The 72,089-nt window shown below is 35.2% G+C and overlaps 7 protein-coding genes across 9 annotated transcripts; 3 read left to right on the top strand and 4 right to left on the bottom strand.

The window, feature by feature from the left end:
* Nucleotides 1–17,255: 17,255 nt before the first annotated feature.
* LOC106670162 (fibroin heavy chain-like) lies at nucleotides 17,256–18,606 on the bottom strand. Its single transcript, XM_014400245.2, has 2 exons — nucleotides 18,505–18,606; nucleotides 17,256–18,337 (listed from the first exon to the last, which is right to left on the bottom strand). The coding sequence occupies exons 1-2, from the start codon at nucleotides 18,514–18,516 to the stop codon at nucleotides 17,354–17,356; spliced, it is 996 nt and encodes a 331-aa protein (XP_014255731.1). The 5' UTR covers nucleotides 18,517–18,606; the 3' UTR covers nucleotides 17,256–17,353.
* A 4,491-nt stretch (nucleotides 18,607–23,097) lies between these two features.
* LOC106670166 (tetra-peptide repeat homeobox protein 1-like) lies at nucleotides 23,098–24,545 on the top strand. Of its 2 annotated transcripts, XM_014400251.2 has the most exons (3): nucleotides 23,098–23,177; nucleotides 23,345–24,107; nucleotides 24,243–24,545. In XM_014400251.2, the coding sequence occupies exons 1-3, from the start codon at nucleotides 23,127–23,129 to the stop codon at nucleotides 24,347–24,349; spliced, it is 921 nt and encodes a 306-aa protein (XP_014255737.2). In that variant the 5' UTR covers nucleotides 23,098–23,126; the 3' UTR covers nucleotides 24,350–24,545. The 2 variants fall into 2 exon arrangements, with proteins under 2 accessions (XP_014255737.2, XP_024084250.1); XM_024228482.1 differs by having other exon boundaries at nucleotides 23,345–24,537.
* Nucleotides 24,546–27,494: 2,949 nt separating this feature from the next.
* Nucleotides 27,495–28,993, bottom strand: LOC106670165 (fibroin heavy chain-like). Its single transcript, XM_014400249.1, has 2 exons — nucleotides 28,938–28,993; nucleotides 27,495–28,767 (listed from the first exon to the last, which is right to left on the bottom strand). The coding sequence occupies exons 1-2, from the start codon at nucleotides 28,986–28,988 to the stop codon at nucleotides 27,700–27,702; spliced, it is 1,119 nt and encodes a 372-aa protein (XP_014255735.1). The 5' UTR covers nucleotides 28,989–28,993; the 3' UTR covers nucleotides 27,495–27,699.
* Nucleotides 28,994–32,132: 3,139 nt separating this feature from the next.
* Nucleotides 32,133–33,730, top strand: LOC106670197 (tetra-peptide repeat homeobox protein 1-like). 2 transcript variants are annotated; one of them, XM_014400304.1, is made up of 2 exons: nucleotides 32,133–32,188; nucleotides 32,584–33,730. In XM_014400304.1, exons 1-2 carry the CDS (start codon nucleotides 32,138–32,140, stop codon nucleotides 33,625–33,627), a joined length of 1,095 nt encoding a protein of 364 aa, XP_014255790.1. In that variant the 5' UTR covers nucleotides 32,133–32,137; the 3' UTR covers nucleotides 33,628–33,730. The 2 variants fall into 2 exon arrangements, with proteins under 2 accessions (XP_014255790.1, XP_024084251.1); XM_024228483.1 differs by lacking the exon at nucleotides 32,133–32,188 and adding an exon at nucleotides 32,364–32,376.
* A 6,876-nt stretch (nucleotides 33,731–40,606) lies between these two features.
* On the top strand, nucleotides 40,607–53,289 carry LOC106670147. Its single transcript, XM_024228490.1, has 5 exons — nucleotides 40,607–40,669; nucleotides 41,247–42,412; nucleotides 46,877–47,038; nucleotides 47,080–47,335; nucleotides 51,512–53,289. The coding sequence occupies exons 1-5, from the start codon at nucleotides 40,658–40,660 to the stop codon at nucleotides 52,733–52,735; spliced, it is 2,820 nt and encodes a 939-aa protein (XP_024084258.1). The 5' UTR covers nucleotides 40,607–40,657; the 3' UTR covers nucleotides 52,736–53,289.
* Nucleotides 53,290–55,667: 2,378 nt separating this feature from the next.
* LOC106670148 (fibroin heavy chain-like) lies at nucleotides 55,668–57,573 on the bottom strand. Its single transcript, XM_024228484.1, has 2 exons — nucleotides 57,499–57,573; nucleotides 55,668–56,989 (listed from the first exon to the last, which is right to left on the bottom strand). Exons 1-2 carry the CDS (start codon nucleotides 57,508–57,510, stop codon nucleotides 55,874–55,876), a joined length of 1,128 nt encoding a protein of 375 aa, XP_024084252.1. The 5' UTR covers nucleotides 57,511–57,573; the 3' UTR covers nucleotides 55,668–55,873.
* A 10,124-nt stretch (nucleotides 57,574–67,697) lies between these two features.
* On the bottom strand, nucleotides 67,698–69,307 carry LOC106670149 (H/ACA ribonucleoprotein complex subunit 1-like). Its single transcript, XM_024228487.1, has 3 exons — nucleotides 69,281–69,307; nucleotides 67,872–69,130; nucleotides 67,698–67,812 (listed from the first exon to the last, which is right to left on the bottom strand). Exons 1-2 carry the CDS (start codon nucleotides 69,290–69,292, stop codon nucleotides 67,886–67,888), a joined length of 1,257 nt encoding a protein of 418 aa, XP_024084255.1. The 5' UTR covers nucleotides 69,293–69,307; the 3' UTR covers nucleotides 67,698–67,812; nucleotides 67,872–67,885.
* Nucleotides 69,308–72,089: the final 2,782 nt, after the last annotated feature.

The raw sequence follows: 72,089 nt of genomic DNA on the forward strand, positions 1-72,089 counted from the left end.
AGTTGTCCTTTTCCAACGGACGCCGATCCGGACCCCCTTGTGCAACCTGTTCGAGGCCGGATACCACTTTCACACTCGCCCTCCGCTTTGTTTACCACCTCCTTATCCTGGAACCGTTCATTGATGAACGAGCCACGGCGGACCTTGTCCCATCCTGATCCTGGAAAAACGCAGACACGTCTCAGCCCTTTACTCCTGCCCTTGGGCGGCTGAGGTCGTCCTCGACTCGACTTTCCACCGTACGATTGCCATCGCGACCTAATGGGTTTTTCAAGTCGTGGCCAGCTCGGAATAGTGTTCTTCAATTCCTTTAATTGTTTTTTATTCAATTCATCAAAACTGTAAAAGTGTCTCAAGGCATAATGTGATAAAGAAATACGCCTTAGAGAAATGTGTGTCTCTTCTTACACCCCTCAATGCGAAAAGCAGCCTCGTTTATGAATATTTCTCCTTGTTTTCTATTTATTGATATAAAGAGGAAATAAATTTACAATTATTTGTGTATAAATAAAATTCATTTTGTCTATATTGAATATTAACATCGTTCATATTTTATTCTAATATAAATTGCATTTTCTACAGCAAAAAATTTTTAAATATTTTTGTGCTCAGTTTTAGGTCTTAAACATGTCATTAATTAAAAATGTTTTTAAGTCTTAATTTATAACTTGTACTTTATCGCAATATAGTTCAGGTCTACTATGTCATAATATAGATTGGAAAGGTAAATCGCAGAAAGTGAATGTCCCAGTCCCAAAGTTGTCATGATTTCGTAGCAGAATGGCACACACTCGATTTAAAACGTCGTAAAAACCCAAACATTTGCACAAACATTGGCCTGGAAATTATTGCAAAATTTCCACGCCATTTCATACAATACCATTTAGTTAAGAATTGAACTTAATGATGATATATATAATCATAAAAAGAACGCGTGCCTTAATTCGTTCGTTACTACGTTAGTCGAAAAATTACTTCCATCACGTCTATCTTGTGCTTTTGGAATAAATTTACCTATAAATAAATTCACATATGACAAAATTATCTATTTTCTTAAATGTAAAGGATTGCAGATATTGTAATTATTAACAAAAGGCATTGTAATGAAACACGTGGGAAGGTGTGACTTATCGTAATTACAACAGACAATGATAATGACCTAAAATCGACTCCCAATTGATTTTTTTTCTCTTACTATTATTACTTAGCGTTAATACTTACATTTTTACTTATAAAAGAAAGATAGAAAAGAGGTAGACATAAAGAGAAGAGCGAAAGTAAGAGAGAAAGAGAAAAGGAGAGAGAGAAATAAAGAGAACTACTTATAGAAATACAATAAGATAGAGAAGGAGGGCGTCTGTTGTCACAACGGTTTTGGCGTTGACACGGCGCTCATCACTGTAAGGTCCGAGGTTCGAATCCAGCGGCCCTGCATTCGAACCCTATATAATTACAAATGTTTTTTTTTTCTTTTTTCAAAAAGACCGGCACGGCACCCTGAGGGTTTATATGACCTCTGCTGTTGCGAACCCTCGTAAAAAAAAAAGAGAGTGAGACAGATGGAGATAAAGAGGTAAGAGAGAGAGAGAGAGAGAGAGAGAGAGAGAGAGAGAGAGAGAGAGAAATAACGAGACATACTTACAGAAATTCAATAAGAAAGAGAAAACGGGCCAAGAAAGATTGCGTGTAAGTAATGATTTGAGAGTAAAAGTGAGTGAGGAAAAGGAGAGATGGAGCGAGAGCTGGAGGAGTGGAGAAAAACGAAAGTATTTAAAGGGAAAATAAAAGAGTAAGAGAGATTGAGATAATTGAAATAAAGAGAGAGAGACAGAAAGAGAAATCTAGAGATATACAGTGAGAAAAGGAAACATGGAAGGAGAGAGTGAGAGAGGGAGAGAGAGAGAGAGAGAGAGAAATCTAGAGAGATACAGTGAGAAAAGGAAACATGGAAGGAGAGAGAATGAGAGTGAGAGAGAGAGAGAGAAATCTAGAGAGATACAGTGAGAAAGGAAAACATGGAAGGAGAGAGAGTGAGAGGGAGAGAGAAAGAGAGAGAGAGAGATCGTGTGGGAAATTATTTGAGAGTAAAAACGAGTACGGAAAAGATATATATCCTATACATTTTTTGGGGGGGGAGAGAGAGTGAGAGAGAGAGAGAGAGAGAGAGAGAGAGAGAGAGGGAGAGAGAGAGGGGGGGAGAGNAGAGTAAAGAGAAAAAAGGTGAAAAGTAATCATAGCGAACTCGAACTTCCTAAATGTGAAAACCACTGCTATCTATTGAGGCCGAAGAGAAGCAGGTGCGGGACTTCGGGAGAATAAATGCCTTGAGGTTATGCTAAACCTTTATGACTGTACTGTTAGGCGTCTGGTGTACACGGCGTAACTTCATTTTTTTAAACAAGAAATTCAATTAAGCAAACCATGTGTAATTGAAGCAATGCCATTATTTGTACACAAAAACTCTTATTAAAAGCTAATTTAAAATGTCCGCGAAGTAGAGTGATTGTTCAAAATAAGCATTATTTATCCTGTATATTGCAAAGGGAATTTTACGATATTGGGAAAGTACGGGATTCAAAATAAAGAATATCAACACACACGACAACGCTTAACCATATACTTTCCATAATCAGATTATTTAAAAAATAAATTACCAAGAAAGTAAATCTTCAACCAGCATTCAGCACTTATCGCGCATTCAATTACCCTTATTACTTAAATTACCTTGTTTTTTGTAAGAACGAGCAAGAAATAAAGAAGAATGGTTGCCGAGTTTTTCGCCTAAAACACTCATCACAAAATTCCATCTCAAAAAATCAAAAATTTTCCCAATTCAAGGAATAACTTAATTTTTCAGCTTAATAGCCAATTTTTTGAGTTTGTCAAAGGCCTAGAACTTTAGNAGGCAGAGAGCGAAAAATTGTCTGCGTTTAATTCAGAAAGAGAAGAGATTAAGATGACGAGAGTTAAAGGTATTTGAGAAGTGTGAAAAGAAAAAATAAAACAAATGTTATTTTGAATTGCTTAAATTTAGTCACTATTTATCTTGCCCATGATTTTCCAGATGCTTATTGCTGGGTATTCAGCGACCTCGACCGTTTGTGGGAGGTAATCTTTTTCCCAAATGTGTTGCCAGATCTAGTTTACGACATTATGCCACTCAAATCTCTCATCTGATTGGATCTAGAGCTTCTGTATATTAAAAATCCTTAAGATAGCGTCAATAGGCAATAACATGCAAAAAAATGTTATCTAATATAAATAATAAATATATTATAAGAAAAAGACAGATAAGTTAAGCAGTAAGTAAATAACTAAAATAAGTAAAGCAAAATAAGATAAGTAAAAGTAAAGCAAAGTTAGTCTCTTATTTTAATAATTATTAAATAAAATTATAGTGTTAGTTTTAAATTAAACAATTAATTAAACAAATCGACAACGGAAGAGCTCTTCAATGAATTAAGAAAAGAAAGAAAAACTAAGTTAGAATGAAGGTACAAAGAATATATTTAAATTAAACTAAAAGTTCACTTGTGAGTACTCTTTATGTATAGATGCGATGTAGCGTTGTGCGGGAAAGACTGATGAAGTCAGGTCCACTTATTCTGGGGTGCGGGAAGATGTCAGGCATGCGGTCGTTGTGTATCAAGAAGAAGAACACAACTGATTGTAGTGTGGCGGACGAATAATAATAATAACGCCCGTATTGTTGAACAGAACTTAAACTATCGGATTCACAATACAAAATGACTTATACAAATTTTACTGCCTGAAACATCTAAATTTAAAGAAACGGAACGGTTGAAACGCGACTCGTCCGGTTGACTGGACTTGACAAAAGGAAGGGCCGTTTCCATAGTAATGAAAAATACAAAACAACTCGCCGTAGCAACGGCGACCAATAAACACTGGTGCTCATGGCAACCGAAAGCCTAAACATTTGGTTCCCATAGCAACGGGAGGCGTAAACATTCGTTCCCCGTGGCAACGAGACCAACAAACTTAATTAACTTAAATTAAAAACAAAAATACAATTTAAATTCAGACGTAAACACTTATAAGTTTATATGTGTGGTGATTAGTTACGTTAATCGATAATTATTCAGAAATCGTGAGATGGGGTCTGATGTGATGTAGGTTTCAGAAAAACATTTTCTTTATCGTGCCAACGTTTCGATCTTTATTGAGATCATCTTCAGAGCCTGGGATTTACAACTTCCCCACCCCTTCAAAAACCAACACGTTTTATTGTTAGTTAATTGTTATACTTGATAGATTAATAGTCAGAAAGATAGATTAGATGTATATAGATAGATAGATAAAGATAGACAGATATTAAAAAGATGTAGTTTTGTTGGTGTTATGTTTGTACTCTCTATAAAATATTGCCATTTTTGTTAAATTATCATTTATATGGTTTTGAAATAATTAACTTTCAAAATTTATAAGGTAAAAACGGCAATTTAAAATCCGATGTTATTTCGTCTACTATAATGTAGTTAATACAGTTTCATCATCTTTTGCACGGTCCGTTTAATTTCGCAGTCTGCCCTTGGTCTGGGGGTTTCGATCATAAGACGGACTTTATGGAGGCTAATGCACTCAGTTTTCTCGGTCAACTTCGATATTATTCCGTCGTCCTCGCATGAAATGTGTAACCGCAAGAGTAGTTGTATGTTCCGTAATGATCAAGCTAAGAAATCCTTCGGCAGTTATTTCTACGGTCAGGAAGGACGACTGAAGTTATTAGCTTAATGCTAACATTTATAATATCCTTAGACCAATCGGCAAATAAGGTAAAAACTTGGTTTATGTCGTCGGTATCGTTGCAAAGCTACAAAGTACAATTGAAAGCTACATTTTGACGGACTTCCAACTCAGACAATTAAAACTTAGTCCTTGATGGGCATCTGACTTCATTTGTAAGCAAAAACAAGGATTTAGATATCTGTTGACTAAAAAAGTGTAAAATGTATATTTAGATGCCGTGACGTCCATAAGAATTGCGATGAAAAAAAACATTTTGCAAATTTTACAGGTGTCAAAAGCAAAGAATGAAACTTGGATATATCTCCCTTAGTATTCCTGCATTCAAAACTACAGTTCTTCAAAGCTCCCTCGTCAGTAATGAAAAATTAGAGGACAAAATGAAATAACCCTTGGGTTTAAATATATCCAAAATTATATTGGTTGAAAATATCCATTTTTATAGCGGGAATCTGATTTCATTTTTAGGCAAAACGTTTTGGCATTTTGAGATAAGTTGAGCAAGTCTCGCTGGTAAAGTCAAGTAGATTGTAAGTTGGCGTGATATCTGGGTTATAGGCAGGGCGTAACAATCCACTGACTTTTAGTTCGTAAACTTTTTTCAAACAATAAAGGAAGAAAATTAAATATATCTCAATTAATTTTACTTTTTATCTAAAATCTTGGTTGAGATGAAAAGTATAATTAATTGAAATAATTAAATAGATAAATTATAACCGCTAAACATACAAGGATTAATTATAGTTAGTTAATTGGTATACGGTAAAAGTTAACACTTTCTTGGAGTAATTTTTTATCTACAATAAACAGTCAGAGAAAAAAAGAATATAGTAGAATCAAATAAGGAAACGATATTTCTTTAAATTCTTTGAAGCAAAAATACGTTGAAAATTAAGAGAAAATGATAACACTTCAAAAACATCCCATCTGAATAGATAGGTTAAATTTCTATTAATTTAAAGTTTTATGTAGTTAAAACTATGTGGAGTTACAATCTTCATGGAGGTCATTAGACAGGTGAAGAACGAAGAAGACCACCAAGAATGGTTCACCAAGCTTCCGGCAACTTATACTGCCATCATCAACGCTTTTCCATGAGTGCAAAAAACGATTAACCTGGAAAAACTATTGTAAAAGCGTCTTGGGTTTGAGGATATGAAGAACATGGCCAGCATACTACATTTAACATGGTGAAAATATTCATTATAGAATGAAGCTCGTAGACTGAAGATATGATGTTTGTTGATCGACCTGCAGATAATCTATGTGGAGTTACAATCTTCATGGAGGTCATTAGACAGGTGAAGAAAGAAGAAGACTAATTGTTGGGTTCACCAAGCTTCGGCAACTTGTACTGCAGAAAACGATTAACATGGGAAAACTATTGTAAAAATTGTGTTGGGTTTAAGGTTATCTTCACCTGTCTAATGACCTCCATTGAGATTGTAACTCCACATAGATTATCTGCAGGTCGATCAACAAATATCATATCTGTAGTTAAAACTATTCGTATTAAGACGTAGGTGGCATTGTAATTATATGATGGTAAAACAGTTTCCAACTTCTAAATGAGTGTCGTAAAACCCTATATTTTTAAAAAATATTAATAAGGCGAGAATCTAACTATAAGTCCCAAGAAGAGATGGTGGATTCCTAGAATCATGTGTAATTCTATCATTAATTTATGGCTTCCACACTTGGTCTCTCGCAATGCAATCCTTCCCAAGACTCAGACGACAACAACTTCTATAAGCTTGAAAGGAATTCAGGAATGAAAAATACTTCAGCAAATTGAAATACATAAAATGAAAATAGGGGTGGTCCGTCATATAATCAAATCAAGAGATAGGGATGATGGACCAAAGTAACCTCCATGTGCATACTAATATATCGCACACCCACAAGAAAAGTCACATAAATCATAAAATTCTAAAAACAAGTGTTTTTTTTAAGTATTCGGGTGTGTGATGTTACAGGAAAAATGACAAAACTGCCGGTGGACTCTTACCAGCTAGACAGCACCATGTTTCACTTTTGAATTGGCGGAAACGCACTGTCTCCATTCACGAAAAGAGGCATAATATTAGTTATGTGGCGATCTTAATAACGTGAGTATTCAGGAAAAGTTGCACAATTGTTATAATAACCGACCAATCTTTTAATTAAACTACTCCTGTGGGTCAAGGAATCAATAATCGCAACATGGAGCAACATGGTTTATATATTTATGATTTAGAATTTATTTGCATTATGTATACATACATACACATACATAAATTAATAAAAATATATATATGTACTTTTTTAATATTTGGAAAAATGACTTCCAAAGTAGGTTTATAAACTGATTTTAAATTTGTTCACAACTTACATGAAGGAAACCTTCATCAATAATGATAATGAAGTCTGTCAGTTTTCAAATTCCGCCTCTTTGGCAACTACTTTAGGGCAAAATTTTATGAATATTGTACGTTGTAGGTCAAAACTGTTACAAAACTTCAAAATATTGAAATTCTAAATTACCGCAATTACATTTTTTGAAGAAAAAAAAGATTGCACATCCTTCGTTGAATACAACAGCATTCCTTGTTTTCATGCTGCTTTTTTAAAAATATGTGGTAACGAGTTGTAAACAAATGTTTAATCCGGGTTTTTTAAATTTCTTAATATATTTTTTATAAAAGCCGACCTGGTCGTAACCGAGTTTTGTCATATATATCACGTTTCGCTGTTTATATAGGTTTCATCTCCACTTACAGGACGAATGCCGGCCGCGTGACATTTACAGAAGCTGTCTTTCTTTATTTCCTTCTTTCAAACGGGGTCACGTCTCCAATTATGTAAACCCACATTACCATAACTGTACAACTAGAGCGATCCTTAAGAACAGGTTTAAATTTATATACTAAATGATTATTTCATAAATACAAAATAAAGTGGAAACTAGGATTATTACTAATTTCACTAAGTTCATTAACAGTGCAATGATATAAAAAAAATTAAGTTGTTTATTTAAAAAATATGATTGTAAGTTGTAAATATGAATTGGAAGTAAATGGGATAGAAATATTAGTTGAATAAATCTCCAAACTGTCAATAGAAATACATCGGTTAGTAAATTCTGGACAGTAAAAAGTTCATAAATTTCAAAAATAATATCTGTCTCGGATTTCTCTCTTTTTTTCCTTTGTGTCTTACTCTCGATTTCTTTGTTTCTCTCACTCTCTTCTTTTTGAATGACTTTACTTCACTCGATCTTTACTCGATCATTCTTTGTCTCTTTCTTTATTTCCCTCTCACTCACTTTTTCCTTCACTAGAACAGTTAACTTTATACTAATACCCAAGTACCGTACATCTGTGTACAACAAATTATTTATTTCTTGTACAAGCCTTGCGCAATTTCAATCTTTTCTCAAAAGTCTTGAACTTTGAGTATTCTGTAGCAACTAACGAGCTAAAAATACACTCTATCCTAATAAAAGAATACGGCGAAAAAACAAATGAATAGTTTCATAAACTAAACAATCTATTTATCATTGATATATTATGTTTTTTTATAAATCTTAATATTTATTTTATTATTTACGCGTTTGATTTTTCCTTGGATGATGTCACAAATAATTAATTGTCTTTAGTACGCTCTTGCGTTATTATGTACCCTCATCTCTACATTGAAAATATCCTGTTAATATTGAATTAAAATGTGTGGTGATTAGTGACCGTTTGTCGATGATTATTCAGAAATCGTGAGATGCGGTCTGGTGTGATATAGGTTTCAGAAAAACATTTTGTTTATCGTGCCAACGTTTCGATCTTTATTGAGATCATCTTCAGTGCCTGGGGTTTACAAACATAGTTTAAATTTAACAAATACATGTAGGGTGTGGAAAAAAGTGAATTTATACAATGCAAAAAATTAGTTTTTTTTTATTCAATCAATGTATTTCTACTCACTTAAAGTGTTTGTTTTCTGCGTAGAGTGAAGTGTTTGAGTGAGTAGAAATACTATGATTGAATATATATAAAAAATGTTCTGCTTTGTATAAATTCACTTTTTTCCACATCCTACATGTATTTGTTAAATGTAAACAATGTTTGTAAATCCCAAGCCCTGAAGATGATCTCAATAAAGATCGAAACGTCGGCACGATAAAGAAAATGTTTTTCTGAAACCTACCTCACACCAGACCGTACCTCACGATTTCTGAATAATTATTGAATTTAAATGTTGTTTTGACTAGTATTACTTTAAATTTTCAATGATGAATTTGAGTTCATTTACTGAAACAAATCAGTAGTTATTTACTTATGCATTCATGTATATCTTACTTCTATTAGTTGCTTGTTAAAATTAATTTATTGTAGTTGTTTTTTTGAAATATATTTACATTAGGTATTGATTATTATTTAAAAAACCCATTAAAACTAGAGTAACATATATACTGTATTATCACTACTATGTGTATTACATACATGTAGTATCATTATGTTTGCTTACATTAATCCGTTCCACTTATTACTATATTTGCTGTTCACCACTGAATTATACATACATTATTATTGTACATTATAATTTTTCGTCTTTTTTATATTTAAATTGGACTACCAAGATAATATATAGTTAAATAATTAGCGGTGGTAGCAGGAAGAAATGACATGCATATTATATATATTCCTCATAACAACGTTGTTTACATTTATTTCTTTGTTTTATATATTTTTTATTTTCCTTTCAATTTTTCTCCCCTCCTAGGAATCGTGCTCAAAGTACTTAAGATATATTCTTTTTCTGAGCATTAGCACTAACTAACTTCATGAGCAAGAACGTTCGGACACGTTTCTAATATTTTTAAATGACCATTAAAGTTCCATTGAAATCAATCCATCACTACAATCCAAGCCCAATTAATATTTTAATCGAAACATTGTCTAATGTACGTTCAATTTAAATATGACAAAAATTTTATCGGCAAAAATCCCGTTTAAAGTGGCATAATTGGGTTATTGTTTCTTGTCACTGTTTGGAGTTAAAAGAGTATTTTAGCTATCCGACCCATAAGTTTTTAATTGTGATAATTCGTTTTGCAAAAACTACAGTTATTATTATTATTGTTAATGTGTTTATGACTATTAACGTCATTATGATTACAGTTATTATTAACATTAGTATGGTTTACGCCAAAGTTTCTGTTGAAATGCTGCCTATAAGCCCTTGCGCCGTAATCCCTAAACGGGCCGATAAGGGACTGCTTCCTTCGTAACTTGCTCTCAAGCTGCCGAGAGGAATTTACGCCTTTTATTTATTATTTACAGTTGAATTTGCTTTTAATTTAAATCACGGGGTGAAATCCGCCAGCTGCCGATAGAAAAGTTTCGGACGGTACGTAGCAGGTATCGTTGTAATCTAAGCCATCATGCTATCCATTGTGCATTGTTGAGTACCGAAAAGAGGATATGGTAGGAGGTTCGTGGTCCGATTGACGAATTAACTTTTTTCAATTAATTAATCTTTAATTAAGGTTTTTGGTTGAGATAAAAAAAATTAGTGTCACGACCGGGATTCGAACCCACGACCTTCGGCTAAATACGCCGCTGTTCTACCACTTGACCTATCGTACTTCGATCCGCTCGGGCACTAACTTCCCATCTCAACCTCACCTCTCGAATTTTCTCTCCTTTCGCCATTTTTCAATATGTCTCTCTTTTTTATCTCAACCAAAAACCTTAATTCAAGATTAATTAATTGAAAAAAGTTAATTGGTCAATCGGACCACGAACTGTAATGGATTTAATAATTAAACTGAAGTATATCTTCACGAAAGCTCTCTGTGGCCATTTCATTTGTCGCTGAGAATCAAATAGGTTACACGACGAGAATCCCGCTCGTGACACTGACTTTTTTATCTCAACTAAAAACCTTAATTAATTGTAACTTATTTTAAATTTGAGTTCAATTTTCTTATCCGTAAAGGTGTGTCGATTGAACGAGTTGCAAAAATACGTCCATCCGCTAATGGCCTTGGGTCAACAGTTCGTCCTACGTCTACTCCTTTCGCCGTTACAAGTTCCATTTCTTTTTATGTAACAAATTGTGTCACAGGCACGTTCAACGGCTTATAAAATTGGATTTGACGGAAGTGGGACCACTAAATCCGAACAGGCGCCCTTTGGACTCCTTTCCTTTCACCTACTTGGGACATCCCGCGGTTCATCGATCGCTTCCTTGTTTTGCAAATTTTTAAAAAGGTCGCACCTGTCTAATCCGGCCGCAAAATGAGTATTTATAGAAAAATGTGACATAAAGAGCCGATGTGAGACAAAAGTATTGCATTGAATCTGTGTCATGTATCTGAAGGGAATTGTGTTCGAGTACGTGGGAACTTTTGCCAAGTGTTTCAAAATTATTAAATCATGTGTGGTGTTTAGTGGCCGTTAATTAATGATTATTTGGAGATAGTGAAATATGTCTGATGTGACCTGTGCACTCTCAACACGACACACAGTAATGACACATCTACACAGGAAACAAACACTTTGAGCCCTGAAGACGATTTCAATAAATGTCGAAACGTTGGGACGATAAAGAAAATGTTTTTCTAAACCTACGTTACACCAGACCGCATCTCACGATATCCAAATAATTATTAAATCATCTCGGTGTCCACTATTAGGTTTATCGGGCACATAATTAATAAACTATTGTGATTCAAAAAGTCAGGATTTCATCGAGTAGAAGTATTTTCTCACTTTGATCCATAATAATCTTGCAGCCTTTTAAAATTCGATCCGGGCTGGAATTACATGTGACAAAACAATAATTAAATTGTGTGTTTACTTTTATAATGCAATGATACTCGTAGAAAAAGGGTCATACTTTCCCGAGCAAGGATAGGCCATGCGAGGTTGAACCATGGACACTTACATCTGGGCCAAAGCCTGTATATACCGCACTCCCTCAAGAAAAGTGACACGAAAAATTATAAAAACCGGATTATTTAGTGTTTTTTTAAGTATTCGGGTGTGTGTTCCTACAGGAAAAATGACACAACTGTAGGTGGACTCTTAGCTGCTAGGAAGCAATATATTTCATTTTTGAATTCGAGGGAACGTACTGAGTATTTATCAGGAAAAGTGGTACATTTCGAGTTACGTCAGAGTTTTCATGATTGGTGAAGGATTTTATGCTATACTGGAGTCACATTTGCACATTATGAAAAACAATTATTAAATCAATTGTACAAATATGTTGATCATAATGTGGAATTTATATAAGCCCTGATGATGTCCATAAAATAGGTCGAAAGCTTGGCAGTAACAATTGAATTTGCTTTCTTCTTCAAGACTACACATTGATCTAGTGTTCGTGAATTATTTTAGTTTCATTTCTTTTATTTTAATAACTTTTTAAATTATAATATTGTTTTTACAAAATTTTTTTAAAATGTGTCTTTTAACTTTTACATTATTTTATAATTTCAACAATTTTTTTAATGTTTTAGTTACAATATTTTTAATAATCAATTATTAATAAAGCTTTGTTGTGAATATTTAACAGGAAAAGTGCACATTTGGCATTACGTCCGTTTTTTCCTTATTTCGTGAAGGATTTTATGCTGTACTGGAGTCACTTTTTCACATTATGAAAAACAATTAATATAGGCCTTAATGATGACGTGAAAATAGGTCAGACCTTGGCAGTAACAACTAAATTTGCTTTTTTCTTCATGAAAAAATTTTGATTTAAACTGTTGTGAATTATTTTATTTTCAGTTCTTTAATTTTAATAACATTCTAGTTTTTAAAGTATGTGATTTTTAAAAGGATTTAGTTTTTAAACGTATGTGGTTCTTAAAGTGTGTAAGTTTTTAAAATATGTGTTTCTTTTAAATGTATAAAGTATGTAGTTTTTTTAGTGTCAAAGTATACGGGTTTTTAAACTATGAGGATTTTTATTGTGCTGTTCTTTTAAATGTGGGGATTTTTTAAATGTTCTTATTTTAAAGTATGTGGTATTTTAAATGTACTTGTTTAATGTTTTAAATGCACTTACGTGGTTTTAATACTTTCTTTAGGGGCGTCGGTGGCCGCAACGGTTTAGGCGTTGACACGGCGCTCATCACTGTAAGGTAAAGGTCCCGAGTTCGAATCCAGCGGCCCTGCATTCGAACCCGACATACTTACAAATGGGTGGGCTCTTTTTCAAAAACACCTGCACCCCGAGGGTTTATATGACCTCTGCTATTGCGAACCCTCGTAAAATAAAATAAAAATAATAATAATAATAGTGGAGGGCTGAAATGACTTCACTGTTGGTAGACCTCGGCAGAAAAATGATAATTAATAAAAATAAATAAATAATAATAATGGTATATATAAAGGGGGCGACGGTGGCAGCAACCGTTTAGGCGTTGACACGGCGATCATCACTGTAAGGTAAAGATCCCGAGTTCGAGTCCAGCGACCCCACAATCGAACCCGACATACTTACAAATGGGATTTTTTTTCAAAATCACCGGCACCCCGAGGGTTGATATAACCTCAACTTAGAGCAGCGGCGTATCTAGCCAAAGATCGTGGGTTCGAATCCCGCTCGTGACACTGACTTTTTTATCTCAACTAAAAACTTAATTCGGTTTTAAATTTCTTCTTATAAACAAATATTCTTAAACATTAATACAATAAGTATTAAAACAAATGCAATTTTAAATGGTAATTTTTATAATGATGGTAGTCTCTGGTACTCTATGTTCATAAAAGACAGGGTACTTTGGAGATTATATACACAAATAATATTGGATTTGAAGAACATTATTACTCTCCCAAAAAGAGTCGACGGTCTTGGTATCACCGATTTTAATGGAGCTTTTTTTTGTGATACTAGGTCGAAAAATATTAGACACGTGCTCGAGCGTTTTTAAGCATTTAATGTACTTTTCTGTCTTTTTCGTATGTATATTTCAATGTTATTAAATATCAGTCGATTAGTTTTTGACGTAGAATGAACAAAATAATTTGGATATATTAAATGAAAATATTTATAAAATGACTCCTGACTCCAGGAAGAAAGCACGTTAGGGTCAAAAATAATCTTAGTAAAACTTACCACATATGCTTATGCTAGTTTGTTAGGTTTGTATGTTGTCTGTTACTATCATAAAAAATTAATACCCCGTTAGAGCAAACAAACAAACTTAAATTACTGAAAGCCAACATATGGAAGAAAAGTGTCCAAAAGGGGTAGTACACGTGGATTTTTAAAGTTTTGTGTTTTCGCTTCATTGTTGGAGAAACGGATGCCAATATTAATGGATCATGACAGATTTTATTGTCAACAACCGTAATGCTGTGTACATAATACAAAAGTGAAAAACAGTCAACTTCAATTTGTCTCTCCTGTCAAAATTTTTTGTTGAGTTGTGTCACTTTTTTTGTGACCGTGCGATTTATCCAGAAATGAAGGGTGCAATTCCTTGGCTCCATATAGAAAGCGTATAAAAATGCCACCCGATATGAGAATTGTTTTTGAGCGTGGTCTCTTGTCCGATTCTTTTAGGAAACAGGGTTGTTTTATTGTATATCGTAATGATATTTTTATGTCCCTAGCATACGTTAACGGAGAATATATTTATTAGCGTGAATGCGTTGCTGAGAGAACAGAATATTGAGTACCAATCGATTACCAATTAGTTGACCTATAAAGGGTGTTCGTCTACTCGTGTTACAAATGTTGCCCGTGGATTCTACATTCAAAACGGAACCAAAAAGTCCTATTTAACTAAGGTCCGAACCTCAGCAGTTTCAGAATTATTTCACTTTTGCTTAATTTTTTGAGATTTCACGACCTTGATTCAAATAAACAATGATAACTCCAAAAGTAAAAGGTTTTGGACAAATCGGGTTGGTACCATTGAAAACTTCGTTAAATTTCCAATATGATGTGATCAATACTAAACTTGCAAACGTTCGTGAAATAAGTTTTTTAGTAGCAAGAACTATGAAAAATATTTTTTTTATAAAGGTGAAGAATGTATTATGGTGATTCTAAACGAGTATTTCAAAACCGAGAGACCAGCAAATTTTAGAAAACGTACTCCATTTAATATCCTTTTTAGTGGTGCAATTTCTTTTTTAATTACTTTCTTTAAAGATGAAGAAATTTATGTAGGAAAAGAAAAAACCGTGGATGAAGGATTGGCAAGGTAGAAAGATAAATAATAATAAAAAAATAAAAACTTAAGGATTTAAGTTTTTTTTAATTTTCCACCTTACCAATCCCTCAGCCACGGTTTTTTTCCTTTCCTCCATCAATTTCTTCATCTTTGAAAAATGGAGTACGTTTTCTGAAATATGCTGGTCCCTAGGTATGTTGTAAACGAACGTTTACAAGTTTAGTATTGATCACATATTTTTTTTAAATTTAACGTAGTTTTGAATAGTATCAATTGATTTGCCTAAAACCTTTTAGTTTTAGAGTTAACATTGTTTATTTGAAGCAAGGTCGTAAAATCTTAAAAAAATAGCATAAGTGAAATAACTCCGAACCTGTTGAGATTCGGACCATAGTTAATGAGGACTTTTTGGTTCCATTTTGGATGTAGAATGTAATCGACTGGTAAAGTTTGTAACACGAGTAGCTCAATACCCGGTGTAATAGACGTAGAGGATGATGGAGGAATATCGTGTACTCCACCACCCTAACTGAGTGAATTGTATTTAAATAGAAAATATTGTAATTAAAAGTGAATAAGAATGCGAATGGGTTTGAGGAACTGATTGCGTTGGTGCTAAAATGACCTAGCTGTAGGCAACACGCCGAGCCCAACCTCGGACGACAAAAGGTGGAAGTGCCATTGGAATGCGAGAAGTGAGGGCTCAACTCTTTACACATGTGTGCATATGAACATGCATGGGCAGATTTGAGCTCAGCTAAGTCAGTAATCAGTATAATTTTTAATTATTTCCGTCATTTATCAAGATTAATAGCGATATCTCTTTAAAATAAATTATATAATCGTAGGTGGTCCAATCTCTCTATATTTAATGGCCAAACACGTTATTCTCAAGGATTAATCGTTTATTAATTATCTGTAATAATGTTTACATGTTAATTATGTTTTTTTTGGTTACTTATCAAGGTTATCGTGTGTTTTCTTTTTATTATTACATTAATATGTCTAATAAAGCGGAGACATAATTGCTATAATTTAATCCACCATCCTACCACTCAACAAAAAATTATTTGTGTTGTAATATGTGTCCGACTTAAAATGGAAACATAACGTGAATATTTTGTTCTTTAGATTTATAGTTACTAATTACACTATTTACATTAAAAATAAAGAAAATCAGTTCAATTTCATTCTTTCCAGAGCCAACTTGTCGAGCAATTAATCGGTTGTGCAATTGGTTCCTTTGGTAAAACATTAAATTGGAGTGAAAAAATAATAAATAATTTTTTTCTTAACAACATTGTTTTAAATCCAATTGGGCAGATGCTTTGGCCAACGTCGGACATACCGTCCGTTACGTAGCCAAAAGTCCTGCGTGTCCTGCAGAGTTCCGCGAGACATGCCAGGTCACCTCTCCTGACACCATTGGTTATTACGTTTCAGGAACTTAAAAAAGAAACGTTTATCCAAATTTGAACAAGCTGTTGAGGTGATGGAACTAGACAAGGATTCACCAATCCTGCCAGTAACTTTGGCAAACTTCAATCCTGGTAGAGAGGTGAAGGGTTGGTTCGCACAGTCGATATGCTTTGTTAAGATAGGTGAAGCTACCAAATCTTCGCATGGTACATTGGTCATGGTTACTATTCAATTTTAACAGTTATTACTAGAAACAGCAATAGGCTAGTTTTCAATAGTAAACAGGTGAAGTATAACTGGAACTAGTTCATTAGAACGGAATTGATTTTATTCAGCAAGATCCGATGATGTCCTTTTCATCGGGTGTTTTAATATATTTTATTTATTCTTTCACGAACAGCGATTTAAACATCCAAAGATTTTATATTGATTGCAGATGTACGTTTTTACTTTTACATTCAACGAATATCTGATTTCACGTTTATGTCAACTATCTTTGCATTTTGAGAAAAATTTACATATGTGACGTAGTAAAAATGAAGTTTGGGTTATAAACAGATTATCTACAAGTCTTTCTGTATTTCATTTTATTGAGTCAAACGCCAACTTGGCCAAAAGTGTTGCATTCTTGCAGTATTGCATTATTCTGATAATAAATTTGAGCGTTTTTGTTAAAATCTCGCATATTCTATATAGGTGTGAGTATTATTCACGTAGGAAAAGCCCAATCTTTCAAACTAGTTCAGAATTAATAAAATATTCCTAGGTCTATCTGATCCTATTATTTTATTGATATTTTTGAAAAGATCCACATTTTCTTTCTATTTACTCGACAAATCGTACTGTTAGAAAATATCAAAGCGGTAAGGGGGTTTAAGTTAAATAAAACTGGTTACGATGGAAAGGTTTTTATTAACAATATAAAAATGTTATTTACAATGAAATAATGAGCGGTGATTGAAGAAATAACGATGGATAAAAGACGATTCCCTGCGCCTACCATACTTTGTGGTGACCTCCAACAGCTACAGCAGAGCCGAGACCAAGGTCAGATGAAAAACCAGAACCATATCCATGACCATACACTCCAGAACCGTATCCGAATCCAGAGCCGTATTTAAGTCCAGAACCGTATCCGAATCCAGAGCCGTATCCAAGTCCAGAACCATATCCGAATCCAGAACCGTATCCTAGCCCAGAAACGCCGGAACCATATCCGAGTCCGGTAAATCCAGAACCAAAACCGAGACCAGAAGAGACACCTACTACTGGGGCAGCAGCAACCACTCCAGTGTGAACCGGAACAGAGACGTGGACAGGTACGGGTTGGTGCACGGTAACTGGGTGTGGAACTGGGACTGGTACGTTCCTAACCACAGGAACAGCGACTGGCTTGGGAACGGGAACTGCGACCGGGTGAGGTACAGGAACCTTGACAGTGTGATGAACAGGAACAGGGACACGACGTTCAACCGGTACAGGGTAAGGCCTCTCGACTGGAACTGGGACTGGTCGTGGCACGTGAACTGGGTAGGGCCTGTCGACTGGAACACTGACGGGATGGGGTACTGGTACAGGGACTGTCCTTTCAACAGGGACTGGTACAGGTTGTGGAACTGGTACGGCAACACGGTGAGTGACAGTGACGTGCCTTGATACGACTTGGTTTCCTCCGACAACTCCAGTGGCGAGACCGACTCCAGAACCAAGAGCAACGCCTGAACCGACTCCGTATCCGAGTCCGACTCCGGATCCCAGACCGACTCCAGAACCATAGCCGAGTCCGTAGCCGACGCCCGAACCGTATGAAACTCCATGGCCAACTCCGCCTCCATACAGACCGTAACTTAATCCTCCTAAAGATGATCCGTAACCTCCTAGGCCTCCTCCATAAAGTCCTTCTCCGAAGACTCCTCTCTTTTCTTGTTTCTTCTCCTGTCCACCCAGCACACCGAGGGCTAACCCAAGCAGGAAAATCGTCTGAAATAATAGCTTTAATGAGAAAATATTTACAATGAGAAAAAACTTATAAGTGTTAATAAGCAACTATAAAACAATATTAATTTTTTATATTTTTTATATTTTATTAACTATTTCGAAGCGAATAACTCTTCCAACTGTGGGTGTTAAGTTTTAAATTCACTTACTGTGGTTTTCATTTTGATTTCGAGAACCGAACTGATACCATTACTCGCTCACTCCGTCTTTTATATACAATGAGGGACACTTACCGCTCCCTTTGAACTTTCAGTCCGGTTTCGTTCATCCTGCCATCCTTGCGTGCCAGCCGGTTATGTAAAAAAAAAATATGTAACACCAATATAAAAAAAATTCATATGATCCAGAAAAGCAATACAGTAGAATATGCCTACTCGTAAATATAGCGGTAGGAACGGCAATTTCTTTTGCTCAGAAAACCCTCCAATGATAAATTTTTCGAAACTTGTTCCGTTGTATAAAACTTCCATGTCAAATTGTTTTATCCGACCGAAGCCAAAAGCTATAGTAACAATTAGAATATATTTGCTACAAGAACATAATTGTTGATACTTTATATATATTAGTTTATATATAAAGTGTTTATATATATAATTTTAGTTATAAAGCAAATTATTGGAATTAACAACGAAATAAACGAAATGCGTTTTTTCAAACTGTTTAACATAAGTTTCTCATTATTTGACTGACTTCAAATCCGGCTGCACCATTGTTTTCAGCATAGAAAATCATTTGTGTCAGGGTGTATAGGGTCGTATTTAAAATTTTGATGTTGAACAAGGCCTGAGGTACCCTACATAATATTTCTCAATAAAAGGGTAATAATTTCAAACTAGACTAAAAAACATTCAACACTTTATTTTTTTAACGATTAACTTTAGCAAGAAAGTATTATACAAACCACAATGTAATTTTGGCTAGGTATCGCTTGGTGATAACAGATTTAGTTTCTCATCTAGCTAGAAAATGATACTAAATTTGTTATTTTAATGAGAATTTTAGAGAGAATTTATTGTAAAATTCGATTCTGGCACATATTTTATGCCACTTTTAGGGGTAGGAAAATTTTGATAGCATCGACGATTTCAGTTATGCCCGATGGAACACTCGTGGAGGGGTTTTTGTAATACGGTGGCCCTCCCCGTTAATTTCGAAAACGATTAGCATTAGCAAGTTAATTTACGATAGGAATCGTCTCAGAACAGAGTAAGGATCATGGAGTTGCTTATTATACATAGCTTGTACTAATTTTTGAATAAAAAAACGAATTTTTTTTTACAAAAAAGGATGTTTTTATCATCATCGAGTCCATTTAATTTTTAAAATGTCTCTCAGTTGTTATTACGTATTGTTGTAGATTTTACCATTTTTTCAAATTTGTGTTTATAATAAATGCTCAAATACCCTTCCTGCTTTTCTCTGCTCGGTTCAGGAATTCTTCTATTATTGGCCTTTTGCATTTCTTTATTTTTATTATTCTGCCTTTTCTCTTATTCGTGGGCGCATTTCTCTGCAAGTCACGACAATTCTTGGACAGTCATCACTGGAGATGGATCATCCAAAGTTCCATATTTAAATTTAAACAATTACTTAAGAAATAATACATAAAAGATTTTTAAGATTTTAAAATTATTATATTAACTTATTTTGTTAGAGAATACTTTCAATAGGTGAATACATTTATCAGCAGATGATAGAAAAGGTTTTTATTGACATATACATAAATAAAATAACTTATAACATCCTGCAAATTTCATTAATTAAAGATATACTCGATGGTATTGCCAGATGCAACGTTTTTTGTTTGTTTAAGTATAATTAAATAATGCATTAAAGTGAAAATAAAAGTATTAGATATCTGCTAAAATAATACAAAATAAAATTAAAATAAGCTAATAAATACACCATTTAATCTTAACAAAAAAACCATATATGCTGACCATAATTAAATGATAAAAATAAACATTCTAAGGAATCTTCAACTAATTCTGGCTGCATGAAAACCAACCCTTACTGTTTTCATACCCAAAGCCCATGTCGGCTTACAGTATTGCAAAATTTGACCGGTTTCCATTTAGATATTCAATGAATTCTTCTTTAGATAAATTTGCTTATTATTTCTATTGCACATAGTACATATTTGTGGTCTACATTTTTAATTTTTTTGAAACATACAGTCCAAATTAACCAACAATATCTACTCAGTAAAAACTGGAACTTCTGACTGCAGATCTTATTATGTATTATTTCTGGAGAAAGATCTTCTTTGATTTAAAATTCGCAGCAAATAGGCACAGCATTGACATTTGGGCATGAAGAACAAAGTTATATCCAATGCTGAAATGTCAGGTCGGACAAAAGCGGTCACTATTTGACTATTCGCTTTATGTGAAACGCTGGGTGTAATCAGTGTAATTTTTAGGAAGAATTTCATGTAGAATATAGACGCCTAACGCAGAAAACCCTAAAACTTGTAAACGCTCTTCTAAGTCAGCTAAAGTCGACGTAGATCGTAGTTGCGGATCATTGGAAGTACTATAAATTATAAATAACCTATTCTCAGGCCAAAAAATTAAATTCAATCTGGAAAAAATTAAAACATTCAACGTCCCATTGCAATCCGAATAATATATGTGTATGGATAATATATGTAAAAGATAAATAAAACAGATTATCTAACTACCTATCACAGGCCGATACCCTTTAAATTTGCCCATGCTGGAGTTCAAGGTACGGGACTAACGTCGCCAGTAGGCAGGTTGGTTTCTTAAGCGTTTGATAGACTACTCCTGATCAACACGCATTTCAGAATTTCCCACTGCGATAATCATGTTGTTGATGGTGAAATACATCAGTGATGTAATTATTATTTTTAACAATGCGAGTCTAGTAGCGGCACGATCTGCTGCCGAATAGGTAACTATAGTTCGAAAGACGGGAGAGTAAATAACGCCTTCCTATAGTTTGGTGGGCGATATTGGGTCACACGATAGCTGGCTTTTTTGGTGAGATGTGATAATAATTTGATTGTAACTTAACCAGCTTGAGGTGAGCATTTTTTGACAGAAATTCTACTTAACTTTCATTGTATATTTGTGTAATAAAATGTCTGTTAAAAAAAGGGGGATCGAATCGCTAGGTTAAAAACCAGATTGGATCTAATAATCAGGTCTAATTATTAGGGATTTTCAGAGCACTACAAAGGGTGAGAACCGTGAAAGGATCTATTTAGGATTATCTAAAGGACTACAACAAAAAACCGCCGGTTGTCTCTTGAAGCTTTAGAAAATACGAAAATGAGAACAAAGCTTGCGGAGAATGATTATTCAGGAATCGTGAGATGCGGTCTGGTGTGATGTAGGTTTCAGAAAAATTTCTTTATCGTGCCAACGTTTCGATCTTTATTGAGATCATCTTCCGGGCTCAAAGTGTTTGTTTTCTGCCTAAGTGTGCTATTCTTGCGTGTCGTGTGAGAACCGCTAGCGTGGCAAATACGAGTCCGAAGCCCTAACCTATCGGCTCCACCAATTCTGTAGATCTATGATCTTCATCTACAAAAATATTGTAACTCTTATTTGTTAAATAATTATTTCAAATAAAAATGTATTCGTATTTTTAACTAATTAATTCTAGTAAACGTGTGCGATAAAAAGGAAACCTAAATTAAATATTTTTAAATATGAAGTAAATGTTATATTTTGATAATCTGTAGGATTATCACCCAAAATGTTTATATAAAGTTATCCAATAATTATGCTTCACCTTCTGTGATTGGTCAGAGATTTAACAAGGGATTTTAACATATATGCATTTGGAAAATTGTAAATAGCACTGAGAAATTATAGATGACTGGCGCGAACAAAAGGTTGGATGTAAGCTAACATAGATCATTTTCTTACAATGTTAATACATTAATGTCAGAACCTCAAAAATAATTACTAAGCTGAAAATTGTTCCTTGGGAAACAAAAATAGCGCAAATTGAATTATTTGGAAACGAGAAGAATTTAACGGAAGAAAATAAATCAATAAACGAAAACGAAATGAAAACACAATTACGTAATATACTATGAGCACTACACTCATACTACTAATAAGAGCATATATGCCATGACATTAAAAAAGCAAAAATAACAGAAATGTGCCTGACTAACTACGGGTTCTTCACGTCACCCATCAATTCATGATATGTGTCACTATTTCAGTCAGTTTAATCCATACAAAACTACATCTTTCATAACGATTGTATTCATATTTATTTTAGCCAATAGGTTCAAGGTTTAAAATCAGTGTTAAAAATTGGAACACCCTTGGCAATCGAGATTGGATTTTTTGTTTTTTCTTTAGTAATTCGCAAATGCATTCTTAAGGTGGTATACCGACTTATTTATTTCAGATTAAATTTCGTGTATACAAATAAAGCATGTATTAAGAAGAAGAAATTGCATTTCTTTTAATAAATTGACATTAGCATGGCAGCAAAAATAGATAATACATTTTATTCTATTCGCTATTCTATGTGTATTGAAAATTATCTATATTCGATTCTAAAAAAATTAAGAGGCAAAATTGTCGGAAAATATATTTGTGCTTGAAAAAACTAAAAAGTTTTTCCAAGTTTTAATTGCATAAATTGATTGAAAATCGATACTTCTTCAAGATATGGAATTGCATTATTTTACATAATTTCAAGATTCGCGGAGTGACAAGACCGGAATAAAAGTTCAAAGTGGCTGAAGCTGTATCGCACCAACTTTGTATAAAAGGCTGAGATGACACAGTTATTCACCAGTTCAGTTCGCTCCTCCAACATGAACACATTTGTAAGTTCATCCCATTTCTCAAGTGTATTCATAAAAGTGGATACGATATAGTTGTGATTATTGTTAATGAAAGATTAAAGACCAAGAAATTTTTGTAGTAAAATATCACTTCTGCCTTTCTTAAAACAGATTTGTTATTCATTATACTTAATGGAAAACTGTTTCAGACGATTTGCCTCGTCTTCGGACTGGCCGTTGGTGTGTTCGGTGGTGATTCCAAGAAACACGAGAAGCGAGGAGTCTATGGAGAAGGACTATATGGAGGAGGTCTAGGAGGATTTGGCTCAACATTGGGAGGCGTTAGCTCAGGACTGTATGGATCTGGTCTAGCTCATGGAGCCTCCTACGGTTCTGGACTCGGCCTCGGATACGGAGTCGGCTCAGGACTTGGTCTTGGATCTGGAGTTGTTCTCGGCTCTGGAGTTGGCTCTGGACTAGGTCTGGCGACTGGAGTGGTCGGAGGAAACGAAGTCGTTTCGAGACACGTCACAGTCACTCACCGTGTTGCTGTTCCTGTACCACAGCCTGTGCCAGTTCCAGTTGAAAGAACGGTAGCTGTTCCTGTCCCCCATCCCGTTAGTGTTCCGGTCGATCGACCTTACCCAGTACAAGTACCACGACCCGTCCCAGTTCCGGTCGAAAGACCTTACCCTGTACCAGTGGAACGTCGTGTCCCTGTACCAGTTCACCGCACTGTTAGTGTACCTGTACCTCACCCCGTCGCTGTGCCAGTTCCAAGGCCAGTAGCTGTTCCTGTCGTCAGGAACGTACCAGTCCCTGTTCCTCACCCAGTAGCCGTCCACCAACCCGTACCTGTCCACGTGTCTGTACCGGTCCACACTGGAGTGGTTGCTGCTGCCCCAGTAGTCGGTGTCTCTTCTGGACTCGGTTTCGGTTCTGGCTATTCTGGACTTGGATACGCTTCAGGAGTTTCTGGACTCGGATACACTTCAGGAGTTACTGGGCTCGGGTACGGTTCTGGAGTTTCTGGGCTCGGATACACTTCAGGAGTTACTGGGCTCGGGTACGGTTCTGGAGTTTCTGGACTCGGATACACTTCTGGAGTTACTGGACTCGGGTACGGTTCTGGACTCGGATACGGTTCTGGCTTCTTATCTGGCCACGGTCTCGGCTCAACTGTAGCTGTTGGAGGTCACCACAAAGTACTGTAATCGTCAGTAAACACCGAACTTTTCATCCATTCTTTCTCATTCATACTTCATTACTACATTGTATATACCTCATTTTTATATTGTTAATAAATTTTTTATTGTAAATTAGTTCGTACTCTAGTAAAACCTTTCTGTTTTTTGAACATTTTTTGTACTACATTAATTGTGTGACTATAGTGTATATGTCTGATGTATTGAAAAATTAATTACAATGTAATATTTGTTGTAATTCTAAAGTAATTTATCTTCCCACACTCGCATATATATATATATATACTTATACGGATATACTTATAACAGCTTTAAAATATCAGAAAATAAGATGAGATCTTTTGAGGAAATAAGAAGGTACGTATGCTAGGAAGTCAGGTGTTGGACCATCAGGTGCATAAAGACAAGACATTACCATTGATTAACTTCCACATCAAATAGCAAAGGAAACAGCCAAATAGTACATCTCCTTCCATGATAACTATAGCTAGAATCCAATTTCCTTATCGACATATTAAGAACAGTTGGACAAGGACAAAAGCATACTTTGCGATAGTAACTGTTGAGAGAAAGGTTGATCACCTCGGAATAGATAAATAAATCCCTGATTCAGGAACTCACCGATCACGGAAGGGACAGATCCTACTTTCATAGTACACATAATTAGAATCATATCAAGTTTAATTGTTTTTCCTTGCCAAACTCTGCAACCATTTCATTTACAATTGTAATCGCCAAGGCAGACGAATCCGCTCTGCAGCGACGAGCGGCCAAGAGGCAAATTGATCAGAACTATTTTCAAAAAACCTTACATTTCTGTAAACTTCTCTACGTAAAGTAGTTCCTAGGAGGGCTTTAAGACAACTTCCATTTGGGGGCCGCGGACATGGATTTTTTAATAAAAATTTCATGGATGCCGTGATTCTAAATTTTGTATTGAACTCTACCAAAACGTCTATCTCTAATAGGTATTCAATAACGATTTTTGAACATGTTTTGCTATTACATTGGTTGTGTGACTACAGTGTTTGAGCCTGGAATATTAAAAAATTAAGAACAATATTGGGTACTGTTTGTTGTAATTTTAAAGTAAGTCATCATCCCGCAATCGCTTCCGCAGGTTTTATTTAAGGTTTTATTAACTTAAAAATAGACGAACTCAATAGAAAAATTACTAAGCGTCATATGTCGTAGCATAAAATAGGTCATGAAGATTATTCATTTTTTCGCACTTCTATATTTCTGTGAAAAAGGGACTTAAGACTTCACCAAAATAATAAAACTTCTAAAGGACTACAATGTTCTCTGATATAAATAGATAACCTCTGGAGTGTGATAAGTCATTCGAATTCCTAATTAATAACAACTCCCAGGGGCGTCGGTGGCCGCAAGGTTTAGTCTTTGACACGGCGCTCATCACCGTAAGGTAAAGGTCCCGGGTTTGAATCTAGCGGCCCTGCATTCGAACCCGACATACTTTACTTACAAATGGGCTTTTTTTCAAAAACACCGGCACCCTGAGGTTTTATATGACAAAAAAAAAGTGGTGCAACCGAAAGATCTTAAAAAAGGAACAACGGGCTTCTCAAAGAACTCAGTCGCTTATACTGCTTGAATGAGATCAAGCTAAACAACTCATAAGTCATAGCCATATCAAAAAATAACACATTGTTTACTAATCCTCTACAATAACGACATACTGGGACATGCATACTAACTGGTCATCGTTAATTAACTATCAACAGGGCAAAGATAAGGAGGATTTACGAGTAAATGTTTTGTAACTGCTAAGTAAAAACGGACACAAAAGAACACGTTTTGTTATCATGCTCTTACGTACAAAACAACAGTTGCAACATAAATATCGAATGAGATAAAAATGCTGCGTATAACAATTGAATGTTTAGTGTGATAGGGCCGATGGTGGAATATTGGACGCTTTAACGATCAAGTCGTGATTATTTTTGTCTTTGCCGATAAATACAATACTATATTCACATTTGTCCACCTTTTGAATATGGGCAGTGAGTCATAATATGAACATAACTGTCCAAAAATCATTAATTCAATCAAATCAATAAGTTATAAATTTAAAAGGAAAATCCTTTTTTCCATCAAACTTTAGGTTGTGGGACGAGGGATTGTCTTATCACATCCTAATTTTAGTATTTATTCGTATTTCTCAATTTTTTCGACTTGTTTCATATCCTCTTGTGTTTCAGTTTGGCTTTTGATACCCACGCCCCGAAGATCCTGCCATCCTCAAATATTGGTATTATACTACAGTTTTTTTCCAGTTCTTCCTCGTATAGAATAGAGTCCATAATGAATTACCAAAATCGAGTTTTTTATCTATTTCAATTAAGTAAGGCTTTTAGTTGAGATAAAAAAGACAGCGTCACGAGCGGGATTCGAACCCACGATCTTCGGCTAAATACGCTTCTGATCTACTACTTGAGCTATCTTGGCTTCGATCCACTCGGACACTAATTTCCAATCTCAATCCCACCTTTTGAATTTTCCCTCCTTTTTGCCATTTTTCAAATGTCGTGTAATCTATTTGATTCTCGGCGAGAAATGAAATGGCCACGGAGAGCATTAGTGAAGATATACTTCATTTAACTGATTAAATTCATTAGTTTGCGTGGTCCGCTTGAGCAATTAATATGTTTCAATTAATTTGAATTAATTTTTGTCTACTATTTATCAAAATATATTTGTGTCATTTTTGACTAAATAATTTATAATTTCTTCGTGTCTTTAAATGGGAAAAAGGGTGATTTTCCTATTTCGACGCAGCTTTGTGGTGCCCTCCATGGGAGACCCGAGCAATCTGTGCATCTGTTTCATTAATGGCCCAAGTTGTGCCAAGACGTATGAATGGTAATTTCTCTAATTGACTTTACCTATTTCTAAGTTTTTTCCAACATATGAAAACTGCGAATAATACAGACAGCAGAATAATAACTTACTTTACAATTACAACAAATATTTATATTGATTTTTTAATTCAACACGCTCAAACTGTGGTCAGTTAATTAGTATTGCAAAATGTTCAACAATTATTAATATCATACAGGATCAGTTATTGAAACATTGAAACTTATTACTGGTAGGGAGGATGTGCTATAGTTAAGAAATAGTACAACAAAAATTGACATTACAAAATTTATTAACAATATAAAAATGAAGTATATACAATGTAGTAATGAAGATTATTGGGAAATCGTGAGATGCGGCCTGGTGTGAACCGCATCTCACAATTTCGGAATAATCATCGACTAACGGTTACTAATCACCACGCAGTAATGAAGAATGAATGTAAAGAAATGGATGAAAAGATCAGTGTTGACGGACGATTACAATACTTTGTGGTGACCTCCAACCGCTACAGTTGAGCCAAGACCGTGGCCAGATAAGAAGCCAGAACCGTATCCGAGTCCAGAAACTCCAGAACCGTATCCGAGTCCAGAAACTCCAGAACCGTATCCGAGTCCAGAAACGCCAGTAACACCAGAACCAAATCCGAGTCCAGAAACTCCAGTAAGTCCAGAACCGTACCCGAGTCCAGTAACTCCTGAAGTGTATCCGAGACCAGAAACTCCAGAACCGTACCCGAGTCCAGTAACTCCTGAAGCGTATCCAAGTCCAGAATAACCAGAACCGAAACCGAGTCCAGAAGAGACACCGACTACTGGGGCAGCAGCAACGACTCCAGTGTGGACCGGAACAGAGACGTGGACAGGTACGGGTTGGTGGACGGCTACTGGGTGGGGAACGGGAACTGGTACGTTTCTGACGACAGGAACAGCGACAGGCCTTGGAACAGGCACAGCGACGGGGTGAGGTACAGGTACATTAACAGTGTGGTGAACAGGAACAGGGACACGACGTTCCACTGGTACAGGGTAAGGTCTTTCGACCGGAACTGGGACGGGTCGTGGTACTTGCACTGGGTAGGGCCTGTCGACCGGAACACTGACGGGATGGGGTACAGGAACAGCTACAGTTCTTTCAACAGGAACTGGCACAGGCTGTGGGACAGGAACAGCAACACGGTGAGTGACTGTGACGTGCCTTGACACGACTTCGTTTCCTCCGACCACTCCAGTCGCCAGACCTAATCCAGAGCCAACTCCAGAGCCGAGAACAACTCCAGATCCAAGACCAAGTCCTGAACCGACTCCGTATCCGAGTCCGAGTCCAGATCCAACTCCGAGCCCTGATCCGTAGCCGAGTCCAGAACCGTAGGAGACTCCATGAGCTAGACCAGATCCATACAGTCCTGAGCTAACTCCTCCAAATGTTGAGCCAAATCCTCCTAGACCTCCTCCATATAGTCCTTCGCCATAGACTCCTCGCTTCTCGTGTTTCTTAGTATCACCACCGAACACACCAACGGCCAGTCCGAAGACGAGGCAAATCGTCTGAAACAGTTTTCCATTATTAAGAAATAAAATGACAAACAAATCTGTTTTTAAGAAAGGCAGAAGTGATATTTTACTATAAAAATTGATCTATAAACTATAATTAACGTTATCATAGCTATATTGTATCAACTTTTTATGAATAAATTCAAAAAATGGGATGAACTTACAAATGTGTTCATGTTGGAGGAGCGAACTGAACTGATGAATAACTGTGCCATCTCAGTCTTTTATACAACGTTGTGCGATCCAGCTTCCGCGATTTGAACTTTTATTCCGGTCTTGTCACTTCGCGAATCTTTCAATTATGTAAAATAATATAATTCCACAAAATGTCAAAGCTCTTTTATTTAAAAAGAAAATGTTTTTTCTTCCATATTCCATTACGTATCACTTGCTACACTGAGAACTGCATTTCGGCTATTGTCTTAAAGTTATTGATTACTCGGTGCACAGTCTTCCCTTCATTGTAGCAGCAGAAATCATTACAAACCAAATTTCTTGGTTTGAAACATGGATTTCGTTGTTTCAAACGTTTTCTTCGATGTTTAATGTGGAAAATAAGTCTGTGTCGCGAATGCAACTTAAAAACATTCTCAGCTCAATTCGCAATTGTTTAAGGGAACAGTGTTTGCAGCTGCGACAGAATTTGAGCGGTTACCGTTATAAAGAGTTTTAATGGAGGAGAAAGATGAATTTGTGGTGTACCTGGGACCGAGTTTTAAAGGTAAATTGCACCATGCTAGCTTCTCTTTTCTTTTGAGGCTGCGCCGAGAGCTGCCAGTTATAGTTATATTACTTTGGTAGAAGTAGGATTAAGGGCGAGACTGTTGTACGCATGTTGTACCACCATGACTGCCTCTGTTTCCATAGATTGAGACATAAAGCCCTTATATTTAGAAGCAACCACTCAAAAAATAAAAAAATAAATTAAATTAAGTTACAGTACAATAATTAAATGAATGAAATTTCTATTATTGTTATTTAGACTTATTTTATTAATGTTATTATTATTATTTGACGATCATTATTTAGAGTTTTTAAATTCACTAGTTTCGTGGTCCGCTCGACCAATTAATATCTTACAATTAATTAAGGTTTTCAGCTGAGATAAAAAAGTCAATGTCACGAGCGGGATTCGAACCCACGATCTTAGGCTTAGGCTCTTATCGCCCCACATCTCAACCACACCTTTTGAATTTTCCCTCCTTTTTGCCATTTTTCAAATGTCGTGTAATCAATTTGATTCTCGGCGACAAAGGAAATTATTAGAGTAATTACACATTTAGCTATGATACAAATGTTATTATTGCTCATGGCAAAATCATTGTTTTCTGTTTTGTTTCATTAATTTTGATAGCTGCTTACTATTGTATACATAGTTACTATTAATTAATTTCTTATTTGCAGACGCCATTAGTTATGCAATTATACTTTGTAGACCTTTTAATTTGTATAATGAAGAGAATATTATGCTCTAAAAAAACAGAAAAATTAGTATCAGTATCGATTTTCAATAAATTTATTTTATTGAAAAATGACAAAAAAACATTAAAACAGATTGTTTTTAAAGTTCTTATGTTTTCCATTTTAAACTTTAAAAATGTAAATTTTACTCGAAAATCTATTTTGCCTTTTGTTAAAGTAGATTGTTTAAGCCTAACTGTTCACATCGATAATATATCGTGTGCAATATAATATATGACTCTATAATAATCTTGACTATTTTTCAAAATAGCTTTAATTTCAAGGAAACAACGGTTTAATATCGTACAATCGGAACCATGTTTCCGCCAAATTAATACATTTTCCCTTAATCCCGCTCTTATTTATAATATATGTTTAGTATGTCATGTGTAGCTTTTAAACAGTCAAGATAGGAAATATTGACATTTTCTTGTAATGTTAGTTTAATTAGTCAGAAATCGTGAGATGCGGTCTGGCGTGATGTACGTTTCAGAAAAACATTTCCTTTATCGTGCCACACGTTAGTTTTGATTAAATTTGGTAATTTAATTTAGTTCAATCAATTGGCTATAAAGTTTCAGGATTCATGTGCCAAGTCCTGAAGAAGACAAAAAAGAAAACAAATTTTGAATGCCACGGGCAGCAAATTTTATTTGTTAGTAGAAATTTAAATAATATCAAATAACATTCTCATAAAATAATATGAATAAAATGGTTACTTAAAAGATTTGTTATTTGTTCTTTTCTGCATTCATTATAAATACATGTTTCTGCAGTTTGATTGATTTAAATTAACGTAATTCTGCCGATATATACATGTAAATACATTCACAGATATAAAGAATCTTACAACCTCGATATTGGGTGGTCCGAAGTCGGCCTCCAGCTTCAGGGTCTATCAACTTTTTATGCTTATGTATATCTATTTGCATTTTTATTTGCTCTACTTTCTATATTTAGTATTTATTTTTATAGTACTTCCTATGTTTATTTATTTATAAAAAAGATTTTATTTTAATTTCAGAGTTTAATTATTAATACTATTTAATGGCAATTTTTTCTATTGTAGCTAAGCATTACAGCAAAAGAATAAAAATAAATATCGTGTTTTTGTTAATAAATCCAAAGAATAGAACAACGCTGGTCGAGTAGTCTTATGTAGAATTTGGTAAATGAACTGTGAGACGTGATAACCGAATTATTTCTATAACGTAGGACTTCGTGTAACATTTATTCGAAAAAAGCTAGAACTAAAAACCAGACATGGACATTCTTTTTATTGAATTGAAAGTCTTGAACCCAAAATAAATACATTACATTTTTTTTCAACAACTAAATATATCTTGCCTTCTCGAAATCTCCATTTGGAATACTATAATGATAGTACATTTATGAAGAGAAATTATTAAATCTGAATATTAGTTTAACCTTGCGTATGTAGTGCAAATTGAAATTAATCAACATTTTGATCAGCATGCGATAGATACAATTTGTAGAATTGTATTGTCGATTTTATTGGTTTGGTACAAACGAGTGTGAGATATTATTAAGCAAATTCTCACGGAAAGTTGTTTTAATAATTAATCTTAATCACGTATGTATTTTTTCACTTTATTAAAACAATTGGAAATATAGATAAATATATTGATTCTAATATGGTATATTATTGCTATGTGCTTTTGTTTATTCATGACCGGCGAAAGAAAATTTCACGGAAAATTTACGAGTTAAAATATTTAAAATTTGCCTTTTAACAATTACATAAAATTATTGAAAATCGATACTGCTTCAAGACATGGAATTGCATTATTTTACATAATTTCAAGATTCGCGGAGTGACAAGACCGGAATAAAAGTTCAAATCGCGGAAGCTGGATCACACAACGTTGTATAAAAGGCTGAGATGACAGAGTTGTTCATCAGTTCGGTTCGTTTCTCCAACATGAACACATTTGTAAGTTCATCCCATTTCCCATATACAATATATTTGTGATAATTGTTAATGATAGATTATTGAGCAATTTTTAATAAAAGATACAGTTATATTAGTTACATGTGTGGTTAAATTTACAAGAGTATAATTAGTAAAAATATAACTCAAACTTAAAAAATAACTATCGTTCCTCCAACATGAACACATTTGTAAGTTCATCCATTTCATAACATGTTGATAGAACAGTGGGACGATCTTTGTTTATTGTGCTTCATGGTTCAGTTTTACCACGAACCTACGATGTTCAAGCAAGTTTGATGTGTACATAAATTTAACTTTAATTCACAATAAGACCAATGTTAAATATTATCACTTGCGTTTCGTTAAAATTTCTTAATAATGGAAAACTGTTTTAGACAATTTGCCTCGTCTTCGGATTGGCCGTTGGTGTATTCGGTGGTGAAACCAAGAAACACGAGAAACGAGGAGTCTATGGCGAAGGACTCTATGGAGGAGGTCTAGGAGGATTTGGCTCAACATTGGGAGGATTTGGCTCAGGGGTGTATGGATCTGGCCTTTCCCATGGAGTCTCATACGGTTCTGGATTTGGCTACGGATCAGGGCTCGGAGTTGGATCTGGACTCGGTCTCGGATACGGAGTCGGTTCAGGTCTTGGATCAGGAGTTGTTCTCGGCTCTGGAGTTGGCTCTGGACTAGGTCTGGCGACTGGAGTCGTCGGAGCAAACGAAGTCGTGTCAAGGCACGTCACAGTCACTCACCGTGTTGCTGTTCCTGTCCCTCAGCCCGTACCAGTCCCTGTTGAAAGAACTGTAGCTGTTCCTGTCCCCCATCCCGTCAGTGTTCCGGTCGACAGGCCCTACCCAGTACAAGTACCACAGCCCGTCCCAGTTCCGGTCGAAAGACCTTACCCTGTCCCAGTTGAACGTCGTGTCCCTGTACCAGTTCACCACACTGTTAATGTACCTGTACCTCATCCAGTCGCTGTGCCTGTTCCAAGGCCTGTCGCTGTTCCTGTCGTCAGGAACGTACCAGTTCCCGTTCCCCACCCAGTAGCCGTCCACCAACCCGTACCTGTCCACGTCTCTGTTCCGGTCCACACTGGAGTCGTTGCTGCTGCCCCAGTAGTCGGTGTCTCTTCTGGACTCGGTTTCGGTTCTGGTTATTCTGGACTCGGATACGCTTCAGGAGTTACTGGACTCGGGTACGGTTCTGGAGTTTCTGGACTCGGATACGCTTCAGGAGTTTCTGGACTCGGATACTCTTCAGGAGTTTCTGGACTCGGGTACGGTTCTGGACTCGGATTTGGTTCTGGTGTTACTGGAGTTTCTGGGCTGGGATACAGTTCTGGAGTTTCTGGACTCGGATACGGTTCCGGCTTCTTGTCTGGCCACGGTCTTGGCTCAACATTAGCTGGTGGAGTTCACCACAAAGTATTGTAAGCGCCAGTAAACACCGATCTTTTCATCTATTCTTTCACATTCGTTATTTCTTCATTGTACATACTTCATTTTAATAAATTTTTATTGTATATGTGTATTGTAACCTGTATAACTATTCTATCTAACCACCAAAGTATTCAATAATTGTTTATATATGACAGTGATGGTTATTATACACAAGACTAAATCAGTATCTCTGGTCACGTAAGCAAGTTTAATACGGTTGCCTAAAACTCAAAAGAAAACAAACTCCATCAGAAAAATAAGAAAGACTGATATATTTTGGTAATACATGCGTCTAGATCACTAATTTAACATCTGCATTGAAAGCCATATTCAATTTTCCGCCTATATCAGTGAAAAGGGACCTTGGGTGCTTAAAGATGGCACAAAAAGTACTCATGCTGGTACTAAGGTTACGGAAAATTCAAAATTTTGTAGACGTACAAAAATGATCAAAATGTAGTTAGATATATAACAACAAAAACTTGGATAAACAATACCAAATGCTAATCAATAAGAGAGAAATCGAAACATAACCCAATTCAAGGCGAAAAAAGAAAGTTTTACAGACAAATAATAAATGTAAGATATGATTACGCTGTCATTTAACCAAAATTATTCTAGCAAAAAAATGTAGTTTTTAAATATATTACGAACAGTTGGTTGTGAAAATGAATACTACTGAATACATATTTATATGAGCACTAAATAATCCATAAATTATCCATTGAAATCAGACGTTTTGAGACAAAACTGCAAACTTGCAACAATAAGAAAATAGAGGGGGCATCGGTGGCCACAACGGTTTAGGCGTTGACACGGCGCTCATCACTTTAAGGTAAAGGTCCCGGGTTCGAATCCAGCGGCCCTGCATTCGAACCCGACATACTTACAAATGGGCTTCTTTTTAAAAACACCGGCACCCCGAGGGTTTATATCCCTCTTTAAAAAAAAATCTACAAATGAGAGAGACACAAAATTAAGGGATTTTTGCAACAGTCCAAGTTATCCTGCTTGTGATTTGAGTTCATAATTGCCAAAGTCACAGGATCAATGAAAAAAACAGGTTTAAAAAATTGAGAAGATTTAAAAAATCTTAAACATTTAAAATTTTTATAGGTTCAAAATGAAAACAGTATAGATCTATAAATTGTCTTATGATGTCAAAAGCTTGAAAAACATTTTCATATAATGAGAGATGTTAATTATAGTCAATAATTAATGCTGGTTATGACTTTAACGTAATTCAGTTGACATAAATAAATTTTTTTTTGATAAGTACTCCTTGTGCGCGAGCAATCTTTTACTGCCTACTTAGCTCTCTTACGCCTACCTCTTTTTTCTTACTATACTTAACTGTTATTAAGTTGAACAGGATCGGAAAGATATCAAATAATTGAACTAAAGTTTTGCCAAGCCTTCATCGTAAATTATGCCATCACCAGTTTCTAAGTGTTATAAATTTACCTTTAACAAAATAATTTAAAAATTCACATTAATGTTAATGTTAATGTAGTAGTTATTCTACTATTATTTATACAACGTTAATAATCTCTGCAGGTAACTGAAGGTTAATTTTTACAACTTACAATGAGTCATTGTTAATTATGTTAATAGTGTTACCTGAGAGACAACCAAAAATAAAGTCTAATTATTAACTTTTTTCTGTGCATAGCTATTTTGCGGATAAATTTTACTCAATATCAAATCACTGATATAGTTTTCTGGCTCCAGACCGAGTTCTATATCAATACTTGTCTATAGGTATCCTTCATTTTTATACAATTTAAAAAAATCGAAGAACATCAACCTGGAACTAAGTGAATCTATCTTTAGATTATATTTTTTTGGGTTTAGATGAATGTACAATTACAATATTCTTTAAGGAACCTTCTATTGTACCCTCTCTCTATTTAATATCGTAGGATTACCTAATTTAAAGAAATGATTAGTTCTTATGCTATGCATTGATAATCCTAGTCTACTTTTATTAGTGCAGTCAGCACGGTGCTGATCCATTCGCATACCTAAGGACTGTTTTGTTTGACCAATATAGATAACTAGAATTTCCCGGCGATTTAGCCTACTCGGACACGCGGTACTCTGTTTTAATGTACCTTTCTAATGCGATGCAGAGTGCTAGTATGGCTTTCTAATATAATGTTTCGATTCTCAAATACTTTCTTCTTCAGTTCACTTCGGTCTATACATGGTAAAAATCGTCCATCTGATCCCGTTAGGGATAGAATTTCGAGAAATCCTTTCTCATCGGTTATCTATGTCATTATAGGAATGCACTCCCAAAATTTCAGCCGCTTAGATCCAGCGGTTTGGTCTGTGCGTTCTCTGTCAGTNTTTTTTTAATCTAAAATATTCTAGCATTGCATAAATTCATTTTTTCACATCCTTCATGTATTTGTAAAATTTAAACAATGTTTATAAATCCCAGGCGGCCCTGAAGATGATCTCAAAAAGATCGAAGCGGTAGCACATAAAGAAAATGTTTTTCTAAAACCTACGTCACACCCGACCGCATCTCACGATATCCGAATAATTGTGTATAGTTAGGAATGGAATCTCAAGAAATCCTATTTTCACGGCTTTCCTTGTCGTTATAAGAATGCACTGTCAAAATTTCAGCCGTCTAGAACCAGCGGTTTGGTCAATACGTTGTCAGTCAGTAGTCACGAACTGTTTTATATATAGATACGTTCGATAAAACCCTTTGTTTGTTAATCAATTTGGCCGGGACTTGATTACCCCTTAAAATGGAAAAATCGTATTCTTATTAGCTTTATGGAATATCGGATTATTATCATAATTTACTTTCATTATATGGGAATGTGCAGAATTATAGTCAAAGAATATAACCGTATTTGAAGGTTTTGCGTGCCAAATTTGTGTGATGATGTGGTATATTAATACATTGAAACTTGGCGAAACCTTAGTATGGTTATTTGACCTTATTCCGACCCTCTTCAACTTAATTATTAAATGTAGGTCGATCAAACCATACTTTATTTTAAGTTTGCTGCCCTTAGTATGTCAGTGCCTACTTTAATTTTGTTCATTCCAAGAGTTAACTATTTCGTGTAGAGTAGCCAAATTGTACGTTTGAGGCGAAATCGGGACAGAAGTTCCATTGTCTATTAAACTGAGTACGAGGCAGACAAGAGTCCTTAACATTATTCTTGGGCGCACTGCTTTATTTCCTGTCAATATAACAAGATCCTAGTTTAAACCGCTATGTTGAAGGGATTAAAGTCGTGCTAATCCGGCCCGGAGGACCGAGTTTAACAAATCTCGGTCTAATTGAGGTGCTGTGAAAGATCCAAGAGAATCTCATCAATTTTACGCGAAAAAGTATAGCAAAAACGGCAAACACATTGCAAAACCTTTTTAAGCGTAGAGAACATGGGAATTATTCTATTAGGAAATTTCTATTGAAAAAGGATCTCCACAAAACCAATCAGGGTATCTTTGATTTCCTCTCACTCTTGTTGAAGTATTAACGTGTAAGCCAGAATCCTTAAGGAACTGTGATCGGAAAAAGGCGAAAGACCCTGCGTCTTGAGGTGTGCTTCAAAAGTACGGAGTAAAGCCTCACAAAACCGGATTGTGCTTCAGAAAAATGCTTCCATTCCCTGCTTCGTTGTTTCCAAAGTCTGCACCATTATTTACAACTGAACTGATGAGGATTATTTAACCAAGAAAGAACTAATAATGGAATCAAAAAATAATGCGGAGACTTAAATGCGAAGTTTAATTCGGGAATATGCTTTACGAGAAAAGGAGAAGTGCAGTACGAAGTTCGTTATATAATAGGGCTTCTCAAAAATTTTAGCCTGCGGACCTCTCTTATTTAAAATTAAATACTTTAGTTAATTAAAGTTTATAAATTAGCCAGTCCGGTCCTCATTAGGTGATGGCGGAGGCTATCACTCCTAAAGCAAAACATTAAATTTACATACTTAATTTTAAATACAAATTCCGGAACACAAAAATCAAATAGGTCAGAACGAATCAATTCATAAATCAATTTGAAAAGTAATAATTTGAACATTAATGATTAATGCATTAATGGGACGAATGAGTTGTTTTAACCTGCACAATATGCATATGTTGGTATTAATATTTGATAGCTGAAAACGTATGTCAGCAGAAAATCCGGATTCACATCGGTAAGTTGTGGCAAATGGAAGAAGAACATGTTTTGCTATTTCATCGGATTCGGAAGTAAATTTCAAGGTAGAGTCTGAAGTAATGTCTCTCCAACCTTTGTATTCACTTCAAGATAGACTGGTTGGCTTAGGAGAAACTGAAAATTCTGTTTCACCATCTAAGGCCTGGAGCATGGTATCTCGAGCTGTTGGGAAGTAGTGCTCAAAAGACCTCTCCAAACTTCGAAGGTTTTCACTTATTTCATCAATCAACGTGCCGTTCCCAAGCTCTAGTTTGCTTTCTTTTAAAAGATCATTTAACACGGGAAAACACTCCACCTTTTCCATCTCCACAGATTAAACCTAATAATGAATTTTAGTTTTCAAAGCGCGAACTTTGCAATTAGTATCGAAAATGTGATACTCTTCGCTTGCAAAGAAGAACTCATCTCATTCATATTCATGAAAATATCTGATAAATACAACAGTATACATTGCGGTACATCATTGAAAACATTGCCCAATTTGGCGTTTTGACTTCAGAACGTAATTCCTGTGATCTTCTGTATGGAGAAGCCGGAAATGATGAAGGCTTGTGAAAAGTCTTCACTTCAATGGCAGCGATTTGATATAAGTAATAATTTGAACTAATCATCCAAACTTACTTAAAAGAGGGTCGCATTGGTTTCATAGAAAAACATGTCGATGGTGAACACAATGACTGCTGCTGCATAAAAAACTTCGTTTTCAATACTAATTGTTATTAGTTTTTAATTTTATTTATTCGTGCTGCGTTTATTTTTACAATTTTTTTCTCGCGAAGTTCGCTGCGGGTAATTATTGGGATTGTTTTCATGAAGAGCTACTCTGCTTTTGGACCTCAAAAATAATATTCGCATGCTTTATTGCCCAGAAATTGAAGTAATGTGACAGCAGGATTCAAAGAAGAAACTTAAAATCCTGATAAATGACAAGTTTTAGGAAGAAAACTGATCATAAGATACACAACAACCTAAAGATGAGAACATATCAAATGAGGAATTAAGCCTCTTACTGAATCAATTAGAATTTAGAACGTGAAAATCTTATGTCTTCATAACCCAAATAAAATATGTGACTAAAAAGCCAGCATGATAGTTGTCCAGGTTTTGAAAACTCAAGCAAACCCGAGATCACACTTGTTTTATGCAGTTCAGAAATTAAAGAGTGAATGATTTAATAAGGGTTAATATTTATTTAATAATTTTTCACCAAAATGGTTCAAAAAGTAGTCAAAGGATAGGAATCATGTGTGGTAATTAGTGACCGTTTGTCGTTGATTATTCAGAAAACGTGAGATGCGGTCTGGTGTGATGTAGGTTTCAGAAAAACATTTTCTTTATTGTGCCAACGTTTCGATCTTTATTGAAATCATCTTCAGGGCCTGGGATTTACAAACATTGTTTAAATTTAACAAAAACATGTAGGATGTGGAAAAAAGTGAATTTATACAATGCAAAAAAAATTTTTATATTCAATCAAAGTATTTTTATTGAAATTAAAACTCAAAGTGTTTGTTTTCTGCGAAGAATAAGGTGTTGAGTGAGTAGAAATACTTTGATTGAATATAAAAAAAAAATATATTTTTTGCATTGTATAAATTCACTTTTTTCCTACATCCAACATGTTTTTGTTAAATTTAAACATTGTTTGCAAATCCCAGGCCCTGAAGATGATCTCAATAAAGATCGAAACGTTGGCACGATAAAGAAATGTTTTTCTGAAACCTACATCACACCAGTCCGCATCTCACGATAGGAATCATTTTCAACTTAACTGTCAGCAATTCTAAGTCTATCATAGAATAAAATATATTGCGTGAATACGAAAATATTGGAAAACGGAGGCAATGACTTAGCACATCTGCCAATATATTGATAGAATTAAGATTTAGATAGTATTTCATTGCAGTTTATTACATTATTCTATTCAACAGCATTGCCAGCCTATAAAAAATAAAAAACACGATAAGGTCAATGTGGTTTTTGTGGATTTGGATGCAAATGGCGTGATGATTAGCCACAGCCCGCAATCATTTCAAAACATTAACCACAGTTTAAGGAATCAATCATTTAAAGTTTACTTGGCCTAAACCAAAAATAGCTGCATTTACAAATGGTTTAAAAACAGAGAAAAACTAAAAATAATAAAACGGGCCAAGTACAAAAGGTAGTTGAATTACGTTAAACTGTCTGGATAACATTGTTTATATGTTTCAGCCTTTAACCGCCAAATTTTTTTTTTTTGACGAATTCAATAACAAAAGTGTGAAGAGTGCATGGGTCTCAAATTAATGGAACAATCAAATTTCTATTTAATAAAATATTTAAATCAACAAATCAATGCTTAGTACGACTTATGAGGGACAAACACAAGATTCAACTTACTGCACTGAAAGAGAAAAAACAATAGATTATTCATTTTGAAAATTTCTTCAGCACTATTTCAGTCTTAAAAGCTGATTCTTAATCTCAATATTAATCAAAAATTTCAAGTTGTCTAAGACTTTCAAGAAAGGGAGTTCAATATATCTCAAAGATTAGGGCAAATACGAATCAGGATAGAAATCATGTCAATACAAAAAAGGGAAAAGTGAAAATCGAAGTAAAAATGTAAACTGTGTTTAAAATTCTGAACAAAATTCATGAACCATAAATTCGAAAGTGTTACAAGTGGTTGAACTATATTATTTTATATAATTGGTCAAATCGCAAGACTGAGGGACAGGACCGGACTAAAAGTTCAAAGAGGCGGAAGCGGGATCGTATAACTTTGTATAAAAGGCTCGGATGACACAGATGAGCATCAGTTGAGTTTGTCCCTCCACCATGAATACATTTGTAAGTTCATCTCATTATTCAAATGTATTCTCAAATTTTGTAGAATATTATTGTGTCATGTCTTGTTCATGGATCAACTGTTGTTCTGAACACACAGTGTTTCTATTATTTACACAAATGTATACATTTATTACATACAGATTTCATACGTGCAATAGAATAATTGTTATAAACATAATTTATATTACATAATATACAGGAATTAAAATTTCGTCAGTTGTATGCATATCTATAAGTTACATTGGCATTATATAAACAAATCTATTATCTTATCTTGATAATAATGTCATTCTTATTCTATTATATAGGTTGTTGTTAAGATTTATTTTTTATCTATTGCAAAGAGGGAGACAACAAAAAACACTAACAAAAAGAATTTTTTATGTATTAACAAGCATCAATTTCGAGATACTGCTTGCTCCCCTTCATCAGTGTTGACTTAAAAATACCCAGTTTCATGAAATACTATTTTCATATGATTTGCATATTTTCAATATGATCATTAATATAAAAACTTTGCATTTCTTCAAATATAAATCTTTTGAATATATTGCTAAGTGATGAAAAACTGTTTCAGACAATTTGCCTAGTCTTCGGATTAGTCGTTGGTGTGTTTGGAGGTGATATCAAGAAACACGAAAAGCGAGGAGTCTACGGCGAAGGACTTTATGGAGGAGGTCTGGGAGGATTCGGCTCAGGATTGTATGGATCTAGTGTGGGCACTGGTGTCTCCTACGGTTCAGGCTTTGGTTACGGATCTGGGCTCGGAGTCGGTTCTGTAGCTGGCGTTGGATCTGGACTCGGTCTCGGATATGGAGTTGGAAGCGGACTCGGATATGGTTCTGTAGCTGGCGTTGGATCTGGACTCGGTCTCGGATATGGAGTTGGAAGCGGACTCGGATATGGTTCTGGAGTCGGTCTTGGATCCGGAGTTGGACTCGGATATGGAGTTGGTTCTGGAGTCGGTCTCGCCACTGGAGTTGTCGGAGGAAACCAACTCGTTTCAAGACACGTCACTGTCACTCACCGTGTTGCTGTTCCTGTCCCACAGCCTGTTCCAGTCCCTGTTGAAAGGACCGTCCCTGTACCAGTACCGCATCCCGTCAGTGTTCCAGTCGACAGGCCCTACCCGGTACAAGTGCCACAACCCGTCCCAGTTCCCGTAGAGAGGCCTTACCCTGTCCCAGTTGAACGCCGTGTCCCTGTACCTGTTCACCACACTGTAAATGTACCTGTACCACACCCAGTCGCTGTTCCTGTACCAAGGCCAGTTGCTGTTCCTGTTGTTAGGAACGTACCTGTTCCGGTTCCCCATCCAGTAGCTGTCCCACAACCCGTACCTGTCCACGTCTCTGTTCCGGTCCACACTGGAGTTGTTGCTGCTGCCCCAGCAGTCGGCGTATCTTCTGGACTCGGTTTCGGTTCTGGCTATTCTGGACTCGGATACGCTTCAGGAGTTTCTGGTCTTGGCTACACTTCTGGAGTTTCTGGCCTCGGATACGCTTCTGGAGTTTCTGGCCTCGGATACGCTTCTGGAGTTTCTGGGCTGGGATTCGGCTCTGGAGTTTCTGGCTTAGGCTACGCTTCAGGAGCTTCTGGACTTGGATACGGTTCCGGTGTTACGGGAGTTTATGGACACGGATTCGGTTCTGGAGTTTCTGGTCTCGGTTACGGTTCTGCCTTTTCATCTGGTCATGGTTTTGGCTCAACCGTAGCAGTTGGAAAACATCACAAAGTATTTTAGTCGGGGAGAAGCGCCAAACATCAATTCATCCACTTTTTCACATTCACTGTTCATTATCTCATTGTAAATACTACATTTTTATATTGTTAATAAAGGTTTAATTGTACACTGCATTATATTTTATTTTCCCTAATAATGTTAATAACTCTTCGTGTATTCATTGATAAGTTTGCACGTTTAATATTTCTCCTTCGAATTATACTGTCTTCCTACTCTCATCCTATAAGCTTGCTTATAACGATTTCTAAAGTTCAATAAATGTTTCTTGAATCTATTATTTTCGAGTGATTTTTTCGTTAGTATTTTTACATGGGAAGTAAAGAATGAAGCACAACGAAATCTTTATTACTGAGCTGGTAAACAATAAACAATTGTTAAGCCTTGATCAAACCTTTATAATCTCTAATTAATTTTATAAAAGGTAATTATTAATCCTAGTATTGGACATTGTAAGATGATTTCTTCACAAACACAATTAAGTGTCTAACTTACAATTAATGTTGTTTGCTTGTGTTTGCACCATCCTGTCACTTCTTTAATTTTTCAGATTTATCCCGTCCGTTATTTTTCATTTTACCTGCTATTTTTATTTAATGATCGACATGCATGACCGTAGATTTGAAGCAATGATACTACTGTTCAAATTCAGTGCAAGAGAGTTTATCTGAATTAGTGTTCACTTCTTTATGGGTGCTTTAAATACATTTTCATCCCTTTCGATTATTTTTGTAAAAAGGCTTATAACGGTATATGTCGAAACTTGAGAAACCTGGTTTGCACACATGTCGTTCAGAACTGACCACAACTGAGAGCAACCTGCGATTTCGAAACTTTTAAATCCGAAGCAATTCGTTTTAGCATAAAAATTGATAATTCCCATAAGTTTAAAATTAAAATGATAAATTTTGTCGAGAAAGACTTATTAACCCTATTAAATATAAAACAAACACTCGAAGAAACAAGAATTCTCCTGACATAAAAGACCATTAAAGGCGTTTTTGAGTGATCCTAACCTCTCTTCTTAGTTTTAGAATTTAGCCCTGGTATGCAAGAATGTGGTCTTCCTCAGGAACGGCTGGGATTGGATGGGTAAAAACACATAATATTGTTGTTTTTGTGATGGATTACTTGCTGAATTTTTGTTTCTCATTTTTAATAGATTCTGTCATTCATGGTGTGTTTATTCTGTTAACCACTACATCAGACATGGTTTCTGATATGCTATTAAGTTTTAAACATAAACGAGCAACAGATAATAACCACAGACAGGAAAACAAGGAAAACATGATATGAAATGAATGCTGCAACGGTACAACAAGAAAAAAATTATTAAATTATTTACATTAATATAGCAAAAAGATACATACTACGTTTATCTATTATTTTGTTTACACAATATATATATGCATATACATATATATCCAGCCCAGTAAAAATAAAACTTTTGGAGTGAGCGGAAGTTTTAACTTAGTGAATCAATTTATCTGGTACATAATATTCATAATATTATTATGAAGTTGTAGTTGTATTATGTTATATATATTTTTTATTTCTCATTTTATTTATTTATTTATTTTTAATTTTAGATGGATGGTACATAATAAGGAAGAAAAATGAAAAGGATGACCTTCTGGTTAAATTTGGCATTTTTCTGTTTTTAGATATCACTTTTTTATGATTTACATTTCTAATAAGAGATCTTTTTGAAAATCCTAAATTGAAAGGGCAATTATTGTATCCTTTAATTTTTATTTTATCTTTATTTGAATTTATTGCATTTTATTTTATTTTCGTTTTCTCTGTTCATTATTTTTATTTTTATTTCATTTATTTGGTCTTATACACCTTCTAATTTTTTTCAATTTAATTTTTAGCAATTTTGTTCACCGTCATAACTCCTGCCAACTGTTACAATCACTGCTTTTAGGTGACAGGCGAAAATGTTCATATTGGTTAAATGACTTTCTTTCCAGTTATGGTTTTATTATTTTATCCTTAAATTTTCTCTCTATTTATGTTTTATCTTACAGTATTACTGTACTTTTCGCAAATAAATTATTCATTAAAATAATTAATAAAATTTAATAAAATAATTAAAGTTATAATCAGTTTCACATCTATCATTTGCCCATGATATAAAAAAGAAGCGTATTAGTTTTGAAAAAACGTCTTGTTCATTTTTTTTGCCGACGTTTCGATCTTTATTAGGGCCATCTTCAGGGCCTGGGTGAATTACACAAAATGTATGTTGATTAGACAAAAACAATATGCAGATGTAACCAAGTATATCATAGTCACATAAAGTGTGGTGCTACTTTTGTGATGTCATTTTGTTCGAAATGTGAAATGACGTGATAAATGTATTTTGTTTGTTTTTATAGAACATAAGTAATCTCAATGCAAGCTCACGAACCATCAATCTGGTACCGACTATAATCACTTAGAAATTCAACAAATAGGATTATTTTTTTTAAATTTTAATAAAAGATCTCTCTTACAAGAACAACAAAACTCATGTAACTAGAAAAGTCAAAAGTTTTATCTTCCAAGTAAAAAAGTCATAATAAAACCGGCTAAAAATTCTCCGATACCACCAAGATTTACCAACAACAATGTATAACTACAAATAATAGTAAGCGCAGGAATTCTATCCACAAAAATTGTTGCTCAACGCGACTCAAAAACTATAATCAGAAGTGGTTGTACGTTCACTTCGCTCGTTGTTCTAAAACTAAGATTGCAACCATTCTTGCGTCCTGGGTCATTAACTATTCTATTCTTTAAATAATACACAAAACGTTATCCTTTGGAAAGAAGTCAAGAACGTCAATCTGTTTTGTTGGTTCATCCAACATTTTTATAAAATCTGAATAAATGTTTACTAAAAATAAATCTTACAAATAAAATAAATGCTTTGATTTTATTATGTTTTGATCTAGATGTGCGACTTTATAGTACCGTCAGTTTATTTTATTTTTTGATTTGTGGTCAGAATGAATTCCCCCTTCATTTCTTTAAGTGTTCTATCACTGTTTTGTAGTTGGCTTAGAAGAATTAAGTTTATTTAATGAAATACAGAATTCGTCTTAGTGGTAGGTCTGTATTGCACAATAATTGCTTTACTAGGTACCACGGTTTTACCTCGCTATTATATGACAGTTCCATAACATATCCTGTTGTATTTTCTCTAGGTATGGTCATTTTTTAAAAAGTTTCAATAATTACTAACTCTTTTATAAAACATTTGTCTGTTAATTTTCTGGGCGTAATGTGAGAGGTGGTGGTTTGAAGGGTTGGACCAAAACAAGGCACAAAAGTACATCGTGGGGAAGCATGATAAAAAGGCATAAAAAAAATCGTAGTGGCATCAAAGAAATGATCGAGTTTAACATTATTTAGTACACAGTAAGTAATTTACGTACGCTTTTCAACAATTCGTGCTTCTTCGCCTTCCAATACTGAAATACACTCTTGGAAAAGCACGACTTTGTTTTCCAATCGATGGCAAGTTTTTACGGGTCTTCGAACATCGAGAATGTGAAATTAGAATGGAAAGAGTGTTTAAGTTTTACATCAATACAAAAGTATTCGTATCATCACCTCAATCAATTGAGAGATAAAATTGGAGGAAATAATTGTTCATGAGTAGTAGATTCATGAATACATTTCTTTGTTACCAAATAACAAAGACTGTTGGTATGGTTAAAGACATAGTATTGCGGACAATGATGATTTATTTAACTGAAAGGGAACATTTGCTCGTCAGCAATCGGAACATTGAAAATAATATATTTTACATTTTTATAACAATTACTTTTTGCAATAGTACAAGGTGCCATACAAAGGTATATTTTTCTGTTATTCTGGCTGTGGGAAGCAATTACAACAACATCTTGATATCTCATAATCTGATTTTTTTTACTTGTTAATGTAAATGAGCTCATACATTTTTATGGACCAGTCATAAGTAAATAAAATACAAATTAATAACAAAAACATTGATTTATGTTATTTATTTTATGAATCACCCGTTTTATGAAAGATAAATAATAAATCCAGTAACACGAGGACTAAATCCTACTCCCAATAACTGCAGAAGAGTATACCAAAAAACTCAGACTGTACAATTCGCCGAGAAATGTTAAACATACTGACTTATCAATGAATACCTGAGTTATTAACAGTATTATGGAAAATAAAATACAATGCAATGTACGATTAAACCTTTATTAACAATATAAAAATGTAGTATTTACAATGATATAATGAACAGTGAATGTGAAAGAATGGAGGAAATGATGTTTGGTGCTTCTTCCAGACTACAGTACTTTGTGATGTTTTCCAACTGCTACGGTCGAGCCAAAACCATGACCAGATGAAAAGGCAGAACCGTAACCGAGACCAGAAACTCCAGAACCGAATCCGTGTCCATAAACTCCGGTAACACCAGAACCGTATCCAAGTCCAGAAACTCCTGAAGCGTATCCTAAACCAGAAACTCCAGAGCCGAATCCCAGCCCAGAAACTCCAGTAACTCCAGAAGTGTATCCGAGCCCAGAAACTCCAGAAGCGTATCCGAGGCCAGAAACTCCAGAAGCGTATCCGAGGCCAGAAACTCCAGAAGTGTAGCCAAGACCAGAAACTCCTGAAGCGTATCCGAGTCCAGAATAGCCAGAACCGAAACCGAGACCAGAAGAGACACCGACTGCTGGGGCAGCAGCAACAACTCCAGTGTGGACCGGAACAGAGACGTGGACAGGTACGGGTTGTGGGACAGCTACTGGATGGGGAACCGGAACAGGTACGTTCCTAACAACAGGAACAGCGACAGGCCTTGGTACAGGAACAGCGACTGGGTGTGGTACAGGTACATTTACAGTGTGGTGAACAGGTACAGGGACACGGCGTTCAACTGGGACAGGGTAAGGCCTCTNACCCCAGAAGCGACTCCGAGTCCAGATCCGTAACCGAAGCCTGAACCGTAGGAGACACCAGTGCCGACACTAGATCCATACAGTCCTGTGCCAACTCCTCCCAATGTTGAGCCAAATCCTCCTAGACCTCCTCCATATAGTCCTTCGCCATAGACTCCTCGCTTCTCGTGTTTCTTAGTATCACCTCCCAACACACTAACGGCAAATCCGAGGACAAGGAAAATTGTCTAAAACAATTTTTCATCATTTAGAAATAAATTTAACAAGATTATCTTTTAATAAATTAAAATATTTTTTGTTCTAATGATCTTATTGCAAATACAACTTAAATAATTATGGACAACCATATAACTGAATAAAATCTTGATGTGTCTCTTTTTTGGCACGAAATAAAAACCTTAAATTAGAACATATATATTTTTATCTCAAAATTGTTACAAATCAAATGAAATTAGACAAGGCAAACCGTAGCAATAAATTGTTTCATACTTTATATAAATGGCAATTTCAGATTGGTTTCTATGTAAAGTTACATAGGAAATATTATATTGTCAATGAAAGGTAAATTTATCCACTAGTGAACATAATAGAAAAACTTTCTGTCCATAGCACAAAGTAATCCCTCAACAAGACGTTGTATACGTTACTTCGAAATAATATTGTACGAAATTTGTGATTACATTTAAAAAAATATTATGAACTTACAAATGTATTCATGTTGGAGGGACAAACTCAACTGATGCTCAACCATGTCATCTCAGCCTTTTATACAACTCTAGGCTATTCTGCTTCCGCCTCTTTGAACTTTGAATCCGGTCTTGTCCCTTCGCGTGTATTGTGATTTGGATAATTATGTAAATATATAGCTTAGTATATTAGAACATTACAGGTTTTAATGGAAATTCATAATTTGGAAAAAATTACAATACTTATTTGTAATTACTTTAAATAGTCTTACCCACTTTTTCAGAATAATTATAACGTTATGTTTCTATTAATATTACAAGATTCAGAATGAAATTGGATTTTGGTGTTTTTTATAAATGGATATTTTAAAATAATGACATAATCCACAAAGAAAATTTATAATCATAACAACACATCGTGACTATTATCAATGTTACAGATTATTTTCTTACTATTTTTTTTATAGTATTTTGTCAAATCACAGTTTAAGAAGCCATCCATTTCTTACTACAAACTAATGGCACATTTGCGGATTTATACAAATGAAGTGACGTGATTCTTCCATGTGATTATCGAAGTATATTATTGAGAATATTTTAACTTCCGTTGAATGATATCGTAAAAGAAGAATAAAATGATGGTGCTTACCTCAAACGTAAAACCAGAATTTATACAAATTTCAAAAATATCAGGTAATAAATAAAGAAGAATGTAAATAAAGATAATAGCGAAAAACCGATAAATCCGGTTCCAAATTAAATTTCGCCTTTAAATTTTACCTCACATGTAAAAAAAAGGGTGAAATACACGATTTATGTCCGACAAATATAGTGGCCGTTACTTTTCAACCAGATGCAGCGAGTAAAGGCTTTCTAATTATTATTTTGATCGTTGATACTTGCTTTGTTAATCTTTTATCCATAAAACGAGCATTCCAATTTTTGTTTAAAAAAATAATGAAATAACCCCAAAAATCTTTGTAAAAGGTCACAATAGCACATCACTGTGTTGCAACAAGTTGTTCCTCGTCCCACATTTCTCGTATGGAGAACAACTTTTTAAATAAAACATTTGACTAGAGCTATAAAAATCTATGAACCTGGGATGTAACCATTTGCGTAAGATATGATAAATTGTACTCAAGCTAATCAGAATAATTGAACTAATTTACTGTTAAATACAATCTGAATAAAATTCAGCAATATTTAGCAAAATGAATGTCAGTATAGCTCCATATTAACAATTTTAAAATCTGTAAATAGCTCAATTGTAAAATTACGAGTTTTAATGTCTATAATTTTCTAGATAGTTTTCAATCTGATATAACAAATTGTAACCTTAGCATTATGAGCTAAGCAACACCGATCTAGTCATTCGTCCATTTACTTGCCAAGATCACCTATCAAAAAAATCGAGAAAGTTTTAACTAAAATTATAAGTTTCTATTTTTATGTTTAAATATATACGTGAATTATAAATATTAAAAAACGGGAAAAGTTGCTACGACAACTGAACATTGTGGGTTTCATCTTAGCCACACTTTACATAAAATTTATAAATTAGTTTAAGTAATTACATGGGTTTAATAGGGCCAACTAAAATACACATGAATTAGCTACCTAATAATACTGAAGACTTTTTTTAAAACCCATACTTAAAGAAAGTACTTTTTTTAGATTTTTACGAGAATTCGCAACAGCAGAGATCATATAAACCCTCGGAGTGCCGGTGTTTTTGAAAAAAAAAGCGCATTTGTAAGTATGTTGGGTTCGATGGATGGATTCGAACCCGGGACCTTTACCTTAAAGTGTCAACGCCTAAACCGTTGCGGCCACCGACGCCCATAAAGAAAGTACTTTAAAACCACGTAAGTGCATTTAAAACATTAAACAAGTACATTTAAAATGACACATACTTTAAAATAAGCACATTTAAAAAATCCACACATTTAAAAGGACTACACAATAAAAATCCTCATAGTTTAAAAACCCCTATTACTTTGTCACTAAAAAACTACATACTTTATACATTTAAAAGAACCACATACTTTAAAAAACCACATATTTTAAAAACGTACCCACTTTAACAACCACATACTTTTAAAACCCAGAAACTTTGAAAAACTACATACTTTAAAAGCCACGCAATAAATAATAATTAATAAATAATAAAGAAGATATTTAAACATTTTGTTTTTCAAATTTTTAATATGATAGTATTAATAAAACAACTTATGTAAGGATTAGGGGGTGATTTATTTGCCAAATAAAAGCAGTTGTAATTTACTAAAATGATTTATTCGTCTTCTTCATTTATAGTAATAAACAATTTCGTTATATATAATTAGTTACGTTTGGTTTTCAAATATGTGCATGCATGTAAATATATAACTGTATTAATACTGACTTGCAGTGACATAGTGATTCTTATGAATTTTTTCCACATAAAAAAAGCGTATGTTAGTATTTAATTCTATATTTCTTGATTTTTTTAAAACATGTGATTAGGCTGTTTATAGTGTTATATTTTAAAAAATCTTCTTACAAATATTTTTAAAAATTATAAATTATTTTACATGATCATTTGTAGCTTTTTCTTAAAACGAGTTAAATCAAAATTAGAAAAATCAAATAGGATATTATTGAATAATAAAGAGAAAATATTATTGAATAATAATTGGTCCGATTATTTTAAAAGAGTAAAACCTACTAGATAATTAAAATTGTTGTTATGATAAATGCAAGAACAGAAAGAATAAGTGTCAAACTGGTTGATAACTATAATGGATAAAGACTATAACAAAACTTTTTAAAAAATTACCATGGTTAATCACTATCAAAGGATGGCTTTATGCATTGAAAGCATTGATTATAATTACTAATATAATTAATGTTCAAAGCATATTTTGTCAGAACAATTTATTTTTATAAAGTATATTCTCATTATGTTGGGCCATTAAATTATCTTGCTTTCCCCAAAGATGGGTTCTTGACCATTGCATCATCGAATCTTAGAAATTCGATATAACTATTAATTATCAATGTATCAATAAAATAAAATCGGAAAAAAATTTGGAATTTAGCTAAATACATTTTATATAACTGGACATCTGGCAAGAGAGTGGACGGACAAGACCGGACTAAAAGTTCAAAGGGGCGGAAGTAGGATCTCTTAATATTGTATAAAAGGCTGAGATGACACAGTTGTGCATCAGTTGAGTTTATCACTCCAAAATGAATACATTTGTAAGTGAACCATCTTTCGATATAATTTACAAAATGAATGAAGAAAAATCGATAAGATAGTTGTAATTTAATAAATGAAATTTTAAACAAAAGTTTTGTATTGTTGAACGTTTTATTTTTTATATTAATCCATTATTTTACAAGAGAGACGGGAAATTTTGAAAGAAAACCGCTAACACCTAGGAAATAAAGCATTTTTACGATAATGTCTCATTAATAAAAACTGTTTCAGACTATTTGCCTTGTCTTCGGACTGGCCGTTGGAGTGTTGGGAGGTGATATCAAAAAGCACGAGAAGCGAGGCGTCTACGGCGAAGGACTTTATGGTGGAAGTTTAGGAGGATTCGGCTCAGGATTGTATGGATCTAGTGTGGGCACTGGTGTTTCCTACGGTTCAGGCTTCGGCTACGGATCTGGTCTCGGAGTCGCTTCTGGAGTCGGTTCTGTAGTTGGCGTTGGAGCTGGAACCGGACTCGGTTACGGAGTCGGTTCTGGAGTCGGTCTTGGATCTGGTGTCGGACTCGGATATGGAGTCGGATCTGGAGTTGGTCTTGGATCCGGAGTTGGTCTCGGATATGGAGTTGGTTCAGGTGTCGGACTCGGATATGGAGTCGGTTCTGGGGTCGGTTATGGATCCGGACTCGGATATGGAGTTGGTTCAGGAGTTGGTCTTGCGTCCGGAGTTGCACTCGGATCTGGAGTCGGTCTCGCCTCTGGAGTTGTCGGAGGAAACCAACTCGTTTCAAGACACGTCACTGTCACTCACCGTGTTGCTGTTCCAGTACCTCAGCCTGTACCAGTCCCTGTTGAAAGGACAGTCCCTGTACCAGTACCGCATCCCGTCAGTGTTCCAGTCGACAGGCCCTACCCGGTACAAGTGCCACAACCCGTCCCAGTTCCCGTAGAGAGGCCTTACCCTGTCCCAGTTGAACGCCGTGTCCCTGTACCTGTTCACCACACTGTAAATGTACCTGTACCACACCCAGTCGCTGTTCCTGTACCAAGGCCAGTTGCTGTTCCTGTTGTTAGGAACGTACCAGTTCCGGTTCCCCATCCAGTAGCTGTCCCACAACCCGTACCCGTCCACGTCTCTGTTCCAGTCCCAACTGGAGTCGTTGCTGCTGCCCCAGCAGTTGGTGTCTCTACTGCACTTGGTTTCGGTTCTGGCTTCTCTGGACTCGGATACGCTTCTGGAGTTTCTGGACTCGGATACGCTTCTGGAGTTTCTGGACTCGGATATGGTTCTGGCCTTACTGGAGTTTCTGGACTCGGATTCGCTTCTGGCGCTACTGGAGTTTCAGGTTTGAGTTACGGTTCTGGGGTTTCTGGACTCGGATTCGGTTCTGGAGTTTCTGGACTTGGATACGCTCCTGGACATGGATATGGATCTGGCTTTTCATCTGGCCTTGGTCTTGGCTCGGCTGTAGCAGTTGGTGGACACCACAAAGTATGGTAATTAAACTTCGGAAAACAATCAGTCTCCATTACGTTCATGTTATCATTTTCTCATTGTAAATAACACATTTTTTATACTCCTAAAAATTATTTTTGTAAAGTAATGTTATTATTTTTGTTATTCGTTCCATTATTGGACATATATTGTAATATCGATCATTATATCATCTTATAATACTCAAGTTCCATAAACTTGAGTTTATTTTTTATATTTTTTTATTAATGAAAAGTATACGTCGGAACTGTGCGGAACGGGATGGTGTTTTTATTTGTCATTTGTTCTTAAAATTTTTATAATTGGTGTTCATTCTTTCCGCTGTTCCTCTTTAGAAAGAATTCATATGTTGTATTCTATTATGGCTGTTCAATAATATGAACCGCAATGTTTCTTAAAACGAGTTTATAGTTCTAGTCTTAAATTTTTATATTTGAATAATGAAGGTCTGTTGTAAAATTGTAATAAACTGTTTAATGTTTATTCATACCTACATAATAAACTGTTCAATATGTTTGTAAATCCCACAAATTATTTTTATTAAAATGTTGTCCTTGAAAGTACATCCCTTTTTTTAAATAATCCTTTTATTTTATATTTCGACGTAACGAATTAACGTACGAATTTTTATTGGTTCCTAATACTGGCATTATTTTTATCCGGTGAAGAGAGCATTTCGATGTGCTAGTTTGTGAAGTAGTGTATACTGTATACTCGTCTAATGTTGTTTGTTTTTGCTATTTGACTCCGAAAATAGCTTTGCTTTCTATCTGGCTTGTAAGTTTGCAAACAAAAAGCTCAATATAAATTACATAATAAATGATTGTTTGAAATTATAAATTTTGGAAAATTATAAGAAAGAAATTATACAATACATAATATGTAGCATTTTACAGATTTACCTCTTCTATATCCATGGTGTCCCTTTTAAATGGCACGGCTGAATTTCTCTTGAAAGTCTAGTTTCAAATGTTTACCACTTTTTTTAGAAAAATTATACACTGTGCCTCAGGCCCTGTTCAACTTCAACACACATTATGAGAGCAAATCTTACTTCCTGGAAGTAAATAAATTTTACCTTTTCGTTACACTCAGTATTCCATTCAAAATGAACCGAAGAGTATAGAGAGTTGATATATGTGAGTATGTTTATTGCCAGTGGTATTGCGCGTCGTGCAGTCGAGTTGTACTCCAGCAAATTTTCTGATCGCCCCAGAATAAACTACAAAATTCTCAACACGATATGCAAGAATGGCACAATTACACAGAAAACAAACACTTTGAGCCCTGAAGATGATCTCAATGAAGATCGAAACGTTGTCACGGTAAAGAAAATGTTTTTCTGTAACCTACGTCACACAGACCGCATCTCACGATTTCTGAATAATCTTCGACTAACGGTCACTAATCACCACACAAAATACAAAATGTTTATTCGTATTGCTCGCAATATGAGAAGATACGGATCAGTTGCAGTTCCATCACCATGAAACCGGCACCGTTCAGGGAGCGTGAAGAAAACCTTGTCCATACATCCTGTGCACTGATGAAACCAAGTTCACCTCCAGTGACATACTACTCTTGTCATCGTCAGTTGGTTCACAGTATCAATGTTTGGTGTGGACTTCTCGGAAATGCATTAATTGGTCCTTATTCCTACGAAAATAATTTAAATGGTGCTCAGATCCTCAATTTTTTGAGACAGGTATTATGTGCTATGCAACAAAGTCAAAGAATGATTTTCCAGCTTGATGGATGCCCCTCTAACAATTTTTTGCGTTGAGACATTATTTGGATCGTCACTTCCGGGATAGATGGATAGGACCTCATGGTCCGATGTATTGGACTCCTCGGTCACCCTACTTAACTCCACTTGACTATTTTCTGTGGGGCCATTTCAAAGATAGTGTTTTCGCCAATCATAACCCAGCAACCTCAGTTGAAGAACTGCGGCAAAGGTAAGAAAATGCTTATCAATCCATCTCCTCTGACTCTTTCACTCTGATCGCCAATGAAGAGTGTGTAAGAAGATCAAATCTTTGCATCTTTACGCAAGGCAGGCAGTTCGAAAATGAAATATGATTAACATAGCAAACCAAATGACTGATGATTTTGTCAAACTTTTTTCTCTAACTTTGTCTTTTTTTGACCAATTTAAAATCAGAGTGCACCATTGTTTTCAGCGTAAAACGCCTTTAGAATAAAGTGTCAGGATGTTTAGGGTCGTATTTAAAATTTTGAAGTTGTACTGGGCCTGAGTTGCCCTGCGTAATTGTTCTTCAAAAAAAGTAAAATTTTGAAACTAGATTAAAAAATATTAAACTCGTATTTTATTTATAGGATTTAGGACATTGTATAGTATGCCCATACCAAACCTATCACAAATAATGGCGATGCTATCTTTAGTTTCAAAGCATTATGGAATCAGAAAGTATTGGGTCTATTCCGCTTAAGTGAACCTCATATCATCCTTAATCCACATTGATAATTGAGTAGTAGACCTACACATAATTAGACAAATAAAATCAAACTTCATTTTATCAAAAATATGTTTATTAATCAGATCAATATCTTTTTTTTATACACAATGGAATTCTGCGTTTTCTTCTTTTCGTTAATAAATTCCTGATAAATTCATTTGCCAAAGCCTTGAGTATGTTTGTCTTTATTTCTGTACAACCTTCCATTCTAACACAAATTTTTATGTATAACATACTTTGCCAACCTTTTTTGAGATAAAGTCCACCGGTTACATAATATTGCGTTAAGTTGACAAGCGTTATGTAGATTTTTCAAAAAAACAGAAGAAATTACATGCAAGCATACTGGTGTACTGACAGTACCGAACAGGAGATGAAACACGCTCTTGAAAAAAGAAAGTACAGGGTGTTAAATGTCTACACACTGCATTCCATATAGTATTAAATAAAATTAAATATTTTCAGTAAAAACTTTATTAAAATTACATAACAGAAAAAAAACAGTGTCTTACAAAGTCAATTAGTCATCTGTAACCGACTGAAAAACAACTGTTTAGACAGAGAGTTAACAAATTTTTAACAATATAAAAATGAATTATTTACAATGAGAAAGTGAGAAATGAACGCGAAGATGTTGATGAATGAACGATGCTGCGATTTGCGATTACCAAACTTTGTGGTGTCCTCCAACTACTACGCCTGAGCCAAGACCAGATGAGAATCCAGAGCCGTATCCAAGTCCAGAGAATCCCGAACCGTATCCGTGCCCAGAGAATCCAGAACCGTATCCGTGTCCAGAGAATCCAGAACCGTAACCAAGTCCGGAGAATCCAGAACCGTATCCATGTCCAGAACCGTATCCTAATCCAGAACCGTATCCATGTCCAGAACCGTATCCGAATCCTGAACCGTATCCGAGGCTAGAAACTCCAGACGTATATCCGAGTCCAGAGAAGCCAGAACCGAAACCAAGTCCCGAGGAGACACCAACTACTGGGGCAGCAGCAACTACTCCAGTGTGGACCGGAACAGAGACGTGGACGGGTACAGGTTGATGGACGGTAACTGGGTGAGGAACTGGAACTGGAACGGTTTTCACGACGGGAACGGCGACAGGCTTTGGAACGGGAACTGCGACCGGGTGAGGTACAGGAACTTTGACTGTGTGGTGAACAGGTACAGGGACACGACGTTCAACTGGTACTGGGTAAGGCCTGTCGACTGGAACTGGGACTGGTCGTGGCACGTGTACAGGGTAGGGCCTGTCGACTGGAACCCTGACAGGATGGGGTACTGGTACAGGTACTGTCCTTTCGACTGGAACTGGCACAGGCTGTGGTACTGGGACAGCAACACGGTGCGTGACTGTGACGTGCCTTGACACAACTTGGCTTCCTCCGACAACTCCTGTGGCCGGACCGACTCCAGAACCAACTCCATATCCGAGTCCTACTCCTGATCCCAGACCGACACCGTATCCAAGTCCGGATCCAAGACCGACTCCAGAACCGACACCGTATCCAAGTCCGGATCCAAGACCGACTCCAGAACCGACTCCGTATCCCAATCCGAGTCCTGATCCATAGCCGAAGCCGGAACCGTATGAAACTCCATGGCCAAAACCAGATCCGTACAGGCCTGACCCGAGTCCTCCCAAAGATGAGCCGTAACCTCCTAGACTTCCTCCGTAAAGTCCTTCGCCAAAAACTCCTCTTTTCTCCTGTTTCTTATCCTGCCCACCGAGCACACCGATGGCCAACCCAAGTAGGAGGAAAATTGTCTAAAAAGTTTGAAAGTTAATTTTATAATTTCTTGTTATGTCAGAATAGTAAGATTTACAATTTATTTGGTATTTAATTTTTAAAACATACTACTACTACCATACATGCTATCCATGACATAATAATTGTAATCAATGCACATGTAAATTAAATCTAGATATTTATGAAATGTCTAATTTCAACAATTGTCACACCAAATAATCTTATAGAAATGATTTGATGTGTGGTGGTATTGGCAATAGTTTGTCTTAAATAATTCTGATTTGGCGATTGATAATTTAATTTAACCAACAATTAAAATCATGAAATAAGATTCACTGTTTGGAAAAAATAGTTCTAATCACAGAAGTGAGGCTTCTATGAGTAGAAATATGTTTACTAAAAAGTGAACTTTATTTGATGATTTTATTTTTTAAATTCAATTATCAATCGCCAAGTCAGAATCATTTAGGACAAAGTACTCCTCAAACCGCCGGTTAACACTTGGTATCCAAAAATGTTCACTCACAGTGGTATTCATTTTGAAGACTCAAACACAACTGATGCTAGTTCTTGTTGAAGCCCCCTTTTATACAAAGCGATCCTCATTCCAATCGCTTTGAACTTTTAATCCAGTCTCGACCATCTCGAGCTCCTTGGAGCTGGTCAGTTATGTAAAAACCTTGTAAAAAACTGTATCTGCCGTGGGCGACGAGAATATTACGGTTTAACGCCCCGTCGTAAATACAACCAAAATCTGTTATATCGATAGATGCAATTTTTAGTTAAATAAATTGCATTTTTCAAGGTTATTACAAACAGGAATTTTAAACAGTTATATTTTGTAATGGGAATATTTCATATGTGTATAATATTTAAATAATTAAATAAATAAAATATTTCTTCTCATAATGTTTGTAGAGAAGGGTTGTTTTGAGGTGTCCCACCTTAACAAAAGGATGAAATTCGTTGGCTTTATATATAGAGCGTGTATGAGTGAGAATTGTGTTTGAGCACATCAGGGATTATCTTGATCCTCTGTTCCGATTTTTGGAGAAAACTGTGTGATTTTATTATATGTAGTACTGACAGTACAGGGTAACTAGCGTGTGTTGAGAGTAAATGTATTTATTGGCGTGATAGTGAACGTAAGAGGATTGACGGTGGAATATTAAGTACCTCATCGATCCTCAATTAGGTTAGTTATGTAATAGGTTTAATAGGTTTAAAGAATGTTGGAGGAATATCTACTACTCTACCACCCTAATTGAGTGAATGATATGCAAGGAAAAAAAGTATTTAAGAATGAATGAAATTGTGAATTGGTAGGAACAGCATGCGTTGGGTGCTGAATTTACCTAGCTGTTGACAGAATTCAGAGCCCAACTCAGAGGGCGGACAGAAAAATCAGTGGTCTCACCTCGAACAAAATTACAAAAGGCTGGAATTGCCTATGGCTGCGAGAAAATTAAAAGCTCAACTTTTACTTATAGACCCAAAAAGCTGCTGGGTTTTGCTAAAACTTCCATTGAATAATAAGAAATAATTACAACAATTAAAACCTTGGCTAAAATCAATGGATATTAAGAAATATTTGTCGATAGGTTGCTAGTAAAAACTATACAAAAATTAACTTTAATAGAAGCAACAATCGGACGCAGCAACCCCACCAAAAATGAATCATTAGGTTTTCGTTCCTTACCATACATTGGGGAACTATCAGAAAAAGTAAAAAATTCTTAAACATGGTTTTAGAGTAGCTTTTATAGGTGCTTGTTCACTTAGAATCATCCTGTCAAAACCTAATGACAAGGTTGACACCTTGTCAATAAGCAGCTACAAACTTAATTGTAATGATTGCGATATTAAAATATAGGACAAAGCAATAGAGAAATTAAAACGAGAGTTAAATAACACTTGCAAAATCTAATTTTTTGAATTTAAGGATCATCTAAATGAAACAAAACACAAGTTAAATTTAAACTTAAATACAACAGTATTCCAGATGCAGCAAATATATGCAAGACAGAATTGCCCGCCATAACGTACGCGAGTCAGAAAAATTGAACGGAAAAAAATGTGTGATATGCACCGATTCATTTAGCGCGCGATCTCTGCATTAAAAAATAAATTCTCCACGGACTTGCTCATAACAAACAATCTATAGGGGGCGTCGGTGGCCGGAACGGTTTAGGGTAGAGGTTGATACAACCTCTGCTGTTGCGAACCCTCGTAAAAAAATTAATTTAAAAAAATAAAAAATCGATGAAAAGGTAGACGGACTGGATCAAATCTGCAAAGTCATATTTATTTGTACACATGTTGGCAACCTGGGAAACGAAAATGCAGACAAGGCGGCAAAAAGAGCTTCGGCGATTCCGCATCACCCAGAGACACCAATCAGTCCAGCAGACGTTAAGAAAATATGACTTATCAATGATGGCAAAGCGGCCGGACTGAATTGACTGAAAAATCAAAAAATAAAAAAGTTCACTCAAGCCGCGGCCTGTGGAGAAAATGAAAAAAAAGAATTATCTTAACAAGGCTTTGGATAGGTCATATTCGTTTCACACATAGGCATCTTTTGGTGGACGACCGGGGACAACAGTGCTTCCAGTGTAATGAGCCGGTACCTACTAGTGGGCTGTGGTGCTTTGCAAATCCATAGAGAACGGTGTGGCCTACCCTCAGATGAAAAAATGTCTTAATGCATAGCAGTGATTTTACTGAAAAGTTGTTTGACTATCTCAGAGTGGAAAGTATATATAATCTAATTTAATTTGCTTCTTCACATGTTTCATGTCGTATAGTTGCGGTATGTATTTATTAGCGAGAACGTCGGTTGAATGAGTGTGAATGGAAACTCGACGAAGTATACCGCGACGGCCTGTTACTTAGTTTGTAGTTGTTGATATGCATGAATAAGGAGTGGCCATTGGCAGAATATCGAGTACACCGATGAGCCTCTATAAGTTTTTAGTAGTAGATAGTTTAGCATGTATGTATGTATTAGTGTGGAAGAATGATGAATAACTGTGTTTGGATGGATGGGTGTGTATGATGTTTATAGGCTATAGATTTGACAATGATGATGGGCTACCATCGGAATATAGGTACATGATGGCCCCGATAGTATGCTTGTTTTGGTATGAATGATCCATTGATGGGATAACATGTGAAGGGTGCAAGGGAAGTGTCCCACGCAACGAATATGCACAAGAGCAAAAAAAAAAAACTTAATGAGAGCCGACTATGACCTTGCTGTTTGTCTGTTTAAAAAAAAGTGTTACACAGTTTCAACAAAGAGAAGGAAATAGATGATTTTGAGAAATGGACTGCTTTAAAAATGGCACGACATACCAAAACATAGGGGTAGCATGGTCGAGTGAATTTTTTACCCGCCTTCAAGAAAATCTAGATATAAAGAATAAAACCTTTTAAACTTTCAAGCCAGAATATCCAAAGTTATGCAAGCCCGCCGTACTTCAAAGCTGTGCGTTCCCCTACCGTGGAAATCAGGCTTTCATAGCAATAAGCAGTGTTACTTTTTTCAACAAAATTTTTGTACAAATACAAACATTATTTTATAGTTATGAATAATTGTCAAATCAGTAGCTTCAAAATTTTGAAATTCGATGGTTTTCTAGTTTTAACAAAGAAATTCCTCGAGTCATCTACAAAAAGAGAAAACCACTTTTTTTAAGCATCGATCAAAACCGCGCATTTAGTGAAACGAATCAGCTCTTTTTCATAGCTCACCGCTCCTGTTCACCAAATTTATCTTACCAATAATTCGTAAACTTTGGCGGGTTTTTCTATTTTCGATGTGCTAGCCCCAAGGCCTGTTAATATCTGAATGACAAGGCTGTTATATGAAAGCAATGACGAACTGCTCGACCTTTTTACTATTATTGCCAATGATAAATTTCAATAAAAAAGAACGAAGAAGGTTGACCAGTTCGTCGTTTCATAACAATTAACAACCCAGTAATTTTATTACCTTTTGAATGACAGAAAAAAAATCAAAATTATAAAAAACTTAAAGTGCATATACGTAATGGAAATAAATATTTATATTAAACATTAAATTTTAAAAACAATTAATAAAAAATTTCTTAACTCTCAGAGCTCACCCGTATACATTGTGATTTTTGGTAACTGGTTATAACCTGTAAATAAATAAATAGCTAGCGGAACCCCATCAATATTTACTGGTCACTTTCATTGTGAAGACCCTACATAATTTTCTATCAGTATCATCTACGGAAAATAATAAGCCTATTGTGCATAGGTATTCTTAGAAACTGTGGCTTCTTTTTCTTATTTTATCAAAAATGGACAAAAAGCCTTGTTAAAAATCATATTTTTGTCATTCTTCGGCGAACAATGAATTTAATTAGTGCTGCAATGCGTGATTATTTTTACTAATTATAAAGTCAAAATATACTAAAGGTGTCTTTCGGGAATGGCTATGATGACTTTCACCTCCAGCAGTGACACTATTGTGAAGTTACGTATATAATTCTGATTATTCAATTAGAGTTCTTCTACATTAGAGCCAAGCTCTCTTAGTTTGTGGGTAATGACGTCCAAATTACTCAGTGTCCACCTAGTAATAGACAAAAACTGACGATGAAAGTGGTGACGAAGAAGAGGTTAATTTTCACTACCTTCCAGGTTCTTGCATTTATGAGGATTGTTTAACTAAATATCATTGGCGGAGCTAACAGGCACAGAAAGGAAAAAAGACAGAAGGAAGAAAATAGTGATAGGTTATTTATTTTCTGCCTGCCGAAATGATTGGCTTTTGTAAAGGCACCGTATAAATTGTTTTCATGAGTATCGTAAAAATATATATTTGTTTCAATTAATTAATCTTCATGTAGGATATTGGTTGAAATGAAAAGTTAGTGTCACGAGCGGGATTCGAACCCACGGCCTTCGGCTTGATACGCCGCTGCTCTAACCACTTGAGCTATCGTCACTTCGATCCATCTGGACATGAACTCCCCGTCTCAATCTACATTTCGAATTTTCCCTCCTTTTTGCCATTTGTCAAATGTCGTGTAATCAGGATTTGATTCTCGGTGACAAATGAAATGGCCATGGAGAGCTCGTGAAACTAACTTTTTAACCAATACCTAACATAAAGATTAATTAATTGAAAGAAATTATTTCGTCAATTGGACCACGAAATATAATGGATATATATTAGTGTTTAATCTCATACACCTTTTTTGACAATATCGAATAAATTTTGTATAAATTGGCAGAATATATCTTATATATATTGTAGCAGAATGTATCTTTATTAATTCTTGTTCCCGTTATCGAAATACTATTAGACAAACCGCAATAGCTGTTTTCCAAAGGTACCTTTGAGTGCCTCTCTATTTTCCTTAAAAAAAATTCTCTTTTGCTAGAAACTAGCACCCTAAAATCCATTTGTAAAGTAAATTAACAAAGTTGGCGGATTTAGCATTTATCACCCAGCCTCTCTCCACTTGATTAATATTATAATGTAGCTTATTAACATAGCTAATGAGTAATATTCTTCTAAAAAACTGTATTTTTTATGTAATATATCAGAATATTCTATTCTGGAGGGTTCAACGGATCAATATCGGCTCTGTATCCAGTTATAACCCAGTATTATTGTTTCTTTGCATTTTACAGTGCTTTCTCCTTGTTTTTTGTTTTTGACTTCTACATGTTCATATTTTTCTATTGGCTCTATCGGAAAAAGCTTTCTAATCATAAAATAACACATTATCCAATGCACCATATTTGTATTCGCAAACACACTCAAAACTCCAGCAATGTCATCGTGTTGTACAAATAACGTTTTACTCCGCTGAGATACCACCTCTTCAAGTGCAGAAGGCTTGATGTATATAGGCAATATTNAAAATATGCGCGAAAGAAAAGAAAAAGATGGAAAACACGCAGAGGGCCGGCGATGACCTCAGCTGTTTGTTGGCCCATAAACTTCCCTCTTATATATATACTCCGCTGAGCTGAATTTTGTGTGCTTTACTTTATGTGACAACCTTTGATAGGATGTGGCATCTGTGTTTACACTGGAAGTTAAGATTTTCCCTTCTACTTTTTCCTACTCCAATCATATATATATATATATATATATATTATGCAGGGTGGGCGACCATGACCCGAGGGGTTAAATGCCTGGGTAGACTCGTACCCCATCCCTAAAAGGTCCGGGACTTGGTCGGCTCACGTGTCCTGCATAAACCTCTTGGACTTTTTCACAAACCCCAAGATTTTGAACCATTTTATCTCGGGGAGTGATTTGGTGATGTCCTCTCCTTCAAAGATTTCAAATCTAGATCTAGCATACCTATCACGCTCTGCGAGGTAGTGCTTTGCCGTTTCTCTTTTATTTCGCAGAAGCGGCAAAAGGGATCTGGTAGGATACCCATTATGAAGAGGTGTCTTCTCAGTGGGCAGTGGCCTGTCATAATACCTATCAGCCTCCTAATTCCCTTCCTTGAGATAGAGATCGTAACTGACTATCCAACATCCGTCTCTGATTATTGATGTGCTAAAGTCCCATATGTAATCCACTGCTGACCTTCGTGCCAATCTTGAAAACTTCCTAAGATTACAGCGTCTGAGCACTTCTCGTTTATCATTGTTCTCACATTTCAAAGCATAAGCTTCCATTCCAACAAGCCTGTTCACACGTGATTTTACAAAATAAAATTTCTTAAAACGGAGTTTGCCTTTTTTAACGCGATATGCAAGGCTATATTTGTGTTAAGGGTGCCAGATGGGGCTTTCAATCTTTCGAAATATTAGATAAAGTGAAAAGATATTTTATTACAAAGCTATTTACATTGCCCACTCCAACTCCGAATTACGCATTCTATTTGGAAACTGCTGAAGAACTACTTTTCGTTTAAACTTAAGACTTCATTTTTAATATGTATTGTAATAAAATCTGTGGAAGTCCACAAAATTTTCTAGAAATACAACGGCTGAGGTAGCAAAATCTCATGGTTTGTTCACTAGTATGTGGTTATCCGTGAACACGATCTTGTATCCCTGACTTATTTACACTACAAGGATGTCCCGGAAGGTAGGTTTTGTCAATCCTGCAACCCTCCTTAGTAGGAAATCTTGGTATGAAGGTTCGTCACAAAGTTGCTTCAATATGATTCGACTCCGAGCTAATCACGGCCTATGCCGTTCATACCTTAAAAAAATAAATAAACCAAAGAGTGATATCAGGCATTTGTTGTATATGACTTAGAGCACGTTGTAATTCGTTCCAGGTACGAGCCAAAATGTGTAAGTTGTACAAACCTTGTCTATTTAGACAAAGAAAAGTCATTTACTTATATAACGCTATTGCACCCAAGAAACCTTGAAGGGTATAGCGAGATACTAAATGTAATTTATAATTATAATAAATAATAGAATTCTACTTTATTATGTCCTTAATCCCTCATGATAACAATGTACCAATAACAAAAGCTAAGGTTGCAAAGAAAAAATAATAATTTTACTTACTTTAAAGTCGTTCTCATAGACCCCAAATAAAATAAACAGTTAAGAAGATTTATATGAACAGTAAAAAATAAATATATAAGTATTAAAATAAAAACCTAAAATAAAATTCATTCAGTTTTTTCTACAGTGTTAGCAAATAGTTAATCTTAAAACATGAAACAATATTTTAAAAGTAGTACACTTTATCAGACGGTCACAGGATAGAGTAACAAAATTAATTATTAAATTCTCTTATTAAGCATTATCTTTATTCTCGGGCCTTTCTCACAAACGCAATTTAACTTCCCATGTAGAACCGGTGAAATTGAAACATGGGACATTCACCAAGGAAATGATGAAGGTGAATGACGAATTGCACAGAGAACGCGAGAGCTTCCTCAAACCAGGGCAAATAATTGGGAAATATCAAATCCCCCTCAGATTGAACATCCACCTCAATTGACACCGTTTCAATCCAGGGTCGCTGCAGCTAAAAAACATTCCATATCTGGCTCTAAAAGAATTCTATATAGATGAAATTGTTCTTACTGCATAACCCTTCTCGCCTCTGATGAACTATTCTTAGTTTTTGTTAAGGTAGAAAGCTGTCTTTTATAGTGGCATATTGTCTACGGAAAATAGACTCACATGTGAACTGATGATACAAAATATAGAAAAGATAAAACCAGAGAATCCTTCACCTCCATGGGTACAACACTGTATTTATGAAGTACAAAAGTTACAGTGCAGGCGAAGTCTAAATTTAAAAAAATGATTCTGCAGAAGTTTCAATATTTACCCTATAAGATGGTAGAAGGTACCTCTCCAAAACCTCATTACGACTCTTTATAGTGCCCTTTTTGAGAGAAAAACACTGACTGTTATGGAAACTTTTGCATTGAAAGGAAAAATGAAAAATGCGAGGTCATAGAGGCTTTCAAAGATTTGTATTATAACAACACCTATTACGGGGGGGGTCTGTGGCCGCAACGGTTTAGGCGTTGATACAGCTCATCATTATATGGTATGATCAAGGTCCCGGGTTCGAAACCAGCCCTGCATACAAACACGACGAACTTACAAATAGGCTTTTTTCAAAAACACCGACACCCCGAGGGTTAATATGACCTCTGCTTTGCGAACCCTCGGTAAAAAAATCACCTATTCAAAAATCCCTATAGAACCATTTTTCAGCTGATCTGATTAAAGGCTACCATTCTTTCTGAAAATCGTAACGTTAGACTTTTTTACGTTTTGAGTGATGCCAGTTTTTGCAATATTTCTTTAATATATTTATGTAAAACAATTGGGTTGTGGGCAATAAGCACAACATCATCAGTGAGTAACAATGAATTGATTTTTGTGTTTCCGACCTTTACTCTTCCTTCAGATATTGATGTCAAGTCATTTTAGAACAAACGAAAAACTATAGTATCGTACTTAAAAGTTTTGTGGTTAATGGTTATATATTTTCAACTTTTTCGTACATTCATTTTTTGTCAATTTTCTACGTGGTAGTGTCTATATTGTAGGTGATTCGTGATGGTTTTCTTTGAGGTGAGAATAACTGCTTACAGAATCCGCTGAATAATGGAACTATCTCACATTTTACGGACAAAATTACTCTTCCTTATGTTACTTTTTTAATTTTATAAGCATTAACTCGACAAGCCGAACTTTAAAGGCTAATTACTGAAAAGTCGAACAATTTTGTCTAGTCCTTTGCATTTCGACTTATCGAGAGTTGACAGTAGTATGTTGTAAATAGTGTTATTTAAAGCTACAAACAATTTTTACTTGTATGTTGTTGATTGTATTAATTATAAAGCTGCTAATAATTTTGCAGCTTGTTGACAAATAATATATAACCTTCAACCTAGAGAAAAAAACTTACAGGTCGTCGCTTATTTTGGATTGTTTTAGTTAATTAACGATTGGTGTGGTTTATTATGCTTGACAATTATAATTAACATACATACATATTAAATTCACTAGTTTCGTGGTCCGCTTGACCAATTAATATCATAATTGAAAAATGGCAAAAAGGAGGGAAAATTCAAAAGGTGTGGTTGAGATGGGAAGTTGGTGTCCGAGTGGATCGAGGTCACGATAGCTCAAGTGGTACAGCAGCGGCGTGTCAAGCCGAAGATCGTGGGTTCGAATCCCGCTCATGCCTTGACTTGTTTATCTCAGCTGAAAACCTTAATTGATTGTATACATACATATCTTAGTTTTCGGATTGATCTTCAATGCAACAAAAAGGTGAGATTGCCAATCAACACTGGTAGAAATAACTTTAGAACATTGATCTATTTCCTAAATAGATAAAATATATAATCTTGAAATTAGATTTGAATGTTTAAATATATCTATTTTAATATTTATTTGCGGCATTCTTACATTTACATTTGATGCGTTTTTCCTTGATTTTTCTTGATATAGAAAAGTAGTAACAACCATAAAAACTATCAAATTAGTAAGAAAATCTCTATTATATCAAGCTGAAAAAGCCAACTTGTTGGTTTATGTTTACTGCTTTTATTAATTTCTATCTATCGTGTACGCATTTTAATTATCATTGACATAATTATCTGCAAAACTTGTCTAAAAAAATTCTATTTCCTTGTATACAATAAATAACAGGCCTTTTGTTTTTTTGTTCCATCTACATGAAACAAGCCACAAGCATTTTAAAACATTTGTTTATCAATGAACGTTTGTCTTGTTTGCTAATAGTATGTTCTTTTTGTCAGTTTGTTGAATCATTGATCAATTTGATGTTCGTTGTTTTGTTGATTATTTTTCTATATGGGTTTAGGACCCCCTCACATTACACTATAATGTTCTTAAAAATATAAATATTAAACTCAAATACTTTAATTCTATTTAATCTTTTGGTTACTATAGAAATTAAAAAAATTGCATTTAAACATACTAGAAACAAAAAAAATACCACTCAAACGAGTAGTTAGCGTAACTGTTATAAATTAGTAGCATTAGCAGGAAGAGAAACTTTTTCTTTGTTATGCAGCTCTTAATTTCAAAAATCAAACCAATGAAACCCCCATTAAACATAAATAAAATGTTGAAAAAAGTAATTATTTACAAAAAACAGTTAATTTATAGTCAAAATATATAACGCTTACGACAAAATCAAATTTCTGCACTAAAGTTTTGTTTTTAACACTTGGGAAGTGTAAATTAAAAAAGATCAAATTAAAAGAGTAACAAAAACATTTATTAAAAAAATGAAATATCACAAGGATTATTTACAACAAATAATGTATAAATCAGATGTGAACCAAGTGTTGAGACCATTAACAAACATCAACTGGAAGGAAAAAATGAAATTAGACATTGCATATTAGTAACTAAACGATTTATATTTACCCTTGACTTTTTATTCACCAGGGGTGAGATCCTCCGTAAGAGGCACCGTTTCCGTAAGATGAATATCCTCCATGAGAGCCGCCGTAAGATGAAGAGAGACCACCTCCGTATGAGCTCAATCCTCCGTGCACGCCGCCGTAAGACGAAGAGAGACCACTTCCGTAAGAGCTCAATCCCCCGTGGGATCCGTAGGAAGAGAGTCCGTGTCCTCCCAACGAGGAAAGGCTACCACCGTAAGATCCGCTGGACAAGGAGAGACCGTGAGAGCCACCGTAGGAAGAAAGGCCTCCTCCGTAAGAAACTCCAGAAAGACCGGATGAGTATCCTCCGTGTCCGAGAGAGAGGCCACCTCCGTATCCACCGAGGCTACCGCCGAAGGATCCTCCAGAGACTCCATGGCCGACGTATACGGGGACGGCCTTATGGACAGGGACTGGGTGGGGAACGGCGACTGGGACGTTCTTTACTACTGTGTAAGGGACGGGTTTCGGTACGGGTACGGGGTAAGGCTTGACTACTTTAACTGGAACAGGGTGAGGTACGGGAACGGGGTAAGGCTTGTCGACGGGAACTGGGTAGGGTTTCTCGACGGGCACAGGGACTGGGTGAGGTACATGAACAGGGTAAGGCTTGTCGACGGGCACTTTAACAGGGTGGGGCACTGGGACCGGTACGTGCTTCTCTACTGTTACTGGGTAGGGCTGGGGAACGGGCACAGCGACTTTGTTGGTAACAGTCACGTGCTTGGAGACAAGGTGTCCACCTCCATATCCACCTCCGTATCCACCGACGAGAGCTCCGCCATATCCACCGCTGTATCCGCCTCCATATCCGCCTCCATATCCGCCTCCGTATCCGCCTCCGTATCCGCCTCCGTATCCGCCTCCGTATCCGCCTCCGTAACCGCCTCCGTAAGAGCTGCCGAGGCTGAGTCCGGAACCGTATCCGTGACCAGATCCGAGGCTCAAACCGTAAGAACCGTGTCCGAGACCTACACCAGAGCCGTATCCGACGGATCCGTGGCCGAGTCCGCTTCCAAGACTAAGTCCGGAACTATAGCCGTGTCCACCGCCGAGAGATGAGAACGATCCATAACCATGGCCGGATCCAAGGCTCAAGGAGCCGTGTCCTAAGCCGGAGCCGAATCCCGCTCCATAACCGACACTCTCACCGAATACGCCCCTTTTGTCCTTTTCCTGCTTCTTTTCAACACCGCCTCCCAAAGCAGCAGCAATGAAGCCAAATACAAGAACGATTTTCTGAAAATAACAATTTTAACAAAACTTAGGTAAGAACATAATCAATTTTAAATTTAGTTTCTAAATTTCTAAAGTAATAATTTAATTTTGAATTTAAATTTTTCTTTAAACTTCTGAATTGAGATTGGGTTTTTTCTTATTTGATCTTACCAGAGGATTCATGGTTGTGGAATGATAGTCTAGGGGAGAGTCGGAGTATATATAGCTCGGGCCTCACTTCTCCCTCTCCCGTACTGCAGTCTCTCTTCCTCCCCTTGTAGACCGGTCTTTGTTCACTTACGTAAATTCGCTAATCATACTCTGAGTTTTTGGTATTGCTGCAAGGAGATAGCTAATAGTTAAAAAGGGAACGAAAAGTGTTTTGGCTCGTTTTAGAACACCCTGTCATTTATGGTCCCGTTATGGCCGTGAGATTCACTTCTCGAGTAAAAAAAAACAACAACATTAAATAACCCTTGATAATGAATCTGTAGTTTAATTTCACTTACTGTAATGTATATGTTTTTAAGTAGTAATTACTTATATGTATTCCAGATCTAATTATTGTCAACAGTTTCAACACAGTTTTAGTAAATGTATTTATTAAAAAAATAATTTTCAAGTAAACAAAATAATTCAACTTTATTATAAAAATAAAATTTTGAATGAATCTGTCAAAAATACGATTAACTAAGACAAATAACGCATATATAAATCATAATATTTTTTTACAATTTTTTGTTTGTGTTTGTTATTGAGTGACTAATTTTTTTAAAGGTTCATTTTAAATCACATACGATAAATTTGCTTTCAATAATATAAATTAACGATAATTCGAAACAATGGGTACCTTAAAAATATTATTGAGCTACAACAAAAAAACATTATAAGAATCCTTAATATTTGATCGAAGGACCTTGCATATATATTAAATACTGAAAACATAAATATATGTTATACATGTTTATTATAATTATGACAATTTTGATTTTTTTTAATATAGTGATTTAAGTGATCATTGGAAGGATCTACAGTAGATTTGCAGAAATGGTTTAAATTGTAATATCAGTATTGTTAATGACTTTATATAATAATAATTAACCTATATATAATTAATATTATAGTAACACTATTGATAAGAAAAAGAAGGAAAAGTAGATTAAGCATGTTTTGTTCTTCTAATACTCTACAATGAGGTTTCTCGTAGTTATTTACTTTTAATAAAAAGTATAAAAATTATATCATTGTTTTGATTCAAATACTAGAGAATGGCAAAGAGTAACAGAATAAACGGAAAACTAATCCAGGAAGGTTTTTGTTGCAAATCATTATTGTAATAAAGCAATAATAATAATTATTTATTTTAAATGGCTTAAGCATCTTGTTTTTATATAATTATCTGATAAAATTAGATAAATTTTATTATACATTTTAGTTTAAACAATTTATTGTTTTAATACTGAAAGTTTTGGAAAACAATAAAGGTTGTTACTCCCTTCAAGACATTTACTGTTCCAATATATTGTTAATATGTATTCATTTATACAAACGGTAATAATTATTTTATTTAAAATATAAAAAATAATAATGAAATTGCTAAAAAATAAGATACGTGTTTCATTCTACTAATAATTGAGAATTATCAGATTCCATGGTATATAAAATATAATTCCTTAAAAGTTCCTTTGTGAAAAATATATTGGAATAAGAAGATAATAATTATTGCCCTTTTGTTTTAATTTACATTTTATTTGAAAAATTATTCCTACGAGAGAATTGCACAGAATTCCGACGACACAAAGGCATAAAAAGGTTTTTGAAAATATTTTCCTTATTACACTGATAAGATACCTTTACCTTCTAGAAAACTAGTGCAATTGCCCAAAATGTTAATATGGAACTCGGAAGAATAAAGCGTTTCAGCAACAGGGAAAATTTAAAAATTAACTAAAATTAACTGCAACGAGAGGACTTTCTCCACTGCTTAGGAAGCAATCTGTAAATCTAGTCTATACCTCTAGTCATATTCGGTTGATACGTTAACTTTTGTTATCATTAGTTATACCATAATGTTATTTACCTGAATTTGTAAACTAATTACTACATACTTAAGGTACTTCATATTACCTTCATATTAGCTTATATTTATTAGCATTTGGTTTTCTGTATATTTTACCCCACAAGATGAAAAGAAATAAAAGATCCACTCGTTTCGCTCAACTATATTATAGTGCTATGTCACTGTTCCTAGTTTATTTTTGTTGTTAATCTGCCTTTAATTTTGCAAATAAAAACTTATTAATGCATTTATTCAATTCGAAATAAACATAAAATATAAGAAGAACATGGGAAGGGACACTCAACACGACACACAAGAATGACACAATTACACAGAAAACAAATACTTTGAGCACTGAAGATGATCTCAATAAAGATCGAAACGTTGGCACGATAAAGAAAATGTTTTTATAAAACCTACGTCACTCCAGACTGCATCTCACGATCTCCGAATAATCATAAAATATAATCAAAACCATTTTAGATTAGGACATTCTGTGCGTCTGTTATCTATCTGATAGTTTATACTTAATTCCATTTATTTGACTTATATTTATTCAGTTTTGTATTAATGTTTTTATTTTGTTGCAGACTTTAGTCATTACGTCTACAGAGACCTTGTTTCTATTTTTTACCTTACTTCTCTAAGATAGATATCGGCCAATGCAACTCACGAATTTACATAATAAGAAAGGCGTCGGGTCCAGCAGTAGCCGAGGATGGCCATTCACTTTTATTTTTATATGAGAAATTTGGTTTAGAGATCCTCCTCAGCTTTCGAAACGCCGCCTGCCAAATTCGACCGGATAAAAAGGAGAGAAATGCAGATCCTTCTGACTTCTCAGTAGTCGACCCTTTACGTAATCGAATGTGGAGCAACGGCTGTCCGTGGGAAGATAGGCTATTTATTATACGATCCATG

The sequence above is a fragment of the Cimex lectularius genome, unplaced genomic scaffold (assembly GCF_000648675.2).
Source record: "Cimex lectularius strain Harlan isolate CLEC.00 unplaced genomic scaffold, Clec_2.1 scaffold257, whole genome shotgun sequence".
Lineage (NCBI taxonomy): Eukaryota > Metazoa > Arthropoda > Insecta > Hemiptera > Cimicidae > Cimex > Cimex lectularius.

Excerpts from the sequence above, each read along its gene's own strand:
- LOC106670166 (XM_024228482.1), top strand. The coding sequence starts at position 23,127 with ATGACACAGTTATTCACCAGTTCAGTTCGCTCCTCCAACATGAACACA. Across the intron at positions 23,178-23,344 it reads CCTCCAACATGAACACATTT|ACGATTTGCCTCGTCTTCGG; the intron begins GTAAGTTCATCC and ends AAACTGTTTCAG.
- LOC106670165 (XM_014400249.1), bottom strand. The coding sequence starts at position 28,988 with ATGGCACAGTTATTCATCAGTTCAGTTCGCTCCTCCAACATGAACACA. Across the intron at positions 28,768-28,937 it reads CCTCCAACATGAACACATTT|ACGATTTGCCTCGTCTTCGG; the intron begins GTAAGTTCATCC and ends AAACTGTTTCAG.
- LOC106670197 (XM_014400304.1), top strand. The coding sequence starts at position 32,138 with ATGACAGAGTTGTTCATCAGTTCGGTTCGTTTCTCCAACATGAACACA. Across the intron at positions 32,189-32,583 it reads TCTCCAACATGAACACATTT|ACAATTTGCCTCGTCTTCGG; the intron begins GTAAGTTCATCC and ends AAACTGTTTTAG.
- LOC106670147 (XM_024228490.1), top strand. Across the intron at positions 42,413-46,876 it reads AAACATCACAAAGTATTTTA|TCCAGAAACTCCTGAAGCGT; the intron begins GTCGGGGAGAAG and ends ACCGTATCCAAG. Across the intron at positions 47,039-47,079 it reads AGGCCAGAAACTCCAGAAGT|AATAGCCAGAACCGAAACCG; the intron begins GTAGCCAAGACC and ends ATCCGAGTCCAG.